Genomic DNA, 60,948 nt, shown 5'->3' on the forward strand with positions numbered 1-60,948 from the left:
AAAGGAAAAATAAATTGAGAAATAGAAAAAATATTTTTGGTAGATTATTTGAGAAATGAGTGGGTATTTATAGAGTTTGGAGTGAGTTTTGGGGTTGGATCTGATTTAGAATAATTTAAAATATTATTTTGACCGTTGGATTTAAATTTCAGCCATTGGATCTTTTTTTTTAACCGTTTAAATAGCTTGGATTTAATCTAGATCGTTGATTTAGGTTACTATTGGAATATATAATTTTTTTAAAAAAGGAAAAAAAAAAAGGAAGTTTGAATTGTTGCCGTTGGATTCCAAAGGGAACATCACCATGGCGCAACACATGGCGATACAATAGCTGCCACAAAGCAGCACAGCAGCAGCGCGTGGGGTCCACATCAGCTTCAGTGGGCTCCACCGAAATTTTTTTGGGTCCAGGCAATAACTGGACTGCTATTTGGCCCCAAGTTTGGGTTTTTCCAAATTTGGGCCCTTCATTTTCTTGGGTTGGGAGAGAATTTAGGCTAAAATTTGGGATATTTTGGATTTTGCCTTTTAGGATAGAGATGGCCTTACCCTGCTTGATCGTGGTTTGGTGACCCACTTTACTCTTTACCATCAACTCCATCTAAAAGTCTGTTAGCTATGATGACGTGGTAGGGATATTTTTGTAATCTCATACACATGGATCATTATCCACCAATTAAGGGTATGACGTGGCAAGTAGAGCCCACCTCCACATAGATAAGAATATAATTAAATATTCTAATGATTAAAACTATTTTTAAAATTTTTATAAAAAAACATTAAAAAATAATTTAAAAAAATTTAGCCTCCAGCCGCCCCAATCCTCAACCTCCATCCACACACCTCTCTCTTCTTCTGCAAATATCCTTGGAAGAAACAAACCCATCCCACCCCCATCTCAGCCTCCCCAGCCACTGTCCCTCCTCCTCCCTTGACCAGCCACAACAACAGCTAACCCCACCCCATCCTCAACCCTAGCCCACCCCACCACCACCCCTTCCTCAACATCTACTGACAGACCCCAAACCTATCCGAAATAAATGAATAAATTGAATTGATACAATAATTATAATTAATAAATAATTGAAAATCCAAAACCCCCCAATTATGTACTCTACATAACCAACATTGTAGCAAAAACCCCAACGGCCACAAATTCGTTTGCGAAGAACTTATTCAAAATGGCACTGTTATTGACGAGTGGGGGAGCCTCTGAGGGAGATCCATAGACCAAAGATGGAGAAACCGCAGGAGATTCAGGAGAAGTGGACAGAGGAGAAGGTGGAGAGTCGGCGACGGGCGACGTAGAAGGAGCAACAGACAGTGGGGTACTCAAAAGAAAAGGTGAAGCCTTGGGTCAGGTGGGTTTGGGGTATGTTGGGTGGATGTGGAGGATGGAGTGTGTTAGAAATGTGCCCTAAGAGCCAATACATTTGATGTAATCTCCTTAGAATACATTTCGTATATGATATATAAAGGGCAAACTTATTTTGTTATCTTTTACATCGTGTAAAGAAACAAATGTCCAGGGTATGCTAAATAAGAGATAAAGTAATCTAAAGAAGATTAGATTCATGAGACCTTTAATCTCTAACTGTAGTATCCCAAAATGTTCCTAATCATAGGTTATCAAATGGACATTGATAAACCGTCAAGATTAGCACATATTATGTATGCTCAATTGGGAGGATGGTTAGTCTCAAACCATTTGTGTAGTTGACACTAATACAAGTATGTGGGTGCTCATTAGTGAATGAGTACACTGAACGCGATCAACCGTAGTTCTCGTATGGAGTATTTATCTATATGTCAAACGAGAACTCATAGTTGCAATAATGCAAATTAGTCCTTAGACCTGAGGCATCATGGTTGTCCTGTGATGCGTTATTGATCTTTGATAGCTCTTAAAGGCAAGCCGTAAAAGATTTGTCTTAAGTGTTGTTGGGATCTCTTAATTCATCATAGGGGTATGTGAATGTACAATAAGGAATCTCTACTTTCGATAAAGAAGGAGAATGTTTCAAGATGTGATTCAGTAAATCTTTGGCCAAAGTATTTTGAGCTTGATTTAGAAAGTTGTTCTTAATCATGTTCTTTTGAATCACATGAGGTTATAAATCATATTAGGGGTTTGACATAAACAATCCGTACCCTAATAATATGATTTGAAACATTGTATAAGAGAAGGATCGTATTGCATTGCAATTCCAACTGAATAGGTTCTTCATCTATTCTGGTTAGCTTGGGTAGCCTTGATATATTGCTAGATGTCACTCTTGGCTTGTGGAAGTCCTAGGATTGATTGTGATCGATCCAAATAAAGGAAGAATTAAAAAGGGGTTTTAATTCCAGTTGGTTAGAAAGAGTTCTAATATTTTCCCACTGCCTTGCTAATTAGAACCTAATGGATCGCACACCTTAAATGGTTAACTTTGAGTAATACAAATGAGAATGAGGAAATCAATTTGATTGATTTGATGTGGATGATTTACTACGTGTAAAAACGTATTTGGGCTAAGTAATAGTTAACGGAAAGCCCAAATGGTTGGGTATCAAGCCCAAGGGCTTAAGACACCTAAATATTATGGTTTAAGTGTCATAAGGCCCAATTTTGGAAGCCCAATGGGGTTTGGCCGAAAATGGTTAAGTGAATGTGTATGGGAATTGTTTCCATAAGCTTATTAACACACAAACACAATCCAACATCAACCAAATGGGTTTGGGAGATCAAAGAGAGAAAAAGAGAGTTTTCAAGAGTGAAACACTTTCATCTTTCAAAGTGGTTTAGATTAAAACCAATCTTGAGAATCTTGCACTAGCATCCAAGTATTCTCAAGATACTTATTCTCATCTCAAGGTTCCATTGGTGTGGAGACTTAGAGGCCATATACTTTTGTGGCTCACATGGAGGAGAAAGATCAAGGAGCAAAGATCAAAGATCAAAGAGGAGATCAACAAAGAGGAAATCATCAAGAGAAGACCAAACACAAATTGGTTCATATAATTGCTTCAAGGGTAATTAGATCTTATCCTTTCTCTTGAATTTTCATTTATGAAAAACATATCAATGTTCATGGCTTAAGATACTTGGAAGAAGTTTTGGTTTTGAATTTAAACAACCACTATAGACTTCCGCTGCGATTAATTTGATTAAATGCATGTTTAATATTCAAATGAACTTTGGAAAAATATTTTGAAATTCCTACAGAGTGGTGGGGGCTGTGCTGGTTTGGGATGGGCCGAGGATGGGGATGGATTCATGAGATAGGTGTGGGGTGGCTGTTGTTGTGTCTGGTCAAGGGAGGATGAGGGACGATGGCTGGGGATGAGAGCTCGGGAGGTTGAGGTGAGGGTGGGATGGGTTTTTTTTCTTCCAAGGGTATTTGCAGGAGAGGAGAGGGCCATGTGGATGGCGGTTAGGCCATGGAGGAGAGCTGGGGCAGTTGGGGTCCAATTGTTTTTATTTATTTTAAATATGTTTTATTTTCATTTTTTTAATTAATTTTAATCATTAGAATATTTAATTATATTCTTATCTATGTGGATGTGGGCTCTACTTGCCGCATCACCCCCTTAATTGATGGATAATGATCCATATGTATGAGATTACAAAAACACCCCTGCCATGTCATCATAGTTAACAGACTTTTAGACGGAGTTGACGGCAAGTGGTAAAGTGGGTCACCAAACCACAGTCAAGCAAAGTAAGTCGGCGACTTTAGGTTTGAGGGGCAATATGAGATTTGATAATTGTTTCAGGGGCAATAATGTAAATAAGCCTTTAATGTATCGTTAATCTAATCCATTTATGTTAATCTTAGAGCAAGTCCAGCAGTGGGTTTTGGACTGAGGCTAGGGGGGTTTGGGAGAAAAAGGGCCTTCAGCAGCAAGGGTTAGCCCAAGTTGCTTGTGGGGGCCATGAAGTCGGGTTGGCCCGAGAGCAGGTCCAGCCCCAGATCCAAAACTCGGGCACGCGCCAACGGTAAAAAAATTTGAGTTCCGCGTGCTGTTGTGTGGATTTCAGCTGCACCAAAATGGATTCAGTTGCATCCTCAACTTGTGATACTCGCAAGTGCACGAGCCGTTTGGTAGTATAGCATATGTAAGTGCGAGGTCGATCCCACGAGGATTGGTGATTGAATGATCCAATTCATTTTCCCTACACAAAACAGAAATGAAAAAAAAAGGAAATAAATAAAACAAGGAAGAAAGAAAATAACTAACTCAAGTAGATAAGTTCCCAAGTTCAATTAGATTAATGGATTGATTCTAGCTAAAGTATGATTAAGCCATGGTGTGTGGTCATAACCTTGTGTTCCTAATTCCCTAATTTGATCATTTGTTGTCTAACCTAAAATTAAGCATTAGGAACCCATTAAGCATAGAAGAACAATTTAAACAACCAAGCATGTATCTAATCCCTGTTGTCGAATGTCCATACATACTCTTCCTATTCATAGTTCAATTCGAATTAAAGCATGGTGTCTACTCTTAATTCAAACCAAGATAGCTAACATGCAAGCCTAAATGGTGATCAATCATTCAAACTAGCATATTAACTTATAAGCATAATGAATAAGAACAAAAACCATAATTGAAACTTGGAAACTTATCAAACTTGAATACTTAAGAAAGAATGTACATTACAAGAAAAATAAATTACAACTAAGAAAACATTAAAGAGAGACTAAGAGAACTTTGAGGAAGAAAGGAGAAGTGTTTGGGAAAAGTGTTTGAGGACATGGAGGCTTTTTGGAGAAGAAAGTAGAAGTAGAGAGTTGTTTGAGAAAGTGTTTGGAGAACATGGAGAATGTTTGTGAACTTGGAGACTTTGGGAACTTAGGGAGTGGAGAGAAAGGTGTTTGTGAAGTGTTTGAGACATGGAGACTTTTGGAAGAGAAGGGAAATGTGTTTGGGAAATTTGGAGAAGGGAGGAGAAGTGTTTGGAGAACTTTAGAGATGGGAGAAGTGTTTGAGAGATTTGGAGAAGAAAATTTAGTAGAATGATCTTATTACAACAATTGAGAACTACAAAGGAAACTAAGAGAATTTGAGGGAGAGAAGGGAAGGGAGCTCTAGAGAAGTGTTTGAGAGCTCCCCCCCTTGGGGTGTTTTTACAAGCTTGGGAAACCTCACTATATATAGGCCTAAGGAAGCTGAAAATCTGAATTAAGTATGGCTAATGCATACAACACTTTGTTTTATAAAATCTGAAATGGTTGATGCACTTCACTAATGCATACAACACTTCCATTATAAAATCTGAAATGGTTGATGCACTTCACTAATAAATCCCACCAGCAGCCCTAGCTCATCTTCATGTCACCATGACCAAGCTTCCAACCAGAAATAATAGCTCATCCTGAGGTCAGCATGACCAGCAACTTCAAGGGCTTACGAATTGGGCTTACCTTAAGCAAATTAAGACTTTAAGCACTCAAACTTGAAGTTCAGAATGTCTTCTTTCCAGCCATATATCATTTGGGTCAATCCAAGGTCGGAGGAGGAAGTTAAGGCCAAAACAAATTGCTAACTCATTTTGCGCGCTGATAAAATCCATCCTGAGCATGGCTCTGTGTTTGCTAGGTAACAGACTCCACAATTATCCAATGAGGCTGAATTTCGGATATGTTATAGTATACACCCATTGGAACAACTTTCATGAAGAATGTGGCCTCATCCGAGCTATGTAGGTTGCTGAAACAAAGCTTGCAATATGACCTACGAAACTGGGCTGGCAGGGGACTGTAGCCAAAATTGAGTTTGTCTTTAAGCTCTTCATCCATTCATCCAAATTAGGCCCTAACATGCATGGATTGCATCATTTACTATCCAAAGCCCTCATTATTACCTAAAGCTCAATGAACTGAAAGATAAACACAAAAAGGATTAAAAGCACAAGTTTAACTCAAAAACATAACCAAATCATAAGCTAGAAGGGTACAAAATGATATACAATTATGAACCGATCAAATACCCCCAAACCTAGATTTTGCTAGTCCTCGAGCAAAACAAAAGGAAAACAAAGATAAAAACAAACAAGAAGTTAACTAGACCACTTTCGTAGGTAACTCGATTGCATTGAGCATATGCAACAAGCCTTTAAACCTCTAGGCATCCCTAGTAGGAGGAGTTGTGTCTCCTGAGGGTTTAACAGATACGATACCCACAAACGTTTTACTGACTCTGTAAAACAAGGTAATTAGAAAACTTAAAAGATTGTTAGTCCGTAAGCAAAATAAAAAACAAAAACAAAAATAATTACAAAAACAAAACAAAAATAAAAATAAAAATAAATAAATAAAAACTCAAAACAATCTTTCCGAACATTTTATGAAGATAAATGACTCATGCACATGACTCAAAAGTTTAAAAGCTCAATTTTAGACATTATTTACAAGGCGGCAAAGTTCAAAACATAACATGTTCAAAGTGTATTAGTGTGATAGCCAAATGCAACAAATTCCCCAATCTTAGTTTTCACACAATTTCAAAAATCATACCAAGCACAAATGCTACTTCAAATCTCACCGAAGTTGTCCTCTCACAAATGAATCACTCAGAAGAGGGCTACAATGCAACACTCAATTATAAACATGAGATTAGAGTTAAATCATAAGGGACTTAACTCAAAATAGGAAAATGAAGAACTTGCATTAATATGATCTCAAGAAGGATGCCAAACACTTAAAAGTAGAAAAATGGATGCAATTCAACCACATGACATTTAAGATCAATTTAGGTCTTTAGTATAGGTTGTAATGGGGCCAAGGGTGTAAGGTGAGTAAGAAATGAAAGGTATGGATAATACAAAGTCCAAGGAACTCGCAATGTAAGAGCATAAAACAATTGTTTACAAGACTTCGAATCATCACGATTAGATTTTTTTTTCTTTTACATGATCAAAACTCCTTATACCTTCATTTACATTGATTCAAACTCCTTTCCAAACACCAAATTATTTTGAAGGCCCAAAAATGAATTTTCAAACAACCGCCACTTAATCACAACTTTCTCTTTTCTTTCACCAATTGTGTGATTTTTTTTTTTTTTTTTTTTTTGATGTAATATCCCTTCCCAAACTTAGCCTGAAAAACACATCCGAATTAGAGCTCATGAATTCCTTAGAAAGGTAAATATTTGTTTTTCGGGCTAAGGTGAGGAAATATAATTGGTAAAATGAAAGAAAAGGTTTACATGTAGGCTCAAAATGGTAAACAATGGAAAATCATGCTTAAGCATGCATAAGGTTAGCTTGAAAGGCACAAACGATCCAAAGAAGGCCTTAATATCACTTCTTAAAATGTCATGAAGTCAAATTGCATAAGAATGAATGACTTTTAAGTGATCAACCAAATCAATGAATAATGAGATCAAACAACAACTTTGATGACAAGAAAATAAGAGTATGTGTATAACACTCATGAAATGAAGCACAAGGCTCAAAAGCTCACATTATATGGTTATATAAGTCTAATTTATGCTTGATACAATTATTTGGGTCATGCAAATCCTTTAATTGGAAAATTATGAAACAAATGGCAAGTGCAAAGAAGGTTTCGAACATGTCATGCTAGAACGATGCCAAATTAATTAATTAATTAATTTTTTTTTTTACAATAAAAATTTACAAGGAAAACAAAATAAATAATAAATAAAATTCAATTTTCATTTAAGTCATGCAAACATTTATCACAATCTCATCAAATGTGTTCGGAAAGTGAATAAAATCAAAATCAAAATCAAAATCAAAATAAAAGCAAGACTTAACAAAATAAAATAAAAATAAAAACAAGCAAATAAAAAAATAAATTAATAAATTAAGGAAAAACCAAATTTACATGCTAAACTCCAATACCCCCAAACCTAGAAATGAACATTGTCCTCAATGTTTAAAATTTAGGCACAAGCAATGTCAAACATAACAATTGAAGGTATTAAAGCAAATAAATAAATAAATAAAACAAAAAACAAAAATAAAATAAAATAAAATAATTACAAAATAAAAAATTACAAAACAAACAAACAAATAAAAAGAAATGAAACAGTAAAACAGTCGAAACAAAAAGCCCTAAACAGACAGTCTTACGCAAACCAAAACCCAAACAATTAAAAGCCCAACCCAAAAGAAAGTTAACCCACCTTGAAACCTAAACAACGGTGAAAACCCGACCCACAATAAAATCCGAAGCCCAGACGTTTATTTTTTATTTTTTATTTTTATTTTTTTTAATTTAAAAAAAAAATGTTCATTGGGAGTGCAAAGAGTGTGATTTCTGAAAGGGAAGAGCGTGGTCCCTGATGCCTTGGTTCCTGGGGAGTCGCGGGTGAAAGGGGTGAGGGACGTGTCGGCGTGCAGAGGCAGCAGTCACATCCCCCAAGCCAGAATTATTGGCTTCTTGGGTGAAGCGGGACGACTTTTTCACTAGAAGGTGGTGAAAGGTGAAAATGCAATTAAGGGGGTTGGGAAACGGGTGCGGCGACATATAGAGATAAGCGGTAAGGGCCGCACAGAACTCAGAACCGCAGCGGCTAGGGTTTAGCAGACTAAGTCTATAAAAGGTAAAAAGAAAGGGTAAAAAAAACACAAACTCAGAAACACACAAAAGAGAAAAGAAAGAAAGAAGAAAAGAGAGTGAGAAATCAAATGGCCTCTAACTATCCATTTTCGTTGGATCTCAACCTAGCTCCACCGACTCAGACACGAGGCCAAGCAGCGGCACCAGTATGGATGCCCTACTTTGCTTCCGCACGGGGGCCTGTGACAGTAACTGACTCAATACTCCTGGACAACGATGTTGCCATTGGAGTGGCTAGAAATTTAGTGACTCCTAAAGATATACGTGTTCTGGGGACAAGGGATGACAACCGGGTCGTGAGCGATGCCCTGGCACTGAGCGTGCAGAGTACGGCAACAGTCGCAAGTTTGGGTCATCGCCTACTTGCGAAGTCCCATGAGGTAGAGGTGCTGAAAGGTCAGTTGGCGGCGGAGCGAAGTATGGTTGAGGAGTGTCAGACTGCTATAAAAAGCTTGAAAAGGGAGAGGTCAAGGATAGTGGAGGTGAATCGACACCAGCTAGAAGTATTGCGGGACGAGAATAAAAACCTATCAAAAATGGTAGAGTTGTACTCTCGCGACATGCGAAAACAGCTGGAGGACCTAGACCGACCGGGTAAACGCAAACAAGCAGATCGCGAGAGTAGTTACGCTCAAGCTAAGATTGCGATCTTTGGGAGCTCAAGTGATGAGCCCCAAGAAGCTGTGCGTGAAGCCCCGGAAGAGGACAGCCAGAGGGCCAAACTCAAAGCTCCAATGGTCGAGACACCAAGCACCGAGAAGAAATGATTTCCTACGGCATTATTGTTGTTTTTATTTTATTTTGTTGTTTTTGTATTTTCGTTATTTTGTTTCGGAAATAAAAGAGTAAGGTTGCAGAAAGAAAAAGAAAAAGAAAACACACTTCCCAACTAAAATAAAACAAAGACGACAAACGGAAAAGAAAACACATTTCCCTAACTAAAATAAACTAAAGATGATAGCCGAAAGGGAAAAGCAAAAACACAAAGCTCTAGAAAATGAAAGTAACGGGCAAAAACATTAAACACCAGAAAACACGGAGGAAAAAAAAAAGAAAAGTAAAGTAAAGGTGCTCCCCCTTGAAGCGATTAGGTCGAGCATGCCCGGGAAATCCGAAATGGTGTTGGCTCTCTCTCATCAGCATATGTCTATTTAAACCACACCTCTGCAAGCGGATGATACCCAGCATTTCTTCCTGCAAACTCAAGGAAAAACATAAAAAAATTCAGAAGCAAAACAAATGGCATCCTCATGCACTCACCTTGATGATCTCAACCTTGAGCTCTCACTTGCACCACCGAATGCCCAAACAAGGGCTCCTCCAAACACTGTCTTTCCAAACTCTTCATATCATCACGGCACGGCCTCAAACTTTGCTGAGGCAATACCGAACTTTTCTGAGGCACTGTCGAACAAAGCAGTGCTGCTAGGAGGCATGATTAGCAGCAAGCTCACTCCGACAGATCATCTGCATGTGGCACAGAGGTCTGATAAGGCAGCGGTAGAGGAGTCCCACAATTTAACTGTGCTCCACGCGGTCTCCGCTACCAATTTGGGCATGCGATTACTGGCGAGGACAAGGGAGTGTGCCGCGATGAGCGAGGAAATAGTTTCCTTGAAGGCTATGGTGGCGGACTTGCAGAAGCGGCTCTACTGTGCCAATCAGCACGTGGAAGCACTGCAGAGAAAAAATGAGGACCATGTGGAGTTGCTGCAGATTCTACAAGTGCGAGAAAATAGAGGCAAGCCATGATGATGATGGAGATGAAGAAGATGAAGAAGATGATGATGAAGATGATGATGATGTTGTTATTTTGTTATTTTGTTTTTTTGTTTTTGTTTTTTTTGTTTTTTTGTTTTTTTTGTTTTTATGCAATGTTTGAATTGAAATAAAGTTTGTTTTTAACACTCAGAGAAAAAAAACTAACTAACTAACCATACCACGTAAATAAATACATAAACTAACTTAACAAAACAAAAACAAAGACTTAACAGAAAAGAAAACAAAGAAAATAAAAAAATAAAAAAAAAAAAAAAAAAAAAACTTAATTTAAAAACACACGAATATACAAGCAACTCATGGATGACCAGTTAAGGGCCTCAAAAAACACAGCCAGGGGATCCGGGAAGGTTGGAGGGGTCACAATGGTCCCGCTTAAAACCCAAACTTCTTAGACACCGAAGGTGTCGCCTATAGAACTCCTAGACACTGTATTGACGGAAGTGCTCACTGGAGTTACCATAAGTCAGCTCATATGAAAAATCTTTTTAAAATTTTTAAGATAAGAAACAAAAACAAATTAAGATAAAATGGAACAACAAACCATAAACGAAAATGAACTAAGTACTCTAAACAAATTCAAACAAACAACATAAATTGTTGTACTAAAAGAAACAAACCAATAAACCAAAGAAAAACACAAACAGCACTTTCTATCACCCGTTTATCACCATTTGGACAGATTCGTTTCTATGTTTTTCAGCTTCGACCTCTGTTCAGTTTTTAGGCTATAACTTTCCAACCGTAAGTCCAAATTTTACGTTCTTTATATGGTTGGATTCAGCACAGAAAAACAAAGAACTCAACGCAGACCAAAAGGTAAAAACAATGACGGAAAGAAACATAATTCAAAGAAGAGAAAGGATTGAAATGCTCCCCCTTGAAGCGATTAGGTCGAATGTGATGCACTTGGAGGTCGCGACTTCTCCCATTGCTCCACACTTCCCATTCTTATGATTGAGGTTGCCATCTCTCTCCATTTTTATTAAGCTATCATAAATTGCTAAAACAAACACACAAACTTGAAATGGAATTAAAAGGATTAAGAAATAAAAACTAAAATGAAAAGGAAAATCAACACACATCCAATTCCATGCTTCAAAGCAACAAGCACCAATGGGTTGTGTAAGCTGGGACTTAAACCCAGTTCTCTTGCTTGTTGGGCAATTGTCCTTTTCTGTTGGACTACAAACACAACTTGTCCATTAACGTCATTAACTTTAAAACTTGAAATTGTCTAGAAAAACATGAAAATGAAAAATAAAAATAAAACAAGTAGGGAAAAGAAATAGAACCAAACTATGTTGCCAATCCCCGGCAACGGCGCCAAAAACTTGTTGCGTAGATACAGCTGCACCAAAATGGATTCAGTTGCATCCTCAACTTGTGATACTCGCAAGTGCACGAGCCGTTTGGTAGTATAGCATATGTAAGTGCGAGGTCGATCCCACGAGGATTGGTGATTGAATGATCCAATTCATTTTTCCTACACAAAACAGAAATGAAAAAGAAAGGAAATAAATAAAACAAGGAAGAAAGAAATAACTAACTCAAGCAGATAAGTTCCCAAGTTCAATTAGATTAATGGATTGATTCTAGCTAAAGTATGATTAAGCCATGGTGTGTGGTCATAACCTTGTGTTCCTAATTCCCTAATTTGATCATTTGTTGTCTAACCTAAAATTAAGCATTAGGAACCCATTAAGCATAGAAGAACATTTTAAACAACCAAGTATGTATCTAATCCCTGTTGTCGAATGTCCATACATACTCTTCCTATTCATAGTTCAATTCGAATTAAAGCATGGTGTCTACTCTTAATTCAAACCAAGATAGCTAACATGCAAGCCTAAATGGTGATCAATCATTCAAACTAGCATATTAACTTATAAGCATAATGAATAAGAACAAAAACCATAATTGAAACTTGGAAACTAATCAAACTTGAAACTAAAGAAAAGAATTTACATAACAATGAAAATTAAGTAGAACTTGGAAAAACTTAAGGAGAATTTCAGCACAAAGATCTCATTATAACAATTGAAAACTAGAAAGAGAAACTAAGAGAATTTGAGGGAGAGAAGGGAAGGGAGCTCTAGAGAAGTGTTTGAGAGCCCCCCCCCTTGGGGTGTTTTTACAAGCTTGGGAAACCTCACTATATATAGGCCTAAGGAAGCTGAAAATCTGAATTAAGTATGGCTAATGCATACAACACTTTGTTTTATAAAATCTGAAATGGTTGATGCACTTCACTAATGCATACAACACTTCCATTATAAAATCTGAAATGGTTGATGCACTTCACTAATAAATCCCACCAGCAGCCCTAGCTCATCTTCATGTCACCATGACCAAGCTTCCAACCAGAAATAATAGCTCATCCTGAGGTCAGCATGACCAGCAACTTCAAGGGCTTACGAATTGGGCTTCCCTTAAGCAAATTAAGACTTTAAGCACTCAAACTTGAAGTTCAGAATGTCTTCTTTCCAGCCATATATCATTTGGGTCAATCCAAGGTCGGAGGAGGAAGTTAAGGCCAAAACAAATTGCTAACTCATTTTGCGCGCTGATAAAATCCATCCTGAGCATGGCTCTGTGTTTGCTAGGTAACAGACTCCACAATTATCCAATGAGGCTGAATTTCGGATATGTTATAGTATACACCCATTGGAACAACTTTCATGAAGAATGTGGCCTCATCCGAGCTATGTAGGTTGCTGAAACAAAGCTTGCAATATGACCTACGAAACTGGGCTGGCAGGGGACTGTAGCCAAAATTGAGTTTGTCTTTAAGCTCTTCATCCATTCATCCAAATTAGGCCCTAACATGCATGGATTGCATCATTTACTATCCAAAGCCCTCATTATTACCTAAAGCTCAATGAACTGAAAGATAAACACAAAAAGGATTAAAAGCACAAGTTTAACTCAAAAACATAACCAAATCATAAGCTAGAAGGGTACAAAATGATATACAATTATGAACCGATCACGTGCTACCGTTATCGATGACGTCAGCCCTGTGCGGGCCCAACGGCTCTGGGATAGGTGACGTCGTCTAGGCGCTCTGATCTCCTTTCTCTCTCCAATCTAACGGCAGCCAATATTTTTGCTATAAAAATATGAAAAAAAATCCGAATTTTTTTTAAAAAAATACACAAAAATACAGAAATTTTTTTCTATAAATACCTACCACTACTCTTCACTTTCAACACCAAATCCTCATACATTTTCTTCTACTTCTACTATTATTCACTTTTTACTCAACATTTTATTCACTTTCAAGGTTTATTTTTCTTTATCATCTTTATGGCTTCTTCTATTGACGGTGTTGGGGCATGGAGCACCATGGAAGATGTTTTGTTGTGTGAGTGTTGGGTTCAAATTTCTCATTGTCCCGTCACGAGCAATGAGATAAAATTCTTTCAAATGTGGAAAAAATTCATTCCGAATTTTGTGAAAGATCGGGTTCGACCCGTACGGAAATGGCATTGTCTAGTAGGTGGAAAATTCTCAATAAAGAGTTGGGGAAATGGAGAAATGCTTTGGCAAAAGCGATGGACAAGCGTAGAAGCGGGGAAAATCTTACCGATGAGGTAAATTATTTGTAATTTTTGTTTTATTAATTTTAATGTGCTCATATTTTTTTTTATAAATGTTTGTTGCATTGTCAATATTTTGTTAATATTTCATTAATACCCAATATGTTGTTAATGTTTCTTGCATTGCCAATGTTTTTTTTAATGTTTCTTGTATTTCCAATATTTTTTTATAAATAGATTGTGCAAGCACAAATGTGGTTTGGTGTTACTGGGCAAGGAAAAAAATCTTTTATCCATCATAAATGCTGGGAGGTAGTCAAAAATTGCAACCGTTTCATAATTATTCCCACGGGTCCGACCGTTGTGTTGAACGAGACGCCACTCCATAATTCAACGGCATTGGATTCGCCTCTCGATTCCCCGATGAGTGAAGACTCACCCATCCAAAAGGAGCCGAGGCCTATTGGGAGAAAGGCGGCGAAGGCAAAGAGAGTGAGTAATTCTACTAGTAATTCATCTAAATTTTTGGAGGAAATTGCAAGGCAAAGCGCCATGAGACTTGAAATAGAGAGGAAAACCCAAGAAGATGACAGGATATTTCAAATGGAATGTGTAAAAGAAAGGGAGTATGTACGCAAGCAAAACATTCATAAGCAGGATCGGGAAACCATGGCCATGGATACAAGCCATATGTCTCCTGAAACAAAACAATTTTGGAAGCTAGAACAAAGGGATGTTATGAAACGAAGACTTTTTCGTGATGATGGACCTAGCAACACAGATTGGTTAAATGATCAAAACAATTAAGTTAGTTTGCTTGCCTTTTATTTTCATTGTATTTTAATGTTTTATTTTGAAAATTAGTTGTAATTCATGTATTTTATTTTCATTGTATTTTAATGTTTTATTTTGAAAATTAGTTGTAATTCATGCTTTCAATAAAATACCTTTTTATTAAAAACATTCCATACATAAAAAAACAAACCACATCCAAAGCATTAAAAACAAACAAACCACAACCAAAGCCTTAAACTAAAAAAACATAACAAAAAATAAAACATAAACATAATAAATAAAACAAACTTGTTCACTTCACTTCATTAACCGTCATTGCCTTTCACCGCCCATAAATGCTCCATCAAGTCAACTTGACGTCGTTCATGAATATAAGACGATTACATCTCCGTATATCGATCAATCATATGGGTCATTACACCACCGTACCTAACCAACGGTTCATGTTGCACTGGTTCTCCATTTGGCCCCATGGGTTTTTCATAAATTCGTGTCAAGGCCGTGTTTATTGGATCCGGTTCATACACGTCTTCAGATGAATAATCATACTCATCCTCCACAATCATGTTATGGAGGATGATGCATGTCATCATTATGCTCCTCAGCACCTCCTCATTAAACATATGTGCCACACCCCTAATAATAGCCCATCGGGCTTGGAGGATACCAAAGCACCTCTGCACATCTTTTCTGTACCCCTCTTAATATGTAGCAAAAAAATTTTGCTTCTGGGATCGGGGATGCGGAATTGACTTGACAAATGTGGTCCACCTCGGGTAAATGCCATCAGCTAGATAATACCCATTTTGGTAGACGGTATTGTTGATTTGATAGGTGATATTTGGGGCTTTACCTCTCAAAATATCATTGAACACCGGGGATTGACCCAGGACGTTCAAGTCATTTTGAGATCCGGCAACTCCGAAGAAAGCATGCCAAACCCACGTATCAAAACCTGCAACGGCTTCAAGGATGATGCTTTTTTGGCCTTTCCGATTCCCATAATCGCCTTGCCAAGTGGTCAGGCAATTCTTCCACTGCCAGTGCATGCAGTCGATGGTACCAATCATTCCTGGAAATCCTCTCTCTTCCGCTTTTTGTAGAAGCCGTTGCAGGTCCCTGGGCGCAGGTTTGCGCAGGTAGTCCCTGGTGTACAGAGTTTCGACTGCATCACAAAATCTCACGAAGGTCTCTAAAATAGTGGACTTCCCCATCTGGGCAATCTCATCCACTTGATCAGCAGATGAGCCATACGCCAACATTCGGATAACAGCTGTGAACTTCTGCTCGGGAAGCAATCCCAAATTTCCAGCAACATTTCTCTTTTGAACAAAATATTCATCATAATTGCAAATATCATGCATGACTTTATTGAACAAATGAGGTTGCATTCTATATCTCCTTCGAAAATCAACATCAGAGTACAGAGAAGTTGGCATAAAATAATCTTCCATAAGATTCTTACCCCGAGAATGTCTATGTCTGTCCACATTCGGTTTACGACCTTCTCGTGAACCACCGCGACTCTGGTTTTCTTCATCATGCATAGCCACTGCTATGACAATTTGCATATCCAGTTCTGCCTGCGCCCTTTTGCCTGCAGCTCGTCTACGCCTTCTTTCTCTAAATTCTTGGATTTGCCTCTCCAAGACCTTGTTCATGTCTGCCATTGGAGTATGAATTCTAAAATATGAGAAATGAAAATGAAGAGAAGATATAGTGTGAGAGGTATGAGCTGAGGCTCTGGTTTTATAGAAAATTTTTGGCTGATAAGGATGACACGTGGCGCAATTTTAGAGGGTGAAAATCTTATTTGAAATTTGAAATTTATATGAAATTTGAAATTCATATGAAATTTCATTGAAATTTGAATTTTGAAATGTATCTGAAATTTGAAATTTGAAACTGAAAATCTTATTCGAAAATTTTATCTGATTATGATATATGAATAGTATTGACACATAGGAACCCAAAAATCTTATTCGAAAATATTGTCCAAATTAATTATTTAAGTAAACAAATTTGTGAAAAAAACAAAAAAAAGAATAGTGTTTGACCTAGACTAGGGCAACTGCTGGAAACGTAAATTGCTTTTTGCAAGGGCAGCCACTATTCACGTGAATAGTGGCTGCCCTAGCTCCCCCCCTCCCTTGCCATGGCTAAGGGCAACTGTTGGAATTGCTCTTAGGCCCCGTTTGGTTCATAGGAAAGGAGGCTTGGGGATGGGAAATCAATTGCTTTCCCATGTTTGGTAAGTCTAGGCATGGAAAATCGTTGCTTGGCCCATGGGAAAGTAGGGGGAAAGTGAAGCCATCCTCCCATCTTGGGTTTTGTTTTCCCTCCTCATGGGAAAATTTAGGAAAATGAGCCAATATTAAATAAACATTTTTCATGACCATTTTGTCCCCATTAACAATTTACAATTACAATATATCATTAAATGCATTCTTTTTTTTATTTATTTGATTTAATATGGGTATAATTGAAAATTTATACAAACTTTGTTTTCCATTCACACTCAAAACAAACATGAGAAAAGAAATAAAGTGATATCTCCCGATTACTTTCCCAGTATTACCAAACGTGGGAAAGGAATCTTCCATTTCCCATCCCTTGGGAAATGACATGGGAAATGATTTCCCCGCAAATTCATTCCGTGAATCAAATGGGGCCTTATGTTAAAGAGTTCAAAAATGTAGTGTGAAGGAACAATTAGAAAGAAACAAATGAAGGCCAAATAAACAAAGTTGTTCTTGAATTGGTAAACGAATCTACCACCAAATGCACAATCCTTTGTTATTATAGGACCACTATTATTAAATAATGCTAAACTCTAGATGACATCTTTTCAATAAAGGTTTTCTAGTGCTTGTAGATGTTGGCTTTGCTGAAGAATGATATGGGTCACTGAATTTAGGTGGTAAGATTACAAATGGTCTCGTTAAACTAAAGTACTTTATTCTGTAATTTAACAAAAGTACTTACTAGTTTTATATTATTATAATTATGTTCTAATTTATGAGAAGGAGACTGAACTCATGTGTGAAGGACGGATATATTGTCCTAGCTCATTGGCCAAACCCACGTTTGCAAGTAATTAATTTAAATTGGATATACATTGGCACAAATGGTAGTTTATAAGCATTTGATTGTGAGATTTACGAATGTGGAGAAAACGAAAATAGACGTGAAGTGTGGTTTAAAACCTAAACCCAACTCTGTTTCAGTTAGGCCCTTGGGCAACTGGTTCCAAATGCCATCAGGATGTCTCTTATTCTTGATCCACAAAAGACGAAGTAACAAAGCAGAATTTCTTTATATCAAACGGGGGTATAAGAAAAAATGGAAATAATAAAGTTTAAAGAAAAAAAAAAGGAAAAAAAGTTGAAGAGAGGGAGAATCTCTTCATTCTTTGAGTTGTTTGTCGGGCAATGGAGGGAGGGTCAAACCAAGAAAGATTATTTCATCATTTCACCCATATTTCCAATTGAGCTGTGAGAAGATTAAGAACAACAGTGAGCTGTATGATATTCTAATTCTGACTGAGTAGCTTCATGGCTCTGAGCCCTGAACCATGAAGTGGTCATTTTCATTTAGACTTAACCATTAAAGCTGATTCTAAAGCATCAAATCTTGGTTGTTTCAATGGTTCTATGTATCTATCTAGTAGTACTAGTAGTTACCCTTTCTTTTTCATAACAAAAGTTGATCGAATAAGAATGAATGTGTCGACACTGAAAATCTGCAATTGATGATCGAAGTACTAGGAGATGTCAATGAAATTAACTTGGCTTAAATGAGGACAATGCAGCAAGTTCATTTTAGATAACCTGATAAGATCATGAGGTTTGTAAATTAATCACCATCTTTTTCAATCCACAAAGTGAAGAAAGAGTTGAAGGCATGGAGACAAACAACGCCGTCCAAATAACAAAATGCATTTCGTATCACACTCAAACAGGGACAGTGGGACTTTTTGGGTAGGTGCTTTCAGGAAAAATGATTAAAAAGAGGTCAAGTGGGGATGGGGATGGGGCTCTGTATTTTATGTATTTTTTATTTTTTGTGTCCCCTTGAGAGCTGGTTCCCCTCATGACAGTAGCAGAAAAATTCTCCACCACTTCGTATTTTAGCTGCATGTAGGCTTCTCAAGAGATAGAAGAGAAGTTCACTTGGGGCCCTGCAGCCTTGGACAATGCCATCTTTTTCAAACATTTGTGTGGAAAACTTTCATTTTCCAGAGCAACTTATTTGCTTTGTTGGCGGCACAGATTATGAGTTGTGTTATGCATGAGCAGCCAGCACTCAGTCCCATAAACATACAGACATTTGTGTGGAAAACTTTCATTTTCCAGAGCAACTTATTTGCTTTGTTGGCGGCACAGATTATGAGTTGTGTTGTGCATGAGCAGCCAGCACTCAGTCTCATAAACATACAGTAGAAATAAAGGTCTTGTTTTGTCCTCAACAAGTAACATGATCATCCCAACTTCTTAATTACTTCACTGATCAAGCAGCACAGTTTCAAAACGACCATTTGATATTTTTAGTCTCCACTTTGTTGGAGGAGATGGTGACTTCAAATCTCAACAACGAAAGTCGTCAACCTGAGAAATAATAAAGAAGACTATGAGGTCTAAGACATGTCACAAGAAAAACCCTATTGAAGAAAACATGCATATAGTTATAGCAGGTATATTTAGTTGTTTTTTTTTTGTCGTAATCATGGATTTCATTCAAAAGCAACTCTGAGAGCATACAGAAGTTGAGATTACAAAAGCAATACAAAATAAACCCATCCCACGAACCCCATTCTTCTGAATATTCATTGTCAAGTACTGTTCTTCTATCCAGCTTTATAAGATAACCTCTGTATTAAACAGATAAATCAGAGCACCGTTTTGGGAATTATTATCATAAAAAGCAAGATTCAGCCACTATCATCAACAGTTACCCGATCCAAGGCCATGTCCCCTGCTATTCACAAAATCTTATCAACCAGTAAAGTGGAATCTCAACATACCATGTAGATGGACATAAAACATAGGGAGACTGCCAATCTAACAGTAGCGCAATTATTTGTGATTGATATCCACTCTACCCCTATTTATAAACATTTTCAATCAATCTGAAAATATATCTTGGAATTTTTCAAGGGTTTTGTTTGTGCCACAGAAAAAATTACCATAATCATTGAGAGAGAACATTAACCCTTCTTAAGCTTTTTCTCTAGCTTGCTGGTACCTATGCTTAGAGATTAGACAAAGATGCGTCTGGACATTAAGAGAGCACAATGGCTAGAAGATGCCTCTAGGCTCTAGAGATGATCTTATCCGTTATCCCCACTTGATTTTGTTCATGTTGCCACAGACCATAGAAGACAGAGGCAATGGAAAAGAAACAGACCAAGTTTGCATCCATCATTTTCACAGAAACAAATTCTTCTACTTCTACAAACATATCAAGATTCTTCAATGAAATTATTGTCCCTTGATTAATCATTTTTCAGTTATTACTGAAATTGCACAAAAATGCGTTTTCTTCGGTTCCTATCAAGGACACTTCTGTTAGACTGTTACCTTTGTCTCTAAGCCTACAAACCCTTTAGCTTTTATCAGCTCCTCCTTATTCATATATGTAGATGCTCGCGGAACTTTTCTAGGACAAAACGGCCCCGTTCCACATGCACATTTCTGACTCTGAGAGTGAACACATTTCTGTTGAAAACAATATGTGCAAGTACGTGAACATGAATGGTTAATAATGAGGGAGGACAAATTGATAACATGTGGCAACCTTACCATCTCATGAGTCATGTCAAAAGGTTTCAGGAATATTGACGAGATAAAAGACTTGATGCAGGAACCTTTTTTTTCTTGTTCTTTTTCTAGTAAATCTTATGCCAGAATGATGGTGAAAAATGAATGTCAGTGCTTTATAAGGCCGGCTAGAACTATCAAACAGAAAACATGACAGCAGTGGAAGATGTGGAGACAGACCTGCATTAAATCACCAATCCCATCAAAGCTTATAAGCTGATATCCTCAAAACATGGTAGAATATGGGATTTTTTTTGGAGTTCAATGGTAAATTGACTGCAAACAGCAGAAGAAAAAAAGTTTAACCTTATGAAGATACTTGTTAAAAGCAATCCCAGTTTATCAGCTAAGCTCTTTCGGTTAGAACTCCACCTGTGGACCTACCAACAGTAGAGAGTCCGACGTTTTGTGTCCCCAGAGAAAGAAAATCAACTTAATTGTCGAATTATATGTTTGGCTCCATTGAGGTCCGACAAGATATCCCCTGCAATCCCCACTGTTCAATCTAGGGTCTTCGCAAAAGTTCCTAGTAAAATAACGAAGTAGGAGAAATTATTAGACGAAACTTACTTTGTTGTCCTCTGCCCAAAGCATGTTCATGATGAACATGTCAGCGTGGAAAGCCCAAATGTAACATGGTACACCTGATATGGGCATGTTTTTCTAAACAGGACGTGCACAGTTGCATCAGAAAACACCACATCCAGAAAACAGAAGACATAGCAGATATACATGTGTATGTGTGTGTGTAGATATACATGTTTTTAAAAACATGCGCACAACACATCAACACTGTGTATACTGAAAGACATGTAATTATGCATCAAATGATTATAAAATATAAACCCTATAACAATCAATCTCACACAATAAACATATGTGCAAGACTGGGTTGGTGGTCCGGGACCCACTTGCCATTTGTCCACTTGATTTGATCTTGACAAAGAATAGCCAGCCCCAGTTTGTAACTATCTGTGTGTACTCCTCTGCTCACCTGCTCTTCAGAGTCTGGAGGCTTTCAGGTGGCATTTGACATATTGTTCATAAATAAGCATTAAGACTACCTATGAAAAAAAGCTCCTCTGTCACCCTCTCCTAGGAAAAGAATTGGATCAAAGCTCTCAAGTGTTCTAAACAAGATCATAAGATGAAGGTAAGAAAAGCCTATTCTCGTATTATCCTTTAGATAAGCTAAAACTGTTTCAACTAATCTATAAGTTGATCTTGCATGCCAATGTTGCAGTTACTAGGTTGGATGCATCGTAAGTTTCGGCAGAATAGCAACGAGCCATTTAAAGTTTTTGTCATTGGTAAGTCGTGTGGTGCCTTATGCCTTTCTCCTATGCATTCCTGTATAACTGCAGTTTACCAAAATAATGGCAGAAAACATCACTTTGGGTTCTAATGATGCACAGCAAGTTTGTGAATCAACCAGATAAATCATTTCATTCCTGAAAGACGGTACAGGATGCAACTAAGACTTTGCCTGCCTAATAAAAGAAATTAGTCTGAACAAGGATTTTGTGAAAGACAATAGTTTCCCCATTGTACGGTTTTTAAGTCTAGAACAGAACAGCCCCAAAATAAATCACATGAAGTACATATGCGTAACAGCTTGGGAACCAAAAGACTAATATGTACTTAGAAATCATAAGATCATTATTAGAGACAGAAAGGTTTGTACCGATATGCAGTGGGAGAATCTCTTTTCTTGCTCAATCTGAGTCTCATCCAAGTTTACATTTTCTTCTTTGTGTCAGAGAATTCTTGTGCTTGTCTTTCAGGGCAGCCATCTCTCGATGATCAACAATGCTATCCTAAGCCAAACTGTGGCACAAAGCCCTTTAAACAAGCCCAGAGAGACCAGCACCTTCGGAAGTCTTTCAACGGTCTAGAGGCAGCCAGGGCAGAAGAAGAATACTATGAAGATGAATCATCTGCTGCAGCATCTGAGCTCTTCCATGGCTTCCTTGCAATTGGTACCCTTGGCTCAGAGCAAGTCATCACGGAACCATCAACTCCAACACTTGCCATCTCTGTGGAGAACATAACTGAAAAAGAGACTGAGGTCACAGAGAATGAATTGAAGCTCATCAATGATGAATTGGAGAAAGTGCTGGCAGCTGATTCAGCTAAAGATGAGATTTGCAATGATTCATCTGGAAGAAACAGCCATGTTAGCAATGGAAGAAGTAGCCATGGTAGCACCATCACACTAAGTGGCAAGACACTGGAAGGCTCAGAGAGCAATGGGATTAATGGAACCACAGTGTGCCCACTCCAGGGATATCTTTTTGGGTCAGCATATGAATTGTCAGAAACAACAACAGTGGCAAAGAAGGAACACAGGACATCTCTTGGCGAGCTGTTTCAGAGGACTAAATTGGCAGAGGAGATTTCTGGACCAAAATCGGCCAAGGAGGAGAAGCGAGCAGAGAAGGAAGCTGAAAAGTCTGCCATGCACTTGATGAAAAAGAAACTCAAGAAAAAAATGCTTTATGCTTCTTCTCGCAGCTCTGGTGGAGCTGCAGATCCTTCCTCTGCAGAAACAAAACTGAATAAGGTACCTCTAATCAAACATTGTGCATGCATTTCAGACTTTTCACATCAAAAGCGTAATGTGAACTGAATTAGACCATATAGTCCTGGCTCATGGCTATGGTGTGTGTGTGGCTTGCAGATCCTTCACATGTTCCATAGAAAAGTTCACCCCGAAACCTCATCTGCTGAGCAAAAAACTGGTAAGTACCATAAGAACGAAAACAAGAAGAAAACAAGCAATGATGGGGCTTACAACGGTGGAGATCAGGTGCTCCCAGATGAAGACATCATGCTATATCCTGAACGAGGCTTCTCCTTGAAGCAGAGCATGCGGCGCTACAAGAGTCAATCAAACCCACCGCAATTCGCTCTTAGCAGCATTGATTCAAATGAGAACAGGGAGCACTGGATCAAAACAGATGCAGACTGTAAGTACACTCTGCACTAAGCTCTTAATGTAGTATTTGGTGCCTCAATGCCTTTACTTGACAATGAACTCTAAAATGAATCAAGTATTACATTAACTGTGAATCAAAGTTTTGCCTATTCTTTAGACCATCCTAATTCTTGTGTTGTGTTGTGTTTGCTGTAGACTTAGTCTTGGAGCTGTGAAAGGTGAAAGGAAGAAGATGGCTTTCCAGTTTGGTTTTCAAATTAATTGAGAAGCTTGATCAGTAAGAAAGAAGTTATTATAGTTACTGTTTGTAAGAGTGAGATTTTACTTTGTTGGTGTTACTTGGTAGTGTTGGCATTTGCCAATAATGATCAAATTAAAGAGCATTTGAAGAAGAGATAAATAAAAAGAGGCGCTCAGTCCTCTTATAAATCTGTCAGATTGGTGAATGTAAAATATATAAGATCGTGTACTTTGGCTGGTCATCGTATTTCAACAATTATCAGAAATTTTGAAATATATTTTTATACATCCTTTTATTATCATCATCTTCTTCATCATAAAATAAACAGAAATATATGCTCATAAACGATGACTTTAATTTAAAGCTGTTACCAGACTTGTATTATCATCATCTTTCCAGACTTGTATCAAGTTTATTAGGCATAATCTGATATTAATCCGAACTTCAATTGGGACTTGAATTTTGTATTTGCTTAACCCAAACTCGAAATAAAACTCAGCTCAAACAAGTTGAACCCTTGAGAAATTAATCAATACTTTCTACTCGAGCTCCATCGTGTACTATTTACATCACAACACTCCAAAAACGGGGTTTGAACTCCTATGGCACCTTAGATAATCGATTGTAATTTTATTTTTATTTGAAACTCAGCTAGGGTTGATATTTGGCACTTGGTCCTACAATATTTGGGTTTTTTTTTTTTTTTCGCAGCAATTTTCTTTTTCTTATGAACTAGCCTCTCCACACGCGCTTCCTCCGAGAGGCTTTTTTTTAAAAAAAAATTATTTTAAAATTAAAAAAGATAATGGGTAGTTGTGTTTCATAAAAATAGGATCCATTATCTGATTTTTCTTTTAATTTTAATTTTTTTAATATGAAAAAGTGTGAATTTATCATATTATCCTCATTTAATTAATAATTTCAATTCTTAATACTAGCCTCCGCGCCTACGAGAGGTTTATTTATTTATTTAATATTTAATATTTAAATTTATTTTAGAATTAAAAAAGATAATGGGTAGTTGTGTTCATGGTCTTAAATATCGGAGGTATCGGAAGTATCGGAAGTCAAAAAACACGGAAATATCGCAGGAAATATCGGGATATTATCGGTATCGGAAAAAATTGAATAAAAACCACGGAAATTGTAAGAAAAACTTGGAAATTTTTATTGAAACTTTGTAGGATGTTTATTTAGTCAATTATCTATTAGTTTATCACAAAAAATTGGAAGGAAATGCATTGCATGATGGATTTAATTGATTTAAGTTGATTATATAGCGAGCTGGCAAACACCGTAAGTGTAGAAATATGTAGTAATTAATGAAAGAAGATTAAACACACCATAATCATTTATATATAATGAATTACTACAATATTTTACACTTTATACATTGCATGGTAAGATACATGAGTGACTTAGTACCACATAGAGTTCCTATGAGGTTCAAAATTTTCACTATCTTCATCATCTCTATGTGTAGAGTAAGTATATTTTGAAGAGTAGTCATCAAATGATAAATCCCCAAAATAGTTTTCCATGTAATTGTTAACATGCCACCCATATGGATCCGAGATTGGTTGACGCTGTCCATAAGCAAAATCATTTGAAGATTGAGTCTCGGATTCTTTCCATGTGTCACTTGATTCCAGCCCAACAGGAATGGGATATGAAGGGTAGGGAAATGGTTGGTTATGAGTATAACCATAGTTACTACTTCCTACTCCAACAGAGTCCGAAGTTATAGATAACGAGTCATCTTCTTGACTTGACAATGTCCCCTCGCCTCTTTCTCTACGAGTATAGTTCTTCCCTATGGCACCAATTCCTGGTCCTGCCCGCCTACTGCCATGGTAGGGTAAGTAAAAGCAGGTGAGTGGTTGAATGGTAGGGTAAGTAATGTAAGTTGAAAAAACGTTGGTGAGTTTTATATTTTATCCATTTTGTAAACCAAGCCAAGAATCCAAAGCTAAGTTTTATATTTTATCCATTTTGTAAAAGCATGTGAGCATTCTGTCGGCTAGACATGCTTTGTTTATTAGCTCAATAAGCTACTTTTGTATTACTCTAGGAGACATGCTTTCCGTAGAGTACCCAAATCAGTTCAATGAGCTACTTCAGTTCTCTACATTTTTTGAGTTTCATATCGGGATATTATCGATAATATCTCGATATATTGACCAAATCATTCATAAAAGTGTTGAAAATATCTTTCCGATATTATCGGGATAATATCGGGATAATATCGATATATTGACGATAACTATATGGTTAGTTGTTAAAATATCGGACCCCCAAAAATCAGATATTATCGGGATAATATCGGGGATATTATCGATGTTTAAGACCATGGTTGTGTTCCATAAAAATAGGATCCATTATTTTTCTTTTAATTTTAATTTTTTATTTATGACAAAGTATGAATTTACTACATTATCCTCATTTAATTAATAATTTCAATTCTTAATGTTTGCATTAACTAAGGGCATTTTCTGGTATTTTGAATGTTTCACCATACTCTGCCTTTTGCTTTATATATATAGATTTGCATTAACCAATGCCATTTTTTGGTATTTTGAATGTTTCACTATTCTTTGCCTTTTGCTTTATATATATAGATTTGCATTAACCAATGCCATTTTTTGGTATTTTGAATGTTTCACCATTCTCTGCATTTTGCTTTATATATACTAGCCTCTCCGCACGCACTTACGCGCCTGCGAGAGGCTTTTTTTTTTTTTTTTTTTTAAATTTAAAACTTATTTTAAAATTAAAAAAGATAATTGGTAGTTATGTTCCATAAAAATAGGCCATTATTTGATTTTTCTTTTAATTTTAATTTTTTTAAATATGAAAAAGTGTGAATTTACCATATTATCCTCATTTAATTAATAATTTCAATTCTTAATATTTGCATTAACTAAGGGCATTTTCTGGTATTTTGAATGTTTCACCATTCTCTGCCTTTTGCTTTATATATATAGATAAATTACCGCTACAAAGTAGAAAATCTTACCCTAACTAATAATTGCAATGGACGGGATTGAAGTAGGTTTAAAAGAAACATAACCTATAAAAGCAGTTGACAATTGCGGAGGCTCCGCAAGGGGCAGTTGATTGAATTATAAAATAAGAAGTTGTGAATGAGCAGCAAATGATCACAAAATACACGTATATATCGTGGATTTAGACAATGAATCCTTAAATCAAACCCGAGGCAAGAACATCAAGTAATATTGGAGAAAATCAACGAATGGATTTTCATTTTTCTTTTAACTTTTGTCTTTTCGAAAACAACATTTTCTTACAACTTGACCAAAGAATTCTATGAGAAACAATTTGGTGAGCACCACTAGCATGTACCGTCCATGTAATTTACCAACAGCTCCTGAACCGTACCTCTATCTGGCATCCTCCCCGCAGCACCATAAATGGGAGCGAGCCCTCCGCTTATAGGACCTGGATTTTCTTTAACCTGAATGATGTCACGTCACAGTTAATAAAAATACGCATAAATGGTTTTTGGTACACAGTAAAGGGATGTAATCAAATGGTAGATATGGTTTGGTATTTTGCTAAGTTCAAAATCAACTTACAGTTTTCACAGATTCCGTCAGATCCCTGAGAAAGTCATCAATAATTGGTACGTGTTGAAGCGTCAAGCAGATATGAATGCTGAGTCAAGCATAATAAACAAAACAAATAAGTTTCATGCGCTTGAATTCGTGAACTAATCATGAAGACAGCAACTGAGCACAAGCCATTTCTCATTCACTAGAACAGAATACCTTCCCACAAAAATCATCCATCCAATTCATATTGAAAGCCTCCCCTTATTTGACACCCCATAATAGTAAATTAGACAATCTACTTGTCACTAGTGGTGGATACTTTTTGACATGGGAAAAAGAAAGGAGGCTATAGCCTACTATGACTTTGTGCATAACTTTTTTTTTTTTTTTTTCACAAGAAGGCGTATGTGCACATGCAGCCACGCAAACAAACACACAATAGCCTACCTGTTGGGTCTTTGCAATGCATTCAAATGCCAGCCTTTAGATGACATGATATCATTTACTTCAAATATGTCAACAACATTAGATCCCAATGCCACAACTGTCATGTCTGGCCTTCCAATGACAAACAACTCGGGAATTTCCTCTATCCTGCACACAAAGTGGCAAGATTAACAAAAGATCAATACCCCTGCTTCCAATCCCCAAAGGAAAACAAAAATAACCAAACAAACAAGACACCCTTTTCAGACGGAGAAAAAGAAAAGAAAAGAAAACAATACCCTTTCTGAAGTCTTTTTGATACTTCCATGATCTTTTTTGTGTTTTCCAAGTACCCTACAGAATGTTGGAGTGTAATGGAACATAATCAGCCACAAGCCAAGAATTTGCTGAAAATATTTAGATTAGTAGAAACATCTGGCCAATACATTCTTACCTTCCTCCCCCAAAGACATCATAGATGCCCAAGCCCCAGCAATTAAACCACCAGGTCTGCTTCCGGCAATGGTTGGAGACACATATAGCCCTCCTGACCACTCAGTAACTGCAAACCACAAAAATTGGCAATGATTATTGCATCAAAATTACATCAATTCCAGCAACAAGACGGATGAACAATTCAGTTGACTGCCTGGATAATCATTTTTTTCTGGTGAAAACTTACCGGCAACGAATTGATGCTGAGATGGAAAATAGAAAGCCATAAACCCAGCATTCCGATGAACCAATATGCAATGAAAAGAAAAGCATATTAGGAAGGCTAAATCCAAATGCAAAGCAATGTTTTCTGAATGTTTGACCAACATCAATAGATAACCTTTCTGAGGTCATGGTTTCTGTACAGAACTACACTTGTTCCTTTAGGAGCCAACCCATATTTATGCACATCTGCTGATATTGATGTCACTCCTTTCACTGAAAAATCAAAGGGTGGAATTGGATACCTGAAAACAAACAGTTGAGAAAGATAAGTTAATGATAAGAAATTATAATTTCCAAAAAAGAACACCATCTAATTTCAGGATACTTATATTCACAATATATATATATATATCCAAAAAGATGACAGATGGACATGTGTATGGAAACTGTAACACCTACCAACTATTTTATACCATAAACTCCCTAATATCAAATTCTAAAAATAAGAACCATCTAATATCAATTAAAATTACCGAAGTGCCAACCTATACAAAGTATTACAGCCACCAATAGCTCTAAATTGTAAAACCAAGAGAATAAACTACGATTACCATGTGCAACACTAAATAAAACACATTCACTTAATCACCATACAGTAAAAGAAAATTGACCAATCTCATGTGGTTAGCAAACTTCAAATTCCTCAAGTTAACAGCATGGTACCTTCAAGGCTACAACTCATTAACTTTTGGAACACAAGAAATTTAAAAGACTTGTAAAGTAGAGGACCATACTCCCAACAGTAAGACATCTACATGGTACGCAATAAAATCAATAGCCAAAATTAGAAACAACTTTTGCTGGCAGAACCAACCCAGACATACCCAAGCTTATTAGCAAAAGGTAATACGAAGCCACCAAGACAAAGGTCCACATGGAGACAAATGTCGAAGCTAGAAGCCAATTGACCAAGCTCCTGTACAAGAAGTTCCCGTATATTCTCAGTTCAAAGTTCTTAAGATAAGAGAACATCACTAAAGCTAAGATCATGTCATCTTCCAAAAATTTATCCATAAAAACCCCCTATAAAAAAATACCTCAATAGGATCAATAATGCCATGAGGGAAACCAGGTGCAGATCCAACAATCTGCAGCATCACAAAAGTATAGGTTAGTTTAACTGGCAAACAGAGAACTTGAAGTTAGGAAAATCACCCTTGTTGCACAATGGGTTAAATGGAGAATTTTTTTTTTCCTTTTTCTCTTGAGCTAATGAGAATAACAAAATTTTAATAGAATATATTATCAGAGATGCAAGGGAAAATATGAAAGGAGCAAAATCAACAAATTAATTGCATACCAAAACGGTGTTTCTATTAATGTATCTTCTAATTGCTTTGACATCTGCTTGAAATTCTTTATTTACAGGGACACGCCAAAGCTTGATGTTATAATATTGTGCAGCCTTGTCATATGCTGAGTGAGCAGATTCAGGTATTATCCTGCGCTTGAACATAAAATAGGTTGCATTAATACTCTCCATGCTACAACAGTTAGTATAGATAAGTGTAACATGACATACATTTCAGGCTTTTTAATCCCCTTCGTGGTTTTCATATAATCTCGTGATGATTTCACAGCCAATAATATACTTTCAGTTCCTCCTGATGTCATGTTTCCACATATTTGTCCTCCAGAAGACTTCATTTTACTTCCAAGCATTGCAGCAGTCATTGCAACCACTTCTGCTTCAAACCGTACCACACTCTGGAATACATCCATATGCAATGGATTGGTATGTGCAAACCTGAAAGCCAAATCCAAGCAAGTTCAAACAAGAGGTAAAACATGAATACATGGGAAAGGGTGGAGATCGGAGAGGAAGTGATCTTATCAGATATAATAAAAATGGTACCCTAGCTATGAAGCAAAGAACTGTAACAGGCAATCTTGTCTTTGACACATAACCCTGATGGTGTCAATGTAAACAATGTACCTGATTAAAACTTAGACGTCTAAAGAAGTTGAATCATAAAGCCAGTGCAAACTCAATGCTTATACGAAAATCACCAATGCACCCACCCTTCTGATGTTTCAGTACTACAATTTTTTTTTTTTCTTTTAGGCAGGGGTGGAGGGGATGCAAAGGAGTTTGGCATTCACTTGTTTGTGAAAACCCGGCACAAGTGTAGAATTTATCAGGAAACATTAAATGTAGAACCCTGTAATTATTTTTTAAGTGGTATATCCCATAAATATATATGGGGTATGGCTGTTGCTGCACCCCAAGTTCTAACCCTAATAAGAATAGCAAGAAGAAAAAGGCTATTCACAGATATACAAAAAATCTTACTTACATTGAGCATGCCTCATTAATTAAAGAAAAATGTCCCTCACACTCATTTCCTCCAATGTAGCTGCAAACACAAACCAAGAAACAACCAGGCTCAAGCACAGAAATAGATACAATCTAACACACACACAAGTGTGTCTCACTTGTGCATGACAAAGATACAGAAGATCACTCAACAGAGACTCAGGCCGTCAATCACATAGACTTCACCATGCAATTAATGGCCTGTGGTCATCCATGATGTTCAGGATGTCTCAAAATTGAAAATCCTATACGGACACACATGTGTGTGTTGATAAGTAGTTCAACATTAATTTTCCTAGTAACTAACAACTACAGACATACACTGCACCAGAGCATTTGCCTTGCCAAGCCACATCTTTTCTTTTCTCATCTTTCATTTGCTCTATGACTCCCACTCCCAACCCTGTGCTAGGCAATTCAGTTCTCCAACTTTCTCTTACAGATTTACCACCAGACTGTAACTTATCCACAACCTGCTTGTTTGACAACAACATCCACAAATTTGACAAATTGTTACCACCATGAGACATGCACTTAATTCAAATATTAAACTATAAAACCTCAAAACCTTTCACAACTGGGCTATTTACTACACTTCACCAGCCTCTGAACAAACTGCATTATATTGCAAGAAATAAGAAAATGCAAAAGTCTCTGTCGCACTAACAGTCTCACACTGAATGCTTCCTCTTTTTCCTTCTCATTTCATTTATTGTCCAAAAATATTATATATTGGCGCCAGAAACAAACAAACAGATGCGACGAAATTAAAATTTGAAAGAGAAAGAAACTGAATCGCATATGAAAGCTTATATACAAACAAACGCAGACCTTTTGTTTCTCAGCGTCGATGTAACTCTTCACGCCAGGAACCAACCTGTAATTGACAAAATCAAACAGAAACGAATAATTAAACCGGTGATATCTTAAATTAAGAAAGAAACAAGTAAACAGAAATGAGCATTCTACTGAAAGCTCACTTGACGAAGCTCATGAAGAACCCTAGCAGAGTGGCTTTGAGTCCGTTCTCGTGCAGGACTTGGAGAGCCGAGTGAAGCATGGAAGCAACGAAGAGTGCGATAAGAGGAGCAGAAACCAGAACCAGAGGCTCGTATTCGGACAAGAATGAATTCGCGGAAGCTCTAACATCAAGCAGGAACGATTTCACAGAAGAATCCATGGCTGAACTGAACAACCTGATTACAGTCCAAGACTACGTCGGTGAAAATTCAAAACCAGTAGAGAAAATTACGGATAGATAGTGAGGCTTGGTTGAAAAATTGTTAAGGCGTAAACGTAAGCGCTTTGGGTTTGGTTGGGTTGCGTAGCTTAGAGAGCTTCTTACCAAATGGAGTTTTTGGATTTTGGATTTGGATTATGCTTTGTTGGCGAAATTTCTGATTGTTCGATGCAAATGTTTTGTTGATGTTGGTGTGGACGGAGTGTGAAAGAAGAGACAAAGCGTTGAAATTCTTATAATTGGTCCGGCTGCCTTCTCGATCAGAACACCTTTTTTCTGTTTTATTTAATTGTGCTATTATGAATTAATTTGCAGCGACGCGACCTTTTTATAAATTAATTATCACATGTGATATATTACGACCGACTCTTCTAAGAAAGGGTAATGTTATACTTACCACATAAATTTACCATATTTTAATATCATTTTACATGGCAGCTGATGTGGACAATCACCTCATTAAAATTATATTAGGGTTTTTTTTAAGGAGATAATATTTTCTATATTTTTCTTTAGTTAAATTTTTTTATAAAAAAAAAAAAAAACCCTATTGATTTAGAGACCACTTTTCACACGTCTCTCTACCTCCCCCAATTCTCTCCCTCCCTCCTTCCTCTCCCCATAGCAGGTGCTTGGCCGGACTTCCGCCACTGCTCCACCAGACTTTTGACGTAGTTTCTCCGCTCTACTCCTTCCTCCACGGTTTTAGGTTAGTAAACCTTCGTTATAACATTCTTTTTCTGTTTAGCTTACCTTGTTTCTTTTTTGGATGAATGCTTTCTTCTCACACACGGTTGCTGAATTGTTAATTTATTTGTCTCAATCAGTATTTATTTGCCTGATATCGATATTTAGATAGAGGTTATGGGAAGCACAATATGCCAAGATTAAGTTTCAGGGAAAAGGATTACGAAGAGCTCAACCACAAAATGGAAGCAAAATGGAGAATAATATTTTTTGTTTTACCTTCTTGTTGAAATTTACAAATTTAGTTCAGGTAATGATGCACTCACTTTGAACGGAAAATGGTGTATCAAGCGGACATGTTGCCTTTCACTTTGAGACAAGACAAGAGCCTATTTTTCAATTGTCCTTTCAACTTTACATTGTTCACTTTAGTTTGGCAGCATTTTGGACAGTCCAAAGTTTTCCTGTTTGTTCTTCTTTTTTGGGTACAATGAAATCTTATGCTTACAATTATAATAAACATTTTCAATCTGAATGCATCATCCATATATAGTAAAAGGAATTTAAATAATGGCATAAAGAAAGCTTAAAGATGGATAGATAGATAGATTAACAAAAGCAGCAATAGAGTAGACTACTACTCTTTATTCGTATAGCACTGAGTAAGTAGTTCCAAGCTATTTGCGCAAATCCTTGAAATAGGCAGCTGGGTTACACATATGGAAATCAACTTTGAAGAGAGTTATGATCTATTGATTTTGAACTTTTTGATATCATCTTTTAGGTATTAAGCTAATGGGTTTGGACGGCTGTTGTGTACATATTCCCACTCATGAATTTCATGGAGGCAAATGGTTCATCATGAATTTAATAAGTGTGCAAATGGTATTAAGCTATGCATTTGTCTGTTACACCCTGCTCATGAATTTCATAAAAGGAAATGGTTCATCATGAACAATACAAACTGCAAATGAGAGAATTTATACAGCAACCATTGAAAACTAACAAAATACATTAACTTATTTATGCTTTAACGATTAGATCTCTAACTATAAATGAGATATAAATGAAATCCAGTACATCAATTAGATACAATCTATTATCCAATGGAGGGGGGGGGGGGGGGGAGGAAGTTTGCAGAGGTCCGACAAAGCGCCGACAATTATAAACAAATCCTGATTTGAAGAAGTCTGGCGGAATGACGTTAGAAGTCTGGCGGAGCGGTGGCAAAAGTCCTACAGAGCACCTGCGATGGGGAGGAGTGGTGGCAGAAGTCCGGCCAAGCACTGCGATGGGGAGGAGAGGAAGGAGGGAGAGAGAGAATTCGGGGAGGCAAAGAGACGTGTGAAAAGTGGTCTCTAACTCAGTAGGGGAGTTTGTTTTTAAAAAAAAAAACTAATTAAAGAAAAATATAGAAAATATTATCTCCTTAAAAAAAACTAATATAATTTTAATGAGGTGGTTGTCCACATCAGCTGCCATGTAAGATGGTATTAAAATGTGGTAGATTTATGTGGTAAGCATAGCATTACCCTTTATGAAATAGGCTTTTTATCACAAATGGTCCTTGATGTTTACTAAATTATCACGAATGGTCCTTGAGGTTTTTTTGTGACATTAATAGTCCTTAACGTTAGGACTTTTTATCACAAATGGTCTCTGTCATTAGAAATTCTGTTATGCTCCGTTTGGATGAAGGAATTGCCAATTACATAGAATTATAAAATGACGGAATTTAGATTTCCGTCATTTCAATTTCTAGCAATTGACGATTTCAGTGTTTGGATTTATGCATGTCGGATTTCGTAAATGACAGAAATTGAAAATTTCAATGTTTGGATATCTCATGTAAATTATAAATGACAGAAGTATAAAATAACATACCGTTTGATGAACTAAATAACTCAACTTAAACAAATAGAACATATTAGAAAACCAAATCACTCCCCACGTGCAATAAACATCAGCAACATACTCTTTTTTTTCTCAATTGGGAGTGCCTTCAGTATCTGAAATTGTTTGTCATTTTCTATCAGCCAAGCACATGCTTTGAGTTGTTCATTTTCACTAAGACCTGGTACTGCTTGTACTTCAGCATATACCTCTACTGGATCAAGGTTCTTAGTATCAGCACAGATAAACTCTTCAAATGATAAAGCCATTCTAGCAATCGAATCATCAATAACATCTTTGACAACACCTCTTTTCTTTGTAGGAAGAATATCAGAAGAATTTGATGCACGATTTCTTCTCTTTTGACCATTTGTTGAGGTTGGTGAAATATCATCAATAACATGAATATCTTCTAAATCTTGTGTATCACCATCCAAATCAACATGATCAACTTCATCAGTAGGAGTCATAACCTCAGTTGCATCTGCACCTGTTTCAGCGCCCTCTCCAGTGGCTCTATCTTTGCCACACAAATCTACTATATCATCCCAATTTTCTATAACTTTAAATCGAAAACCTCTAGCATCGTCATGAGACTACCAAACAAATAATCAAAGTCAAATAAGAATCTTATAAGTACTCTTCAACAACAGAAAAAAACAGAGCACATGATTAAAAAAAAAAAAACTTTTAATTTATATATTTACCTTCACGTATTCTTCCCAAACATGATCTTCATCTATGCTTATCATCGTTTTTGTTGAATCCTAACTGAATCCACTTTGACTTAATATATCACTCACTACTCCATAGAACTTTTTCCATGACTTAACACGATTTCTAATATTATCAGCACTTATTTGGAGATTAAATTGTGCAGCTAATATATTTGCAGCAGTATTGTAAGCAACTGCCTTCCATCCACCATCTCCTTTGTGACCTAAGCTGCGCTCCTCCCGAAGTATATCAGCTAATTCACATTCCATAGCTATATTGCACCGAAAATAGTTTTTGTCTTCTCCTTCAGGCTCAACTCCTTGTTTGTCTTTCCTTTTCCTTGACTTTCCCTTGCAAGCCTCTTTTCCTCCAAATCCATTCATGATTTTAGCCCCTGCTTGTTCACTTTTGCACGTTTAAAATACAATTAGAAAGGAAATTAGGTAGAGAATCCCAACATTGGACATCAGTAAGCATGACAACAAGTGATAGAATAGTCAAGTACTCATACAAACAAATAACATAAGAATTAATGATCATTCTGATTAACTTTTTCTAAATAAAAAAACAAAACAAAAACCATGAAGTACATGAAACAAGAGAAACAAAGGTCCAAGTGTGAACAATAAATCAAGAATTAATGATGCCTCGTTGCACTTGATAATTATGGAACATCTCTACTGCCAATGTGTCTCGAAAGTTTGTCCATTGATCAGTAACTTGAACACTTGCAATCCTATCATGAGCATTATTTCCCTCCAAAGTCGAATGATTTGATATGTCATGATCCACAGAAGCTAAAAATTCCAAATCTTGAACTTCTAAAATAGGATCATTAGCTTGCTCAGTTCGAATGAAGTTATGCAATACAAAGCATGCATTTATGATTCTAACTTGCATTTTGATGTTGAAAAATGAAGGTGTACATAATATACTCCATCGTTTCTTCAATAGTCCAAATCCTCTTTCAACTACATTCCTTGCAATTGAATGACGTAGATTAAATAACTCTTTGTAATTTTCAGGTTGATTATTCCCACTCCATTCACTCAAGTGATATCTAGTTCCTCTATACGGTGCTAAAAACCCCGGTCCATTAGTATAACCCGCATCCACAAGATAGTACTTATCTACAATAAGAAATTGTAAAAAGCAAATTAGATATAAAGAGCTAGCTTGTATTGAAAAAAAAAAAGAGGAAAGAATATCAATCTAATTTAAAACTAGTATTAAAACTTACCTCTTGCAACATGAAATCGGTTGTTCCTACGTAAAGCATCTCGCAATATACGAGCATCAGATGCAGAGCCCTCCCATCCAGGTAATATATAAATAAATCTCAAATCTGGAGCACAAACCCCTAAAACATTAGTGGAGAGATCGCCCTTCCTATTTCGATATCTTGGTCTTTCTTTTGCTGACGCTGTTACCGGAATGTGAGTTCCATCAAGTGCCCCAAGACAATTCTAAACATGAAATATAAAAAAGTATAAGTATCAAACTTAAGATAACTAGTTGAAAAATAAAATAAAATTCTTATTTTTTTTCTAGTTATATAAGTACCTCAAACCATTGCCATTTGCTTCTTTCGGAACTCCCAACAGTACTTGGCTGGAATTTTATGTATTCTTCACTAATTCTCATCACGGCATATAAGACTCTGTTAAATTGCCGACTAATTGTTTCGATTGAACGGTAATAGTCAAAACCAATGACGTCCTTTGCTGGTTTAAATGGATACCATTAAAGAAACATACTCATGGCGTCCTTTGCTGGTTTACTACAGAGTAAATCATGACGTACTTAACTATGGTACTATAAAGTATCTCCTGAGAGCATACTCATGGTTCAAGCTTAAAGAAACATCATTAGTACTTATTACATGCTTTGCTTTGCTGCTCGCATAAGAATGCTTTTACCACATAAGGATTATTACAACAGTTGAATTAAAACGTAGATAAGAATTAAGACTATGACAACAGTGACTTTAGGCATCAGTAAACACAAAGATCACAAAACCCATTCAACACATTCATAAATTTAGTCAGAAACACCCAATTTGATAGCCATTCAGAAACCATGGTAACCCTAAAATAGAAAAATATAAATTGAAGGAGAGAAAGGCTTGAAGACTAACCTTCAAACTTGATCAAGAGAGACGTGTAACCCAAGAAGAACTCCTTCTCCTTACTTCTCTGGCTCACAGTTTTTTTATGATGCTTCTTACTTCTCTGGCTCGCAGCTTTTTTTATAAAGCGACAAGGCAATCTGTTGTTCAGGGTTTCATAGGTTTTATAGAGCGACAAGGCCTCCAAACTTGGCGCTGTTTTTAAGTTTGGCGCTTTTTTTTTTTTTTTTTTTTTCATGAAAATTTTGGCACAACGGAAAATATGAATTCCCGCACTGTGGAAATTGTCAAATGACGCCTATTTTGGTGGAAATTAAACTTGGGAATTTGATGCCTCAATTTCCATGATTTTTTCCGCGTGTCATTTAATAAATTCCGCGCTTAAATTGCCAAACAAGGGAATTGTCAATTTCTCATCTTAAATTCCCGACTTTTAGCTAAATTCCGCGTTATTTTCCCTCATCCAAACGGAGGGTTAAGTGTCTGAGAATGGAAGATAAGTGAAGCCTACATATACAATCACATAGTGACATGTGGATTAAATAAATAAATAATTTTTTTTTTGGGATGAAAGTCCATTCTCTCTCTCTATCTCTCTCTCTCTCTTTCCCTCTGCCCAGTGGCGAACCTAGTGTATAGGTGCTTCAAATTGCCCCTCTGCTCAACTGGTGTATAGATTACCTTAAGTTTACTCCTTTTACTTTCATTTATTTTTATTTTACTCCATTTACTTAAGTTTACAATGTAAATAAGGAAGTACCCCCAATTTGGATTCAAAAAAAAAAACTAGAAAATCAAATTCCCACCAAATCAAAATATGAAAAATCTGTTTTAGTGCAAAATACGATTTAGGCTAAAAATGATGGCTCGTTAAGTCAATATATACTTCATACTAAAATCCCATAAAATCAAGTTTTCTTATTTGATGTGTAAGGAATAAAACCCGCCAAAAATTATCTTGAGAAAATGATTATTCTGAAAAACCATTTTTCATACTTAGTCAATATTGCACCTCTGCTAAAAAAATTCTAGGTCTGCCAGTGCCTCTGCCCTCACTCCATGTGCTCTCCCTCTCCCTCTGTTTTTTTCTTGCCTCTACAACCCGACCACCCATGCCCAGCAACCCACCCCAAAGATATTGTTATATAGGTATACATTTTCTCTACCACTGTATTATTGACCACTCCAAGCCTGTATTGGGGGAACATAAAGCCGCTGATGGATTCCTATTGAAGAGAGGACAACTTGGCCATCAAGGGCTAATCCAAACAAGAGTGAACTTGCGATATATGGTACTTCTTGTGTTCTTAATACAGCTTAGAGTGGAAAAAATAAATGCATTATTTGCTTAGCCTCTGACTTATCTATTTACCTCTTACTTTATTTTTGGTGAAAATCATATGCTTTATGTATGTGTTATAATTTTCATTCAGATTGCAGAGGGGGAGAGAGGGAGCAAAGGAAAAAATAGAAGGAGAAGGAGAGGACAGGGAGGAGAGCGGGAGAGTAGAGGGGGAGAGAGAAGGCAGAGGGTGGAGAGTGAGGGCAGAGGGGGAGAGAGATGGAGTAGGGGAAGGGGGATGAAAAGTTGTAGAAAAAAATATATGGAATTTTCATTAAAAAAGATTATTTATGTATTTATTTTCATCCACATGTCACAATGTGATTGGATATGTGGGCTTTACTTATCTTCCACGTCACACTTAACAGAATTTCTAACGGTAGGGACTATTTATGATTTTAAAAAAACCATAACGTTAAGGACTATTAATGTCACAAAAAAACCTCAAGGGCCATTCATGACAATTTTGTAAACATTAAGGACCATCTGTGATAAAAAGTCTATGAAATATATACAAACTGCACATGGTAAAAATTCATGAACAGTAAAAGTTGAGATTATACAAAATAATCACATTTTAAAATTGATAAAATAAATTTTCTCACCATAGTTTAAAGGGTGATTTTATTGGCACCTTATTATTTGCTATTTGCACCCAAGGTATTAAATGCCGATATTATCGGTTTTTTGGGGGGCCAATATTTTCGCAGCTAGCCATGGTGTTATTGTCAATATATCGATATTTTTATCGATATTGTGGGAGCAAATTTCCTCCCACGGGAATATTCGGTTGAAAGATTCCTTCGTCTTCTCCGCCCCTCTTTCTCCCTGCAAAACGAATAGCAATAAGAGGACCACACCCGGGGGGTGTTGGCCAAAGGCCCTCTGATGCCTAAATTAGTTCAAGAGTTTTGTAAAGAAAACACTAGCTAACTAGGGTACGGAGTTATATGTGTTTTTGGGATGAATCGAGCAGCCGGAGCCTTATGTAAAAGAGGGAGAGAAAGGAGGTGGCTAGGGTTTCTGAGAGATAATTTCTGCAGAGTTTCAATAGGAGTTTAGATGTACCTCAACCCCTGTGTGTGGCCATCCTTTTATAGAGGTCTCGGGGGCTAGGGTTTCATATGAATAATTCCGTAGATGGAAGGGAATTATTCCTCCCCAATTTGGCGAGATTTGACTAATTAGGGATTTGATTTATTTGATTTAAATCAAATCCCTAATCAGGGTAGCAATCAAATCAATACCTAATTTAATTAGGTAACTCCTCCATTAATTGAGAATATTCGTAGGAATCAAATCAATCCTCAACCTAATTAGGTAACATTCTATTTAATTGGGTAATCCCCAATTAAATTGAATAATTCCCAATTAGGTCAAATAATCCCCAAATGGAAGGAATTATTTGACCTAGGGTTACGAATTAATTCGGTTCCCACAAATGCCCCCCAGCTTCTGTATGGAGCGTGGTGGCATGTAGGAGATGTAAATCATCTGTTGGGCTGTCCAGCTGTAACTGGGCTTCCTTCTTGGATTTGGGCTCCTGAGTGGAGGAAGTATATGACTTGCACTTGGAGTTCGGTTCCCAGTAGGAATGGGCTTGCGATTCTTTCTTGACCTAGGATGCCGAACATGTGTAAATGCAGGGCTTCTCTTCACTCTTCTTCACATCGCAAACTTAACTTCTCTACTTTCTAGCTTGAGAGAGATCTTGGAGAATTTGTACTGCTTGTCGAAGAGAGGAGTCGTCGTGCATCCCAAGGTAAGTCGAGCACGTGTATTTCTTTTTCTTCTTTATTGCTTCGAGGATCAGCTAGGGGAAGCCCGACTAGATGTCGTCGTGACAGGTGACGCTGGCAGTGGGCAGCAGCTGTGGTGGAGCAGGTGCGCATGTGGACCAGCCACTGCCTATGCGTTGCGGGCGTCATCAATTGGGCAAGTATTGGGAGAAATTCGGTGATCTGCCCCCTGCCAAATGGTCCAGACTCTGATGATCTGCCAACTGGGCAGGAGAAGTGTTCTGCTGAATCTCCCCCAAAGAGAAAGGCTGCTGCCAAGTCTTCAAGAGATGAAGCTACTCATTCGCAGGCAGAGAATGTGTCTCCATTGAGGAAGAAGCCAAGGTTCCCTTATGCTGAGAAGACTCCAATGGGGTCTGCTCCGTCATCATCTGCTAGGGCCAAACATCTCATGGACGCATATAGTACAAAGGTTGGTGGCATGTGCGGTGTTCGGGGTGTTTTGCCCGAGCCTCCTGCTGATAAGCTTGAAAACCATGATCTGCTTCACGAAGCAGCTTGTGCCCAATCTAGTTCTGCCGAGCGTCAAATAGATGCAGACATTCCTCCTCGAAGTTCGAGTCGTCTGCATCTGTCAAAAGATGGAGATCGGAGCTGGAGGTCTGTTCATGATCTAGCTGTTGAGTCATAGGTAGTCAAGTGTGGAGTTGATTCAGTATCATTGACTTTTTTGGAGGTGAGGTTGGCGGTGGCTAAGAAGATGAGAGAGTCATCTGCCTAGGCGAAGGGTTCTTCTTCAGCGTCGGTGGTTGATCCCAAGGCGAACAAGTCTAGCCCTATAGGGGATGCATGCATGTCTGATCTGCTCAAGACGAACTTCCTATCAAACTCGGCCTCCTGTGTTGAGTTGGTCGATCACATCCGTCAGGCTGGCGATCTTGGCACATTCTTGAGTCTTTCCTTGGAAAAACAAAATGAAGCAACATTTCATCTGCTTCAAAAAGGAGTAGTTCTTGTTGCTGAAACTATCCGAAACTCGTCTATTGTTGCCCCCTCTTCTACTGCTGACTTGGTTAGTCGAAAAGATGCCTACTTCCATTTTGAGCACAAGAATGCTGACGTCTCCTTTAGTCATGACAAGCTTTTGGCTGGATTTGGCGCATATCATAAGTCTGCTGAGAAGTCCAGGTTCTAAGCTACCATGAATGCGTACAAGTTGGGCTACTTAGACTGTTCAAATGGAAATGATCCCTTCTATGCCAGTGGAGATGGAGATATCGAGATGCTCTATTCTGACTTGCTCCATGTGCAAAGTGAGCAGGTTAATGCTGTGAACATGGAAGGAGTTGAAGAGTAGGAGGCCGAAGAAGTGGTAGTTGAAGAGCAGGTGAAGCAGAGGAGGATGCAGCATATGAGGTAGTGGCAGACGTTGCGGACCAAGAAGGTGGAGTTGCTGAGAACGTGGCTGATCAGGCGGACGCCGAAGAGGCTGTAGATCACATGCTGGCATCTCAGAGTAAATGAAGACTCCTTTATTTCTTTTCACCTTGTAGTCTGCTTTCTTGTTTAGAATAATTGGTCTTGTCTGACCATCTTCTTTTTGTTGAACTTGGTAAGTGCCAGGGTCCCCCTTGAGGGACTCCGGGCATGTTCTGCATATCCTGTAGGATGTTTTCCTTTAGGAAATAGGCGAGGGCGAGGGTCCCCCTTGAGGGACTCCGGGCGTGTTCTGCGTATCCTGTAGGATGTTCTTCCCTTTAAGAAATTGGCGAGGGCCAGGGTCCCCCTTGATGTGATGACGTTGATATTACCAATCCATGGTCTGCCCAGGATGCCATTGTAGGGTGAGACTTCATTAATGACCATGAATGTTTGTGAGCTGATTACAGGTGGGGAGTGAACGTCGAGATCTATTGTGCCCACGGTAACTGTCGTTGCGCCATTGAAGCTGGTCAGCGACCTGGCTGATTTGTTGATCTTTGCTTCCAAGCCCATCTGCTGGATGACAGTCAACTGCAGGATATTGGCTGCGCTGCCTTCGTCCACATGGATTCGGTCGACCATGGCCTGAGCGATTTGAATGCTGACGACAAGGGCGTCGTTGTGTGGCATGTCGAGGCCGATCAGATCTTTCTTCTGGAAGCCGATCACTGGGTCGTCTTCCGCTGGTGGAAGGTCGGTCGAGACTTGGGAGACCACCGTGGCCTGTTTGATCTTCCTCTTCTTTTCTTTGCTGGTCAGCCCAGACTCCTCGGAGGCGGCGAGAATTGTGTTAATCCTTATGACCTTCTGAGGCGGCTCCTTGGTGGTGTCGCGATCCTCTATCCGCTGGATGGCTTGCTTCGCAATGAACTCCATGCAGTGACCTTCTCTCACGAGTTCCTCAAGGTGCGTTTTCCAAGCAAAGCAGTTGTTTGTTGTGTGCCCGTGCGTGCCGTGGAAGGCACAATATTTTCTGGTATCCCTCTTGTCTGGATCTCCTTTCAAGGGCGACGGCTTCCTTACCCAAGGTTTGTCCTTCACTTGGGCTAAGATTTGGTGTATGTGGATGGAGAATTTGGTGTAATTCTCTCCTGCCGTCGCGTCCTCTTTTGGGTGTGACCTGCGCTTGTCCTTGTTTCTATTGCTGAACCCGTCGTTTTTTTGGCATGCCCGCTTGGTTGGTTGATCTTCCTGCTTAGTAGACTTCTTTGCGGCGATTCGATCGTCATCCCAGAGCGCATAGCGTTCCGCGGACCTAGGGTTACGAATTAATTCGGTTCCCACAGATATTATCCCGATAATATCGGGGACGATAATTTCAATATTTTTATGAATGATTTGGGCAATATATCACGATATTATCGATAATATCGCGATACGAAACCCAAAAAATACATGAAAAATTTTGATTCAAAATTTGTTGGGTTTTTTTTTAATCTTTTCTTACTTACTCTACATAATATACTTACTCTACACATAGAGATGATGAAGATAGTGAAAATTTTGAACCTCATAGGAACTCTATGTGGTACTAAGTCACTCATGTATCTTACCATGCAATGTATAAAGTGTAAAATATTGTAGTAATTCATTATATATAAATGATTATGGTGTGTTTAATCTTATTTCATTAATTACTACATATTTTCTACACTTACAGTGTTTGCCAGCTCGCTATATAATCAACTTAAATCAGTTAAATCCATTATGCAATGCATTTCCTTCCAATTTTTTGTGATAAACTAATAGATAATTGACTAAATAAACATCCTGCAAAGTTTCAATAAAAATTTCCAAGTTTTTCTTACGATTTTCGTGGTTTTTATTCAATTTTTATCAATACCAATAATATCCCGGCTGATATTTCCATCGACATTTCCGTGTTTTTGGACTACCGATATTTCCGATATCATCGATATTTTAGACCTCATTCTCTTTACGGCCCACTGAATTTTAGTAAAATTTAAAATTACTTACTACACTCCATTTTTATTCCTAAATTGCCCTCATAAACCTCATTCCCTAACTTACCTGTGTAAATCTCATCTTATATCAAACCCCACCCTCATCGAAAATCCCTTCTCTTGCAGACACACCCCATCTCATATTAAACCCCACCCCATGGGCGGTCCTACAGCAAGGGCAAGGTAAGCAACCTCCTACCCCAAATTTTTTCACCAAAAAAAGAAACTTATATGTAAGCAAAGCTTTTCCTACCCAGCCCATGTGATGGTGTGAACCCATGTCTACCCAAATAATGGTGGATCCATGAATTTTTATAGAGGTAGGCTAAATAATTTTTTTTTAGAGGACACATATTATAAGCTTTTTTTTCTCTTGAAACAAAAATATAAATAAAATTTTATATATCAAACAAAGTCACATTACAAGCAAATATAACACAAAGAAGTACAAAATATAAATAAATATCAAATCAAACACATTGTCCAACTTCAAAAAAATATGTTCGATTGCAAAAAAATTTAAAGAGCTTGCCCTTCGAATCTCATCACGTTGATTGATTGGGTGTTCACAAATTGGAATGCGTTTCCAAGGATCTCGTTCTAAAGAAGCAATATCAAACTTTTTAGGTTTAACTGCTTGAGATATGAGTTCAAAAAGTACCTCAAGAATTGAAGTATAAACATTAGATGCAGAAGGTGTATCCTTGTTATCGTTACCACTTTTTTTGAAGAATAAATTAATAGTTTTTCCTCTCTTTGCCGGTCTATTATCATCATGTGACACGATATCCTAACAAGAAATACTAGACACCAAAAATCATATATGCTAATTAATAATTCAAGTTGCAAAAATAAAACATATATCAACAATCTCCAAAAAATTTCACCCAAACCCTAAATCATAAAAACTTAACAACAACAATTAAAATTGGAAATTGAATATATATATATATATATATAATAAAAAAGAGAAAAACTTAACAAGATTGAAGATAGGTTGGTACAATTTTTTAGAGGAGGAGAGCTATTTCCTCTAGGCTCTCAAGGTTCAAATTTGGTGTTTTGGGTGGCTAGAAGAAATCTTTTGATGTTTGCTTTGTGTGGGTGTAGCCCAATATCAGTACCATTAGAATAGCTCAAGTTGGTAGCACTACAAGAAAAACAGGTATTAGTGGCCACCCACTTGGTCACAGAAACTACCCTTTTTGGTCACTGAATGCAATCAGTGTCCAAATATTGGTGGTCACTGGGTGGTCACTAGAAGCTCGTCACAAATTCTACTTAGTGGCCAATATCAACTATTGGTCACTACAACAGAAAGAATTAGTGGCTATCCCTGTCTGGTCACTAATAAAAACGCTATTAGGGACCACAACTTTGGTCACTAAAGGGCTTACAATTTGGTCACCAAAACATGCAATTTGGTCACTGAAACTGAGTCACGTGCCCACATTAGTGACCTGCTTGCTTGGTCACTAATGTATTTCAAAAAATTGGTAACTAATTAGGTTTACCTCTCCATGTTCTTTATTTATTGTATTACAATATGAAATCACTATTAATTTCTTTTAAACAGTGCTGTAGATAAAATTTATAGCATCAAATAATTCATTGCGTTCAAAAGCAATCCATATATCTAACATTCTTCCAACAAATTCACAAGATGTCTCAAAAACAAAATACTAGATATTTAAGTTCAACATAAATGTCAAGTGATTCCCAAAAACAAATAACATAAGATTCATCACTAGTAGATTGTCTTCTACCCTTTATCCATCAGATCTGCATCAAACAAAGAATAATATCAGTTCTTACTTGGGATGCACTAAACTGGGAATTAAGTATATTGTGCAGTTTGCAAAATTATATTGTAGTAAGATGAGAGTTATAAGCTAACCTCATTGATGACGAAGTCGGGGATAACTGCTGCAGCAATCTTTTTACTAGTTCATCCGTCTCATTTTGCCTTGCTTGTAAACCTGCTAACTGATACTTGTGTGCAACAGAATTCTCCTTCATTTCTGTTAACTCATTTGCTAGAAGCATACATTGTTTCTCTGCATCATCAGCCCTTTTAGTTGCCTCATCTGCCCTTCTTTTAGCCTCCTCAACTGTTGCATGACTGCATTGTCCAGCTTTAAATGTTTTGGGTTTTGGACCTGCTCCTAGGCCACGTATATAACCCGACTTAGGTGGACCAACAACTTTAGAAAGAACTGAGTCATATATTTCATCATCAGACATCAATTCAACAGATTCCTCATCTGTTTGTGGCAGGTTCTTCAGCTTTTTCATCTCATCCTACATAGTACATTTACATCATGTTTATGTACAATAAAGCTCAAAGGATCTGAAAAAGCTCAAAAGCAATAAAGACTTACAAAAGCATTCTTGGCATCTTCGCCAACCCATGTTGTTTTCTTTGTGCTAAATCTGGTGAGCTGAAACAAGTCTATGCCGCTAGGTTCTTCTCCAGTTTCAGAATTTCTCTATTTCATGTAGTCATAGACCACCATCATGTTATTTAGAAGTTCCATAAATTATAACTAAAAAATTTCAATGTAAGAAGATTGGAAGGGTCAAATGAAGCTTACATTTTCATATCTAATACGACTAAAGGCCTTTGTCCCAGCACAATGTGTGATCTTCAATTTCTTTCTATTTTCCTTATTTTTTGCACTACTTTTCTGCAAAAATAAGTATTAAAAGTAATGAGGAGCATTAGATGTATAACTAAACTAAAAGTAATGAACACCAATAGGAGGAACTAGATACCTTCCACTCATCTTTTTGCCATAATTGAACTAGATAGTTCCAATCATCCTCTCCCACTGTTTGAGGTCGATTTTCAAGTGCCTCCTCGGATCCATATGCTAGAAATTTCTGATGCAAATTGTAACGCCAAGTGTAGTATCTTCTCTTCATGTGATCCTCAATAACCATATTCACATGAGGTTCATTGCTCAAATTGAATTTCTCCTAAAATTTTAAAGTTAACCATAAAAAAAAATTAAACATGATTTAGGAGCCAAATACCTCACAGAAAACATAAGCAATGGACAAACAAACAAACAAACAAAGTTATTATGACACCCACCAGCAAGTTTAAACAGGCAAGTTAGCTTAAAAAATAGAGAATGTATAAATAGCAATTGCATACTTGTAGTGTTGATGTCCTCTTCCAAAGTAGGAAAGTGAGCTACTTGAGAAGACTCCGATAGTTCAGTATCCCGTGGAATCACTAACTTATCACGGTGGGAGGAAGATGACCCATACTGACTTGAAGTTGATGGCCTGGGACGTTTGCATAGAGGTGTAGGTGAAGATGGAGGCGTTGATCGACATGTATTTTGGTTAGGATTGATGTTTGCAAGTCGGGGAGACTTTTGCAATTGATGCAATACCTTCGTAGCTCGTCCTCTACCAGCCATAGCAATTTAAAACCTGTATAAAAAAAAATTAGAAACTGAAATATAAAAAGAAACTAAAATAAAACTGAAACTGAAATAGAAACTTAAACATAAACATAAATAGAACCATAGCAATCTAAAACCTGTATAAAAAAAAACTTAGAAACTGAAATATAAAAAGAAATGGAAACTGAAACAGAAACTGAAATAGAGACTTAAACATAAATATAAACAGAACCAATATCATTATCATTAGAATTGTTTTCATTTCAAAAAACCTACATAACAATATCATTATCACTATCACTAGCATAGCTTAAATCTTCCTCAATGTCCTCATTGCTATGTGCACCATCTTCTGCATCGCTTTCAACATGTTCAACAGGAATCATGTCCATGTCATCTCTATGTAACAACACCTCATCATCATTAACTTCCACAAAACTGACAAACTCATGCGACTCTTGCTGATATGGATCCTCGCCCTCTTCTACAACATAATTCACTTCCTTCTCTTCTACAAAATCATAATTCCCTCGAGGTTGTGACCTCTCTACAACTCGCCAACTATTACCAAGCTTTGTATCCTTTAAATAGAATACTTGTTGTACTTGGCATGCGAGAACAAATGGATTGTTCTCATACCAAGTCTTAGTGATATTAACACTTTGGAATTTGTATTCATCTATACGTATTCCCTTTTTCTCATTGAGGTCAAACCAATCACACTTGAAAATGATAACCTCGTTGCTCCCAAGGTAAGATAAGGCAATGATCTCTCTCAAAACACCATAGAAGTCAACACTCTTGCCTTGATGTTCTCCTTTAACAACCACTCCACAATTTTGAGTTCTATGATTCATCTCTCAATCTTGAGTGTGAAACCTAACCCCATTCATGACACAACTGCTGTATAGAGCTTCTAATTTTTTTTAAAAACAATACAGGTCATGCTTACCAGAGAAGCAGAGCATGTTTTGAATGCTCTGTATCTCTGGTTTTTTATTTTGGATCATTAATTGGTAAGACATCAAAGTGAAGGCTAATAAAAGCCAACTACATGCTACCAAATGCATCTCTTTTTTCACCCCTCTAAGACAAGGCACTACTAACGGTAATGTATAATATTCCAAGACCCAAAATCCTTCTTTGATACTTAATCTCAGAATCCTCAGAAACAAACATGAACACACCAAGAAGAAACTAACAGAACCCACTTTGACTCATATCTCCATTTTGATTGATGCCAAAAGAATGTTTCAGTGAACTAGATCTAATTCCCTACATAAACTATGAAAACATTACTGAATTTCTGAAAGCATACAAGAGTAATGCAATAATATTTTCATCAAGTAAACCCAAAACAAAATCATAGTTAGGAAAATTGATATCACAGTGGAACTCAAAATCACAGTGAATAGAGAATTAGGGAATAGAGAATAGAGAATCATAATCAGAGTCACAATCGTACTCAAATCAAACTCAAATGAATTCAAAACTTACATTGAAACCAAAGAGAAATAGAAAGCTCACTTGATATTGGGAGAAAACCTGGAAATCGAAACCACGGAGATGAAAAGGACGACGAAGAGACGCTCGCTCGATGAAGAAGATGGTCTCGCTCGCTCTGGTCTCTCGATCTTGTCTCGCTCGCTCTGAGCTCACGCTGGTCTCCTTCGGATTTCACTCGTCTCGCTCTGAGCCAGCCAGCGCGTTTTGAAAAATATAAATAAAGAAGTTTAAAAAAAGTTAATCGGTCTGATGTATTAAATGAGAGAAGTAAGGCTGCCTTGGCATATGTGTTCGTCACTAACTATATAATTTCAGTTGTTTTCAGTGACTAATTTAAATAATGGTCAGAAAATTTGGTCATTGAAAATTAAAAAATAGGGGTAAATTATTTTAGTGACCACGTAGTATTATTAGTCATTAAATTCACTGTATTTGTGACCATTATTCATGTGGTCACAAGGAAATTGGTCACTACTGACCTTTTTTCTTGTAGTGTAGAGCCTTAGCATGAGTTTTGCTTCTAATCAAATTTGTATAGGTTTGGATTGATATTTATTATTTCCTATATGCTTCAGGCGTGGGCTTATTTTAAATAGAGGACTGAGCTATTATTTACTTTACTTAGATTGGGCTATTGTTTGTTTATTATATTTATTTGATGCAATGGGCTAATATTTATTGGAGTATGAATAAACTTATAAAATTTAAACCATATTTAATATTTAGAAATCTTTCCTTAGGCTGGAGCCCACCTCAACCTAGGCATAAATCCGCCCTTATACCCAAACACATAAAAAAAAAAAAAAAACCTTAAAAGCAACACACACATGCGTTATGGCCAACTCAAACTTTAAAAAAAAAGTGAAGCAATATAAGCAGCCAATTCCCTTTCGGTTGTGCAATAGTCGATAGTCCAACGTCCTTTTCCTTGGCAGTTTCTTCTTGACAAAAACTTCTCTCTTGGCAGCTGTATCTTCTCATATCTAAGGCAACAAGTATTCTTCTTATTCTCTTCTCTTTAATTATCTTCTTCTACTTTGTTTTTCCTAAAATAAATGTACACATCTTAATTTTAATTTTAATTTGAAATTAAGTATTCTAGGGTTTAATTATGAATAAATTATCATTTGGGGTAAATTTTTAGATTTAAATAGTTTAGTTTTGTGTTGCATTGCATTGCATTTATTTATTTATTTAAGTTTATTTTTGTTAAGCTTTTATTTATGTATAAATATGCATATTTGAGGATAAGGCTCATTACATTCCCCCTGATTAGGTGTATCCTTTTATTTTTATGAATGAAATTCACTTGTACCGTCGAGTTTTTAAGATAAGTTTTGCCTACTTAACTTTTGAATCCTAGATCCACCACTGCCCCACCCCATCAAAAATTCCCTCCTCTTGCAGACACACCCTATCGCACACCCCATCCGATTTGCAACAGACTCCATCGCAAACCCCAACCTCAATTGCACACCCCATCCCATGTTAAGAGGTGCAAAGATCATTAACTTTGACATTCGATCAATCTGGCAATGCTATGAACCACATTTTCCTTTGTCGACATCAGTAATTGTGGAAATTCTTTACAGCCTTACTTTTCACGAGATCAATATTTTTTCCATACCAAAAACAAAACACGTTTTCCTTTATTTTCAACCCAAAAAAAAAAAAAAAAAAAAAAGGGTCCTACATTATGATGGAATGACCTAAAATATGATGTTTATCAATCAAAATGTGTTACCTTGTTAGATGGTTAATCTTGGTGACATGTAACAATAAATGTCGTATACAACCAAAAAGAGAAGAAAATGACAAGAAGTCATGAATCGGGGAGAAATTTTATATGGTGGCATATGTTTGCAACTTTCTTTATTTTTATAACATAATATCTATGTATTTGTTGTTATTTTATGTCATTTTGAAAATAACTCGTATGGTAAAAAGATGATTTCTCCAACCAAGTTTATAACCGATATTTGATAATATAGTTATTTGTTGATGAGATCATAAATATCATTCCTTCGAACTTCTTTGATATCATCACCTTTTTTAGAGACAAAAAGGAAAAAAAAAAAAAAAAAAAAAAAGCCCCCCTCCCTCATAATCCTATTGGTAAGGTTTTTGATTATATTTTACAATGAATTGGAAGTAATATAAATAGTTAAGGCATCATAATGATCGAGAAGCGCTCTCAGAACCGGTCGGTCATATAACGTTTCAAAACCTCCTCTTTTTTTTTTTAATCTCAAACACGTGCACATATCCACCGTTATATTCATAAATAAATAAAAAGGGTTGCATATAATAAAATCCCTTATCACATGTTGTAACAATTCATTTGAATTCTCGACTTTCAAATTGCATATAATAAAATCCCTTATCCACATGTGCTAACATTTTCTTGCTATTGGAGACCTTTCCCGTCCTAGTTGCAAATACATTGCAATTCTCCATGTATAAATATTTGTATGCATCATCTGTCGTTATAAATTCTTTGCTCATACTACATGTAGTCCTTGAATCGACACCAACATATATTGTTCCATATTTGTTATTAGAGATATAAGCGATGTTTGTTGTGTCCCATCCTGCTTCCTGATAAAAATCTGAAAATTATTGAGTAAAAAAGAAAAAGAGAAAAAGGAATGAGAATATGCCTCAGTCAATTATATATATATATATATATATATATATATATATATATATATATATATATATTTAGATTCAACTCAATCAACTGTATATATACATATATTATTTGCGGTTTTATATTTGTTCTTTTCAATAACTGAAGCTTCATTGAAAAGCCAGAAAGACGGCAAACAGATACATCAATTAGAACAACAACCTAAGGAGAGTACAGATGAATCAACATAAACATAAAACAAATTAATAAACTTATAGGAATAAGAAACATAAAACAGATGACTAAACTAAAGGAGAGTACAAATTTGGGGTTCATTGTCGACTAACATTCTACTATTAAAAAAGAAAGTAAACCATAAAAGAAAAAGAAATCAGCCAGGCAAATAAAGTACACCGTTAAGAATCAAAACATTACATTGCAAATGCCTCAATATCTTTTCTTCTATCAAAATCACATTTGGCAAAAGTTCATTGCTAACTCTTGTGCAACTTTTCTATTGTGTAATCTATTCAAAAGCATCATCGCTTTCACTTGGGTAACCTTTCATTATAGTTCCTATGTGATAGAAACCACGAGCCCTCCCTTCGAAGTAGATTTGTGGTAATAGTTGATCGGTTCATAATTGTATATTATTTCTTACCCTTCTAGCTTATGATTTGGTTATGTTTTTGAGTTAAACTTGTGCTTTTAATCCTTTTTGTGTTTATCTTTCAGTTAATTGAGCTTTAGGTAACAATGATGGCTTTGGAGAACATAATTCATGCAATTCAAGCATGTTAAGGCCTAATTTGGATGAATTGATGAAGAGCTTAAAGACAAATTCATTATGGCTACAGCCCCCTGCCAGTCCAGTTCCGTAGGTCATATTGCAAGCTTTGTTTCAGCAACCTACATAGCTCGGATGAGGCCACATTCTTCATGAACGTTGCTCCAATTGGTGTGTACTATAACATATCCAAAATTCAGCCCCATTGGATAAATCTGGAGTCCGTTACCTAGCAAACACAGAACCATGCTCAGGATGGATCTTATCAGCGCGGAAAATGAGTTAGCAATTTGTTTCGGCCTTAACTTCTTCCTCCGACCTTGGATTGGCCCAAATAACATATGGCTGGAAAGAAGACATTCTGAACTTCAATTTAGAGTGCTTAAAGTCCTAATTTGATTAAGAGAAGCCCAAGTTGTAAGCCCTTGAAGTTGCTGGTCATGCTGACCTCAGCATGTGCTGGTTGGATGCTTGGTCATGGTGAGCTAGGTATGAGCTATCATTTCTGGTTGGAAGCTTGGTCATGGTGACATGAAGATGAGCTAGGGCTGCTGGTGGGATTTAGTGGTGAAGTGCATCAACCAATTCAAGATTTTCTAATACAAGTGCATCACCCATTTCAGATTTTATAATTCAAGTGTTGTATGCATTAGTCTTATTGAATTCTGATTTTCACTTCCCCTAGGCCTATAAATAGGGAAGTTCTCTAAGCTTGTAATAACACCCCAAGGGGGGGGAGCTCTCAAACATTTCTCTAGAGCTCCCTTCCCTTCTCTCCCTCAAATTCTCTTAGTTTCCCTTTGTAGTTCTCAATTGTTGTAATAAGATCATTCTATTAAATTTTCTTTGTACTAAATATCAAACACTTTTCCTTTCTCTTCTTCTAATTCTCTAAAGCTTTCAAACACATGTCCTTCCAAAATCCTCAAAGTTCTCAAACATCTCTCTACTTCCCTTCTCTTCCAAAAGTCTCCATGTCTCAAACACTTCACAAACACATTTCTCTTCCTTCCCTAAGTTCTCAAATTCTCCAAGTTCACAAACATCCTCCAAGTTCTCAACCACTCTCTTCCAAATTCTCAAAGTTCCTAAACACTCTCTTCCAAAATCCACAAAGCTCTCAAAACACCTCTCTACTTTCTTCTCCAAATCCTCCAAGTTCTCAAACACTCTCTTCCAAATTCCCCATGTCTTAAACACATTCCCTTCCAAAATCCTCAAAGCTCTCAAACACATGTTCTTCCAAAATTCTCTAAAGTTCCCAAACACTTTCTTCTCCCTCCTCAAAGTTCTCAAACACTTCCTTTCTTCCTCAAAGTTCTCTTAGTTTCCTTAATGTTTTCTTAGTTTTAATTTATTTTTCTTTGTTATGTAAATTCTTTTCTTAAGTTTTCAAGTTGAATTAGTTTCCAAGTTTCAATTATGGTTTTTGTTCTTATTCATTATGCTTATAAGTTAATATGCTAGTTTGAATGATTGATCACCATTTAGGCTTGCATGTTAGCTATCTTGGTTTGAATTAAGAGTATACACCATGCTTTAATTCGAATTGAACTATGAATAGGAAGAGTATGTATGGACATTCGACAACAGGGATTAGATACATACTTGGTTGTTTAAAATGTTCTTCTATGCTTAATGGGTTCCTAATGCTTAATTTTAGGTTAGACAACAAATAATCAAATTAGGGAATTAGGAACACAAGGTTATGACCACACACCATGGCTTAATCATACTTTAGCTAGAATCAATCCATTAATCTAAATTGAACTTGGGAACTTATTTGCTTGAGTTACTTATTTCTTTCTTCCTTGTTTTATGTTCTTTGTTTTTGTTTCTATTTTGTGTAGGGAAACTAAATTGGATCATTCAATCACCAATCCCTGTGGAATCGACCTCGCACTTACATATGTTATACTACCAACGGTTCGTGCACTTGCGAGTATCACAAGTTGAGGATGCAGCTTAATCCATTTTGGTGGAGCTGTATCTACGCAACAATAGTGGCCAGTTAGAATACTTCTGTATCCTCTCCATGACTTTATTGTACTTAAGAAGATCAAAACTTCCAAATTCGACCTCATAATCCTTCAAATGTTTAACAACTAATAAGCTAAATTTACATTTGGGCTCCTCAGGGGTTCCTTTCATGAAAAGCATGACTCGATTAGAGTCAATCAGCTTTTGCAGCCGCCTTTTCAAGGCATCATCAAGGCCATTTTGCACTTGAATTTGCCACTCAACAGATCCAGTTTCTTTTACTAACTCTTGGACTGTCTCAAGGCTGGCGTGAGCAGGAGCAGCATGTTCTCTAGCCTTAACCGACCCAGCCACCCTAGCAACTTTATTGGCCAAACTAGATGGATCTGCGCCTTCAGATGTATCAACGACCTTTTCATCCTAACAAAAGAAAACGCAAACAAAAAATGACCAAGAGAAGAACAAGATACAGAATAATCGTAGAACCCAAGCCAACAACGAAATTAGTTACAAAAGTTTATCAACGAAAATTCTTTTTCCAATCATCACTCAATTCAGACTTGCAGGCATTTCCAGTTGTCCGATCCAAGTAAGCGTTATATTGCACCGGACATCTAAGTTTCTAGTTCATCTTCCGAACTGTTGATTAATGATCATAAATCCTGTGACAAAAAAACTCAACAGTCTCGGGCTTTTGAGCACATGATTCATAAACACCTCATGTTGCAGTATAACAAAGAAAACCACTATCTAAAATTCTCTCGGATCTAGTAAATCACTTTTAGGGGTGAATAGTCGTTTGAATTGATAAAGGTTTATATTATAACATAAGGCTTCTTTTAATATCTGATATTCACCATGTCATCATGCTTAGATCCGAGTCACTCAGTGATCCTATTGAACTTCTACCACCCACACTCTCACATTTTGAGTTTAGCATCATGAGCTGAGGTTGTTAATGATTAAATCTCAATAAAATACAATCATACTGCCACTATTATCATATATTTATCAGTAACAACAAACCCCAAAACTCAATTTCAAACTAAATATCCCATATTCACATAACCTAATTATTTAAATGGACAACTTTGTTGAAGGAAAACAATATATTCTAACATCCAATCCAACAATCTAAGTATGCTTACTCAAAACCAATCAGCATCAAATAACCAAGCAAACATGTATATATTATATATTCATTTTTTTTTCTCGTATGACATAATATGTATGTATTTGTTGTTATTCAATGTAATGTGCTCACAATACTAATTTTGGGTTTTATCATCTTCATTCATTCATTGTCTTTTTTTTAAAATGATTATTTTTATTGCTTTTGTTGTATTTAACAATAAATCTACAAATTCCACATAGGTGAATGTGAGTATTGTTTAAAGGTGGATAAGCACCCTACACAACTATGCTCTTATAAGTATCGAGTCCCAAAGAACGCAATTGTTGGTGAGAGTTGTGTGGTTGCATGTCGTATATGTGGCTGCCTCTTTAGAGACTCACATTGTGCTGGTTGTGGCCTAAGCATAGGACGTGCAATTCTCAAGTATTGTAGAATCTGTGGGAAGCAAGGTGAACACTGGCATTCTGAGTGTCCAGAACGCGAGGAGAAACATAAGGATTCTGGTTTTACTTACGACCCTTATACTGGTTCTTTTTCTGTCAAGATTCGCACTTTGAAACATTAGAGAATGAAGAGTTAATTGTACTCTAGAGTTAAAGAAAAAGAAAAAGGATTGCTCTTTTATTTCGTTTGTCATAAGTTCCATGCATCCTATTATTTTGATGTCTACATTATATATAGTTTTTATAGCAAATTTATGAATTGCAATTTGTATCACATGGTCTATTATATTCTTATGCTTGAAGATGTGAGAATCCATCTATTTAGAAAATGTCTGAAGTAAAAGGAGGTTTTTATCAAAACATTTTGTTCTCTTATGAGGTTAGTGTACTGTATTTTAATTTAAAGACTTGCTAAACAACTAGGCATGAATGACCATTGTTATGTGCATCATCATATGGTTTAAATTTAGGTTTATTTACACAAATGCACCCTGAAACTACGGTCAAAACTCACATTGCCTCCCAAAATTTAAAGGGCCCATTTACCCAGCTTGACTGTGGTTTGGTGACCCACTTTGCCCCTTACCGTCAACTCCATCCAGAACTCTGTTAAAATTGATGATGTGGCAGGGTTATTTTTGTAGTTTCATACACATAGATCACTATCCACCAATTGAGGGGTGACGTGGAAATTGTGGGTATTTCCCACCCTAGTGGCAAATACATTGCAACTCTCCATATGTAAACATTTGTCTGAATCATCATTCTTTATAAATGTTTTTCTTGTACTAGATGTAGTCCTCGGATCAACACCAAAATATATTGTTCCACAACCTTCATTAGAGATATAAGCGATGTTGTTGTGCCTCATCCCTCGTCCTGGTAAAAATTTAAAAGTTATTAGGTAAAAAAAGATTAAAAAAAGAGGATAAGAATACGCATCAATCATGTATATATAGCTTTTCAAAACTTCTTTGTTTTAATACCTCAAACACGCGCACATATTCACCACTACCTTCATAAAAAAATGTTGAATATAATAAAGCACTTGTCAAATGTTGTTACAATTCATTTGAATTATGGACTTTCAAATGGCAACCATCCAAGTATTGCCCAGCATGTGAACCACCGCTTTCACTCACAATCTTGTGCAACGATTGTATTTGGATTTTACCTCCACTCTAGAATACGTAACTTTACATATATAAGGAATTTTATTTATACCCTTCCATCTAACCTTCTATCCAGACATAATAGTAGACGCCATGAATTTCAGTTCTATTTTATCGTTATCTTTTAATAAACTTATAGGCTTTTTCTGAAGTTTTACAGATGCCATTAACTATTTTCTCACGATAACTAATGTGTCGCTCCACATGTGCTAACATTTTTTTTACAATTGTGGGTATTTTCCGCCCTAGTGGCAAATACACTGCAACTCTCCATATGTAAATATTTATCTTAATCATCATTCTTTATAAATCCTTTTCTCGTACTAGATGTAGTCCTCGAATCGACACTAACATATATTGTTCCACAACTATCATTAGAGATATAAGCGATGTTTGTTGTGCCCCTTCCCTCGTCCTGGTAAAAATTTGAAATTTATTAGGTTAAAAAAGATAAGAAAAAAAAAATGAGAATATACCTCAGCCAAGTATATATAATTTTTCAAAACCTCATTGTTTTAATGCCTCAAACATTGATATTCTTGCAGTTATTTAAATGAGTGCTATATGTCCTGTAAATTTCCCACCAACTCCTCTGTTATCTTACCACACAAAATAAGAGTCTCACCAATTTCTTCAATTTGAACTGACGGTAGAGATCCAACTTCAGGAGGCACAACACGTTGACTATTTTTTCTTTTCAACTTCTCATATAGCTCATCAATTGGGTTCTTAAAATGTACGAGTCATATAATGTATGTTGGTCCTTGATTTATGACAACATTCTTAATATATTCTCCTTCAAACTGTCTTTGGAATCCTTCATACACTTTCACATTAATGTCATGTGCATACATATAATCAAGCTTGTCAAAGAGAAAGAACAATGGTTTGGAAAGATAACTAGCAAAGGCATCATAATGAGCGAGAGGCGCTCTCATAACAGGTCGGTCATATGGCTTTTCAAAACTTCCTTGTTTTAATACTTCAAACACACGCACATATCCACCGCTACATTCATAAAAAAAAGGTTGCATATAATAAAGCCCTTGTCACATGTTGTAACAATTCATTTGAATTATGGACTTTCAAATTGCAACCATCCAAGTACTACCCAGTATGTGAACCACCACTTCCACTCACAAATTTTGTGCAATGATTGGATTTGGATTTTACCTCCACTCTAGAATGCCTAACTTTACATACATACGGAACTTTATCTATATCCTTCCATCCAACCTTCCATCCAGACAAAATATTATATGCCTTGAATTTCAAATTTTTTTTTTTCACCCATCTTTTAATAAAATTATAGGATTTTTCTGAAGCTTTACGGATGTCATTAACTATTTCCCCACGATAACTAACGTGTCGCTCCATATGTGCAAACATTTTTTTTCAATTGTGGGTATTCCTGGCAAATACATTGCAACTCTCCATATGTAAATATTTGTCTGAATCATCATTCTTTATAAATCATTTTCTCGTACTAGATGTAGTCCTCGAATCAACACCAACATATATTGTTCTGCAACAATCATTAGATATATAAGTGATGTTTGCTATGCCCCATCTTTTGGCCTAGTAAAATTTTAAAATTTATTAAGTAAAAAAAGATAAGAAAAAAAGGATAAGAATATGCATTAGCAAGGAATATATAACTTTTCAAAACCTCCTTATTTTAATACCTCGAAAAAGCGCACATATACATCGCTACATTCATAAAAAAAGAGTTGCGTATAATAAAGCCCTTGTCATATGTTGTAACAATTCATTTGAATTATGGATTTTCAAATGGCAACCATCCAAGTATTGCCCAGCATGTGAACCACTGCTTATACTCACAAATCTTGTGCAACAATTGGATTTGGATTTTACCTCCACTCCATAATGCCTAACTTTACATATATAAGGAACTTTATCCATACCCTTCCATCCAGACATAATAGTAGACGCCTTGAATTTCAGGTCTCTTTTATTTTTCCGCCATTTTTTAATAAACTTATAAGCTTTTTCTGAAGCTTTACGGATGCTATTAACTATTTCCCCACGATAACTAACGTGTCGCTCCACATATGCTAACATTTTTTTTGCAATTATGGGTATTTCCCGCCCTAGTGGCAAATATATTGCAACTCTCCATATGTAAATATTTGTCTAAATCATCATTCTTTATAAATCCTTTACTCGTACTAGATGTAGTCCTCGAATCGATACAAACATATATTGTTGCACAACCGTCATTAGAGATATAAGCGATGTTTGTTGTGCCTCATCCCTCGTCCTAGTAAAAATTTGAAATTTATTAGGTAAAATAGAAAGAAAAAAAAAGATGAGAATATGCCTCAGCCAGGTATATATAGCTTTTCAAAACCTCATTGTTTTAATACCTTAAACACGCCCACATATTCACCATTACATTCATAAAAAAATGTTGCATGTAATAAAGCCCTTATGACATGTTGTACCAATTCATTTGAATTATGGACTTTCAAATGGCAACCATCCAAGTATTGTCCAGCATGTGAACCACCGCTTCCACTCACAAATCCTATGCAACGATTAGATTTGGATTTTAACTCCACTCCAAAGCGCCTAACTTTACATACATAAGGAACTTTATCTATACCTTTCCATCCAAACATAATAGGAGACGCTTTGAATTTTAGTTCTCTATTTTTGCCCCATCTTTTAATAAACTTATAGGGTTTTTTTTTTTTTTTGTTGGCAATTGTGTGTATTTCCTGCCATAATGGCAAATACATTGTAACTCTCCATATGTAAATATTTGTCTGAATCTATCATTCTTTATAAATCTTTTTCTCGTATTAGATGTAGTCCTCGAATCGACATCAACATATATTGTTCCACAACCGTCATTAGATATATAAGCGATGTTTGTTGTGCCTCATCCCACGTCATGGTAAAAATTTGAAATTTATTAGGTAAAAAAAGAAAAAAAAAAGATGAGAATATGCCTTAGCCAAGTATATATTGTTTTTTCAAAGTATATATTGTTTTTCAAAACCTCTTTATTTTAATACCACAAACACATGCACATATCCACCGCTACATTCATAAAAAAGGATTGCATATAATAAAACCCTTGTCACATGTTGTAACAATTCATTTGAATTATGGACTTTCAAATTGCAACCATCAAAGTATTGCAAACATGTGAACCACCACTTTCACTCACAAATCTTGTGCAACGATTGGATTTGGATTTTACCTCCACTCCAAAATACCTAAGTTTACATACATAAGAAACTTTTTCTATGCCCTTTCATCCAGATATAATAGTAGACGCCTTGAATTTCAATTCACTTTTTTTTTCGCCATCTTTTAATAATCGTATAGGCTTTTTCTGAAGCTTCATGGATGCCATTAACTATTTCCCCACGATAACTAACGTGTCGCTCCACATGTGCAAACTTTTTTTTTTCTTTTGCAATTGTGGGTATTTCCTAGCAAATACTTTGCAACTCTCCATATGTAAATATTTGTTTGAATCATCATTCTTTATAAATCATTTTTTTCGTACTAAATGTAGTCCTCAAATCAACACCAGCATATATTGTTCCGCAACCGTCATTAAAGATACAAGCGATGTTTGTTGTGCCCCATCCTTCGTCCTGGTAAAAATTTGAAATTTATTAGGTAAAAAAAGATTTTAAAAAAAAGATAAGAATATGTCTCAGCCAAGTATATATAACTTTTCAAAATCTCATTGTTTTAATAACTTGAACACACACACATATCCAACGCTACATTCATAAAAAAGGGTTGCATATAATAAAGCCTTTGTCACATGTTGTAACAATTCATTTAAATTATGGACTTTCAAATGGAAACCATCCAAGTATTGCCCAGCATGTGAACCACCGTTTCCACTCACAAATCTTGTGCAACGATTGGATTTGAATTTTACCTCCACTTCAGAACGCCTAACTTTACATACAT

General features: G+C 36.6%; 6 protein-coding genes across 8 annotated transcripts; 1 reads left to right on the forward strand and 5 right to left on the reverse strand.

Moving 5' to 3' along the window:
* Nucleotides 1-15,396: 15,396 nt before the first annotated feature.
* Nucleotides 15,397-16,365, reverse strand: LOC110756772 (uncharacterized). The gene is made up of 2 exons (XM_088248118.1): nucleotides 16,186-16,365; nucleotides 15,397-16,017 (listed from the first exon to the last, which is right to left on the reverse strand). The coding sequence occupies exons 1-2, from the start codon at nucleotides 16,363-16,365 to the stop codon at nucleotides 15,397-15,399; spliced, it is 801 nt and encodes a 266-aa protein (XP_088104244.1).
* Nucleotides 16,366-21,492: 5,127 nt separating this feature from the next.
* LOC110756783 (protein LAZY 1-like) lies at nucleotides 21,493-23,980 on the forward strand. 2 transcript variants are annotated; one of them, XM_021958239.2, is made up of 5 exons: nucleotides 21,493-21,667; nucleotides 21,758-21,824; nucleotides 22,275-23,077; nucleotides 23,195-23,483; nucleotides 23,648-23,980. In XM_021958239.2, exons 1-5 carry the CDS (start codon nucleotides 21,662-21,664, stop codon nucleotides 23,665-23,667), a joined length of 1,185 nt encoding a protein of 394 aa, XP_021813931.1. In that variant the 5' UTR covers nucleotides 21,493-21,661; the 3' UTR covers nucleotides 23,668-23,980. The 2 variants fall into 2 exon arrangements, with proteins under 2 accessions (XP_021813931.1, XP_021813932.1); XM_021958240.2 differs by having other exon boundaries at nucleotides 21,499-21,667; nucleotides 22,299-23,077.
* A 2,786-nt stretch (nucleotides 23,981-26,766) lies between these two features.
* Nucleotides 26,767-32,255, reverse strand: DPL1 (dihydrosphingosine phosphate lyase). 2 transcript variants are annotated; one of them, XM_021958238.2, is made up of 16 exons: nucleotides 32,074-32,255; nucleotides 31,709-31,924; nucleotides 31,560-31,605; nucleotides 31,050-31,201; nucleotides 30,709-30,768; nucleotides 29,934-30,158; nucleotides 29,712-29,853; nucleotides 29,449-29,499; nucleotides 29,236-29,327; nucleotides 28,527-28,653; nucleotides 28,374-28,389; nucleotides 28,146-28,253; nucleotides 27,991-28,045; nucleotides 27,713-27,859; nucleotides 27,290-27,368; nucleotides 26,767-27,168 (listed from the first exon to the last, which is right to left on the reverse strand). In XM_021958238.2, exons 2-16 carry the CDS (start codon nucleotides 31,906-31,908, stop codon nucleotides 27,046-27,048), a joined length of 1,623 nt encoding a protein of 540 aa, XP_021813930.1. In that variant the 5' UTR covers nucleotides 31,909-31,924; nucleotides 32,074-32,255; the 3' UTR covers nucleotides 26,767-27,045. The 2 variants fall into 2 exon arrangements, with proteins under 2 accessions (XP_021813930.1, XP_021813929.1); XM_021958237.2 differs by having other exon boundaries at nucleotides 31,709-32,255.
* A 2,340-nt stretch (nucleotides 32,256-34,595) lies between these two features.
* LOC148297753 (uncharacterized) lies at nucleotides 34,596-35,634 on the reverse strand. Its single transcript, XM_088248120.1, has 2 exons — nucleotides 35,256-35,634; nucleotides 34,596-35,144 (listed from the first exon to the last, which is right to left on the reverse strand). Exons 1-2 carry the CDS (start codon nucleotides 35,298-35,300, stop codon nucleotides 34,596-34,598), a joined length of 594 nt encoding a protein of 197 aa, XP_088104246.1. The 5' UTR covers nucleotides 35,301-35,634.
* A 5,617-nt stretch (nucleotides 35,635-41,251) lies between these two features.
* LOC148297754 (uncharacterized) lies at nucleotides 41,252-45,442 on the reverse strand. Its single transcript, XM_088248127.1, has 3 exons — nucleotides 45,435-45,442; nucleotides 42,362-43,211; nucleotides 41,252-41,371 (listed from the first exon to the last, which is right to left on the reverse strand). The coding sequence occupies exons 1-3, from the start codon at nucleotides 45,440-45,442 to the stop codon at nucleotides 41,252-41,254; spliced, it is 978 nt and encodes a 325-aa protein (XP_088104253.1).
* Nucleotides 45,443-45,501: 59 nt separating this feature from the next.
* Nucleotides 45,502-46,893, reverse strand: LOC110757272 (uncharacterized). The gene is made up of 5 exons (XM_088247532.1): nucleotides 46,696-46,893; nucleotides 46,515-46,607; nucleotides 46,302-46,409; nucleotides 45,818-46,221; nucleotides 45,502-45,702 (listed from the first exon to the last, which is right to left on the reverse strand). The coding sequence occupies exons 1-5, from the start codon at nucleotides 46,861-46,863 to the stop codon at nucleotides 45,690-45,692; spliced, it is 786 nt and encodes a 261-aa protein (XP_088103658.1). The 5' UTR covers nucleotides 46,864-46,893; the 3' UTR covers nucleotides 45,502-45,689.
* Between the last annotated feature and the right edge of the window lie 14,055 nt (nucleotides 46,894-60,948).

Source organism: Prunus avium, chromosome 1, assembly GCF_965620075.1.
Source record: "Prunus avium chromosome 1, drPruAviu1.hap1.1, whole genome shotgun sequence".
Taxonomy (NCBI): domain Eukaryota; kingdom Viridiplantae; phylum Streptophyta; class Magnoliopsida; order Rosales; family Rosaceae; genus Prunus; species Prunus avium.

Coding starts and splice junctions, on each gene's coding strand:
- LOC110757272 (XM_088247532.1), bottom strand. CDS start 46,863: ATGGTTATTGAGGATCACATGAAGAGAAGATACTACACTTGGCGTTAC. Junction 46,608..46,695: donor GGCAAAAAGATGAGTGGAAG/GTATCTAGTTCC, acceptor TTATTTTTGCAG/AAAAGTAGTGCAAAAAATAA. Junction 46,222..46,301: donor AAGATGCCAAGAATGCTTTT/GTAAGTCTTTAT, acceptor TGTACTATGTAG/GATGAGATGAAAAAGCTGAA.
- DPL1 (XM_021958238.2), bottom strand. CDS start 31,908: ATGGATTCTTCTGTGAAATCGTTCCTGCTTGATGTTAGAGCTTCCGCG. Junction 27,860..27,990: donor TCAAAAAGACTTCAGAAAGG/GTATTGTTTTCT, acceptor CTTTGTGTGCAG/GATAGAGGAAATTCCCGAGT. Junction 27,369..27,712: donor GCATTGCAAAGACCCAACAG/GTAGGCTATTGT, acceptor TGCTTGACTCAG/CATTCATATCTGCTTGACGC.
- LOC148297753 (XM_088248120.1), bottom strand. CDS start 35,300: ATGATAAGCATAGATGAAGATCATGTTTGGGAAGAATACGTGAAG. Junction 35,145..35,255: donor TTTGGGAAGAATACGTGAAG/GTAAATATATAA, acceptor TTTGTTTGGTAG/TCTCATGACGATGCTAGAGG.
- LOC148297754 (XM_088248127.1), bottom strand. Junction 41,372..42,361: donor TCGACGTTCACTCCCCACCT/GTAATCAGCTCA, acceptor AACTCAACACAG/GAGGCCGAGTTTGATAGGAA.
- LOC110756783 (XM_021958239.2), top strand. Junction 21,825..22,274: donor ATTTAAAGTTTTTGTCATTG/GTAAGTCGTGTG, acceptor TCTTTGTGTCAG/AGAATTCTTGTGCTTGTCTT. Junction 23,484..23,647: donor GATCAAAACAGATGCAGACT/GTAAGTACACTC, acceptor TGTTTGCTGTAG/ACTTAGTCTTGGAGCTGTGA.
- LOC110756772 (XM_088248118.1), bottom strand. CDS start 16,365: ATGGCAGACATGAACAAGGTCTTGGAGAGGCAAATCCAAGAATTTAGA. Junction 16,018..16,185: donor GAGAAGGTCGTAAACCGAAT/GTGGACAGACAT, acceptor TTTGTTCAAAAG/AGAAATGTTGCTGGAAATTT.